This window comes from Haemaphysalis longicornis, unplaced genomic scaffold (genome assembly GCF_048455015.1).
Source record: "Haemaphysalis longicornis isolate Haplotype H1 unplaced genomic scaffold, Haemaphysalis longicornis Haplotype H1 scaffold_4, whole genome shotgun sequence".
Taxonomy (NCBI): domain Eukaryota; kingdom Metazoa; phylum Arthropoda; class Arachnida; order Ixodida; family Ixodidae; genus Haemaphysalis; species Haemaphysalis longicornis.
In genome coordinates, this window is record NW_027526361.1 from 134,786,215 (window position 1) to 134,858,303 (window position 72,089).

At 47.2% G+C, this 72,089-nt stretch overlaps 1 protein-coding gene across 2 annotated transcripts; it reads left to right on the top strand.

Moving 5' to 3' along the window:
- The first annotated feature begins 17,540 nt into the window (after positions 1–17,540).
- Positions 17,541–58,626, top strand: LOC144180586 (pancreatic lipase-related protein 2-like). 2 transcript variants are annotated; one of them, XM_077708912.1, is made up of 7 exons: positions 17,541–17,683; positions 22,597–22,715; positions 35,686–35,975; positions 37,298–37,501; positions 41,587–41,839; positions 49,775–49,987; positions 56,214–58,626. In XM_077708912.1, the coding sequence occupies exons 2-7, from the start codon at positions 22,682–22,684 to the stop codon at positions 56,468–56,470; spliced, it is 1,251 nt and encodes a 416-aa protein (XP_077565038.1). In that variant the 5' UTR covers positions 17,541–17,683; positions 22,597–22,681; the 3' UTR covers positions 56,471–58,626. The 2 variants fall into 2 exon arrangements, with proteins under 2 accessions (XP_077565038.1, XP_077565039.1); XM_077708913.1 differs by lacking the exon at positions 37,298–37,501.
- Positions 58,627–72,089: the final 13,463 nt, after the last annotated feature.

Below are 72,089 nucleotides of genomic sequence, written 5' to 3' on the forward strand. Positions count from 1 at the left end.
TTTGTACCCGTGTGCAAACAGCATCAATTCCTGCTCCATTTCAATCCCTTTGTTTCTCTAAGGGAGGTGAGAAGCACGGTTGCGAGAATAGTGGCAGCGCTACCCTGCACTATTTGCTCGGCGGCTACGGTTAGAGTGGCTGCCGTGCTGGCTGTGGTTACCTGCGCGGCTCCGAAGAATTGCGTATAATAGGCTGAGTGATATGAGCGCGTGTCGCGCGTGGCAGTCACTAAAATTACTATAATTTTAGTCACCGCCCCGCGTACAGCAGCAGACTGAAATGCTGTCCAGGCAGGTTTTTTCGCGTTTTGATTGAGGGCACGATGGACGGAAACGGGACTTTTTGGGACGTACTGTTAAGGGGCAAGTACCTCCGTCTACGGCGATGAGCGACGCGAGAAAACTCACTCAATCGGTACAGCAAGCACGTATTATGGGGGACACAGACAAGCGAAAGTTTTTTACGCAGGCCGCCGCCGGCGGCTACTGCGGCAGGCGACGGGCCATCGCCATCGCGGGCTTTTTCCCGGCCAGAAGCAGCCCACAAGCGAGCACCAGGGACGACGACGGAGGGCATTGGCGGCAATGCAATATATTTTTTCTCTTGTCGCTGGCGCCCACACACTGTTTGTTGTACCCATTACGTTACGTTTCTCGCCTCGCTTGTCGCCGTCGCTGCATGTGGTTACCTCTTTAATGTGCGAGCGTTCTGATGGTTCAAAAACGAGCCTACCGGTTCTTATCAAATGTTGCGACCTGCAGCACGTATGCAACGAAGCGTACTCGAAAATGAAGAAAACAGTAGCTATGTGACCCACCAACAACTTTCCCACACTTAACTTGTGAACGCATAATGAGCCGTACGTTGGAGTCGGCTGAGGACTACAAAATCCAATGCAAATTAATCAGGGAATACAGCATTACACAGTTATCTGTACTTAAATTTTGTGCAATGTTTTTACACCGGGAATGATAGCGGCGTAAACAATGGAAGCTACGGACGCGTTAACATTAAAGCATGAATGGGTTTGCGCGCAGTGCGTAGGCAGACAGAGCTGTAGGGCGCGCTGTCTGACATGGCATTGGCACAAGGAGGATGGCTGCATCCACGGTCACCGCACACTCACATCTATACTGGTGACTGCGTCAAGCAGTATTGCATTCCAATACGGGTTCACTGCGTGCTCTCGGTGCAAACACCAAGCTATCACACAATAAACTTCATTTAACGTTGTTCAACCTCGTCAATGTTTTTTTCATTGTAGCAGTTATCTTTGCTGTCCCCCTATTTCTGCCGATGCAGGAACCAGGGGAAGATGCTACTTGGCCGAACATTTTTTTTGTTGAGGGAGAGCCCCAAGGCGTCAGCAGGAGTGGCCGACGCATTCGAGACACTTCTCCTCATACCCTTGGCTATTGTGGATGGGTTCCCATTGCTGCTGTCTGTGTTTTGGCTGTTTCAAAGGTGAAGCGCACCTTCTTGCTTCTGGAGACATTACTTCGGCTCAAGCCCAGTGCCCTGATCCGTACAGTTCTGAAGGCCGCCACCAACATTCTGAAGCAGTCAGCTCGAACATGTTTGTTTTTGATACCAAGTTGTGCCTTTTTTAAATCCTACTAGCGCAAGCTCATTGCGGACTCCCCCCCAAGCAGCACAAGCATGTACGGTTAAGCATGAGCGGTCCATCTCTGGCCGGGTAATTCCTGCTCGGCCGTTGCTTCAACAGTGTGAAGCCCGTATTAAAAAGTGGGCCTTGGCCGTGTGGTGAAAGTTCCTTGGTGTAAGCTGAACAGCTGCTCACCTTTGACCAAAGCATTGCCAATGGGCCTACAACCGCCCTTCGGCCGCCAGACTTTGCCGTCGTCTTGCCGTTCTTTTTTTGGCCGGCGGCCGTTCAACCTTTAACAACCCACGGCCGTTGAACTTTTACAGACGACGGCTATTCATCGTTGCTTGGGGGCCAGCTGTTCAACCAAAGCCGCTCAGCCATGGTTGAACTTTAGCCATGAATCATACTCGTCCGGCCGTTCCACTGCAGGAGGCATATTAATTGTGGTGCTGCAGCTTTCACCCAGCCCTAGAATGAGTATAGTCAAGCTGTTTCTACAGCCAAGTGCAGAATTTATAACCTCGTAACAGCAGATATTCGTGCTTCTAAGTAAACAAATAAATTCAGCAACTGACAAAGACTGTTGATCACAAAATGTGGTGGAGATTTATTTTCTCAATTCCTGCTCTTGCAGTGATGCTGCTTCCATTTGATACAACCGCTACTGTGGTCATGGACAGAGTCATCAAGAGTACCGGCAATTGTTTCAGACTTCCTAGTCCCCTCCGCTGCACCTACCACCTGTCCATCAGCAACGCTAGATATATCGAGCGTCGTCAGCATAAATAAATTGAATTTAGCTTCCACGAACCACACCGTGAGACTGAAGCCGAAGCGGGAAATCGAGCCGTGACACGTTTCTGCACCGAACCTTAGTCGCGCAAGAAAATGGCCAGCAAAAATGTACTTACCGAACTTTCTTTCTGCGGGCACTGGAAAACGCCGCCTTTCGTCGATCGTTTGCAGCAGCATTCCAGCTGCTGCAAAGGCAAGCAAGATATCCACAAAGCGCGAACACGTCGCAACATAAGACTGAAAATGTGCCTTTCCAAATATACCACTAGAAAGCCATTATTTTGTCTTCACTATCTATTATCTTTGATTTAGCGTATTCGGTTAATATTTTGTGTCCTCGTTCATTTGTCCATACAGCACACTGTTCGGTGGCTGTGCGCGTGTCCACGCATGACGTTCGGAATTGCGGTGATTGGGCACGGGCGGTGCTAGACCTATGACAGACGTCAGCCGTTCACCTTTCGAAAAGCAGGAGCGACGCGGCTGCCGTGTGAACAGCGCCGGCGTGGGGAGGCAGGCAACAGGCAAGGACAACGGGCGGTAATCCTCTGGGGTGGTTTATTCTCCAAACCACCCTCGCGCGGACCGGATAACGTACGTTTCCAAAACAACTTTTGAACAACGGCTGCCTACGAAACACGAGTACTCTAGAACTGGACAACAGCAATTCATCATGTGTTCCCCTGCAAGCGGAAACAAAGCGGTCGCCTGGTGGCCGTGCACAAGCTGATCATCTTTTCTAAAGCCGCTTTCAAGCAACAAGCGAGTACTCGGTGGCGGGAAACCTGCCGCCTGTCTTTTTATTGAACGTTGCTGGAGCAAGTGCCGTTCATCGACGGTGGTTGATCCGCCAGATAACTTCTGAGTAACTTTCGCTGAGGGGAAACCGTGTTGACGGTTAACGAGCGAAAGCTGACCGACTTAAGAATATTGGCTGCCGAAAACGTGCGCAGAGGATGGTGGCCGTATTCAAACCGTTTGTTACGTTCAACGCTGACTAGTTTCTTGCCGATGGCCGAGCATTGCGTACAACAGCCGTAGGTTGGCCGGTCAACAATCGGACTTACTGTGCTGCCTGGGCCCCTACTAAAAAATTCAGTGGCAATGTTTCCTGCTGTTTCCTATTGTCCCACCAACATATATCTATTACGGAGTTTCTGTGTCAGTGTCTTCTTATGTTTGTGTTGATGGCATCTTGTACTGCGTTAATAGTAATCACAGCTGAATTGTTTTAGTCCCAGATTTTGTTTCGCAAAATATATTTGTAAATGTTTTTATTGTGTCCTAAATAAGAGCTTGCTTTCCATTCCGTGTGAAGCACTGAGTGATGTACTAATGCCATTATGTTTTGCTGTGTTTTGTTTTATGTGTGAACTATTCTCCCACTGCTGCATTTCTACTGATGCTTTTCGTGCCAATGCCAGTACCCGCTTATTTGTGGGTGTTAATGTCATATTTATTGTCTTAATTTAATGTTTGTATTTCAGTGTTTTCAGTTGCTTGCTGCCTTTTTATTTGTGAATTTTTCTTCAATGTGTTCTAAATAGGAGCTGCGTCTCCTGTGTGGATGTGGAGTAGGAACCGTTTTTTATGCTGTGATAATTTGATTCCAAATAAATTGTTCTTGTATGAAATTGCAGAATTAACCGATTGTCACGATATTTTCTTGAAAATAAAATCGGGTGTCGTTTTTCCTTCTTTTGCATGTTTCAAAATAGCTTGTCCTTTTTTGTTTGCTTGTTAATAATTCTGTATACTGTACCATAGTGGTGTGGTGGGGGTAGTAGCAGACGGAGCGAAAACACGCTGCCTCGCGGGGAATAGCAGAACGCTCTTGGGGCGTAATGGGATGCTCTCCAAGAGAGAGTAGTAGTACCCTTCTGCATATCCGGCAACGCCGCAGCCAATAGAGCTTGTTCAAGCCTAAAGAGAGTGACGGAACGCTGCCTTGGAGATGGCATTGCGATTCCCATACAGCGTTCGAGTACTCCACCTCGAAAGCAGCGAGTAAATCCCACGAGTAGTATTTTGTCTTTCGTTTTGAAGGCCGCGCGCCACTCCTGGGAAGAGCAGCCCAATGCTTCAAAAGGGAGGGAAATATGGGACAAAAGTGTTTACTCCTAGACAGTGGCCAGCACTTTTCGACTTCTTAGTGTGCAAGGGAAGCGCGAGAAGCGAAGCGAGTTTCAGCCATTTCGGCCTGAGGGGCTACCACGTAGACATAGCATTGTATAATGAAGAACGCAAGCCCAAGAAGACGCTCACAAATCCGATAGACGAATCCGACATACCAAGCCATCAGCTGCGGTGTTCGCATAGGGCCATAATTCTCCCTCCCCACTCACGCCGACATGGATTCCCAGGCGTAGTTTCCTCTCTAGTATACGTACTAAGACACTCTATGGGTTCCGGGAAGAGCATTGCATAAGCCGTAAAGAAAGAGTTGAAGCCAAAATTGGCGCAAGTGCGTGATGATAAACGTGCGCCTTGCGCAAACCAGTTTCGCGTGCAACGCAGTATCAGCGCCTTCTTCTAGAAAAATCTTTGTCGTGTAGCGCAACGTTTCACAATCATCGCTTTTCCCGTGTCTAGAATAGAAGTACAAGGTCATGCTCAGAAAACAGCTCCGCTAACTCTGGGACTATGCCTGGAGGTAACTGAGGTTTTTTATCTAGATATTTGACCGCGAGAGCTTGAGCGCGATTACGTTATCAGGACGCGAAAAGAGACGCACGAGGACCGAGCTGGCCCATTGCCAGGGAGATCAAATGCTCTCCCCACCAGAACGATTCTCTGATCGTTTCGCCGCACGTCAACGGGGCAGTACGAGAAAGCCTTGTTCATGCACAGCGCACAAGAACAGGACACAAATGGACGGACACGTACACAGCGCGTCCGTTGTGTACTTTCTGTTCTGTCCTGTTTGTGCGTGCTGCGCATGAAGAATCTCAAACTACCAACTACCCACCAACTACTGACTACCAACTAGCAACCCTCTGGGTCGTAGCTAGCAGAGAACGCTAGCGCACGTTTGTGGAAGTCGAGCGTACCCGCTATAATCCAGTTTCATAATTGCAACCCCCTGCAAAGAGTACATTCCGCATGCGTTTCAGCGGGCCGTTGCTCATATTTATGAACGCGCGCTTTTATGCATCCGAGTCCCTCGAAACAGCTACAACGTTATGTTTACTTAACGTACAATCAATTAAAAACCGTTTCCCAATGCATAAGTGCCACCTGATACTACAAAGAGGCAATTTGACTGATCAACTAAAACATTTAAAAGGTTCTGTAAGTATTAAAATTTGAGGATTCGAAAAACGTGGGTAATTATCATTCACTTTCAGTCTTTTCCATGTATCCAAAAGTAATAGAAAAGATAGAACAGAACCAATTTAAGATTCCAAAGTTCTTGTAAAAATTAGCTTGTACATCACAGTCAAGCAACATAGCGGCTTCCATAACCAAAGTTCAGCTGAATTGGCAGTGCTAAACTGAAAAGATGAGATGGTTGATGATTGCCAATAAAAACTGTTCACAATTACCACGTTTCTTAAGTTAAAAAAAAGGCTCCCGTGCTTACAAAGCAAATTATTTTGTTTCAGATCCTTCATTGATGCAGAATTAGGACTACCTGAATAAGCCTTAACAGCTTCTTTGAAAACGTTACTACAAAGCGTTTCTTACATAATCAGTTTGAATGCGCAGAAATTAGTAGCACCAGGTCCAGTATTAGATATAAAGCTCTGCAAACGTTTATCCCACTATTATTTTCGTCGTACATAAAAGATATCGCAAGCTTGCCCGTAACCTTGAAGTTATTATTATATGAAGATGATCCTCCTCCGTACAGAGAAACTATTTGAACACGAGAAAGTCCAAATGCATTATTTCGGGTGCTCAGGACAATCCTACGAAGCAACAAATTTTTGTCAATTCCCGAGGGGAACTTATAGAAGAAGGTACTTCACACAAATTTCTTCGTATTGTGCCCCATTGAAAATTTACGTTGGTCTCCTCTTATTGATAAACTACGAGCAGATGTGTCCCAATTCAGCGGTATATTATTTGTGAGATGAAATGTTAACTGCGTCTTCTGTTAAAAGTGCAAGTGATTACAGTTTAGTCAATTCCCCCCTCAACTACTGCCTTCTAGTATGAGGACGAACAGGAAAAGCAACCTACCTGCTTTGTAAAAACAGCAACCTTATTGCAGTATAGCGCATTCAAACGTGTATCTACTACTGCCATCTAGTAGGCGACAAACGAGAAAAACAACCATAAAAAACGTTTACAAGCTTGAAAAAAAACCTTGTTTTAAACGCGGAACTGAAAGCGAACTATTACAGCTTTCCTGTAATCACTAAATATCGGGTAACCGCTGCACCTGAACTCTATACGCGTGCCTAAGTACTAAAACAAAGAAAATTAGGCCGCAGGGGTACGCCTAAAAGTGACCGATTTTTTCACTGCCGTTTTTGGTTTTTCGCCCTTGATATTGAGTTGATGGTTGGTATCATTTTAATATCATCAGTTCCATTGGGTTCTTTAATGATGGAGAACTTTTCTAGTCTTTTGCGCGCTCGAGTTTTGCGCTTCGTTGCTTTGTGCGCCGAATTTATACTGGATACCGCTCTCCCGTGTGTTGCCTCGATGAAGCGCAGTTCATTGTTTTATAGAAATCTTATCTCTGGATCAATGCCTCCAACCGGCGGCTGGTAAGGCGTGGATCTTGAAACCAGATAGCCCGTTCGATTTGCTCCGACTCACGTTCACGTAAAACAGAGTGTGTCACTCCTTCTGTTGAAGTCTTCAGTCTTATAATACTGCGGCTGTGGAGTAGGTCATTTCACCATCAACAACCCCGATATTCCGCCGATGTGTCCCAGCAACGTGCTTCGACGCATTCTTGACGTAGTGCTAGAATGGCTGTGTGAATAAAGAATCTCAAACGCTACCCGAGTGTTAAGTTCGGGCTCCGCATGTAATTAATGAAGGCCGCCGGTGGCTCATGTAGGCGTCGCCTCCGCTGGTTGCTACGATCCTGTGTCCCTTTCATGTAGCGGCACGGACGCCAAGTTCGGAGCCGCGGAGAGCGTGTGTTGTGCCCGTCGTTTTGTGTGTCAAAGGACGGGGTGCTTAGCCTGAGTACCTCTGTCGCGTCGGAGGTGGCTGGGTAATTCGGCATGACAAGCTGACGGGAAGCTGAATGACGGTGTGTCTCATAGTGTCGAAAGGGCGCGCGCTGTAAGTTTGGAGAATCTGCGACGTCGGCGGAGGCGCTGGTCGTTGACGGGTCGTTCGCCTCGAAGATTTTGCTTGGGCCTGAAGCGCCTCTTCCCTGGCGACAGCCGGCAGGCGGCGGCGTACTTAGTCTGGGAGGGGATTAGCGGCGACTCCCGCATTGTCCCGACGCGCGCGCAGCCGAGGGGCCAAGACAGACGCGGGGGGATGGTAGCCTCGCGAAGAGCGCTGCAAGCCCTCGGCTTGGTTTTTGTGCAGATGCCGCCCGCTGAACGTAATGGTGCGTCCACTTTAGGACGAAGACGTCCTGCATTTGCTCGTGAGGTGTAATAGCGTGCGTGGGAAACGCACTATGAGTGTATAAGAGAGAGTGTTGGGTCACGTGACCGCAGGTGGAGACATGTGTGTAATTGGCTGGTTCCTTTAGCCAATCAATGATTTGTATTAATTGTTTTGAAACGTTTTTCCCTCTTTCTTGAACGCCCACTTTTTGGAAGCGGGGTTTTTGGTATCAAAACCGGAGTGTTGAATTTTGTCGAGGGTCGGTCGAGAGGGGATCTAGTTCAGTATAGATCTCGGCCGAACAGGCTGCTGCTGTCAGAGTGACAATGTAACCGTCACTGTGACCTGATGTAAACTTGGAGTAATGTAAATATTGTAAATAAACCTAATATCCAGTAAGGAAGGCAGTCCTCATCCCTCACCCGCTCCAAGCATTGGTCGTTGGTCATCGGAGCGAGTCGAGATCGTCCTCTCGGCTCGCGCATCAAAAGAACATCATTATTTCGTCTCCATCAGTTCGCCAAGAAGATGGAGAGGCGAAATTTAACTCCGAGGGCCTGAACGCGAAGAGCGTGTCACGCGTTTACCGAAGTGGAGGTCCGCCGAAAGCGTAAGGGTTAACTCCCGAGCGAAGTTGCTCGCCAACGTCGCGACGGTCGGTCTCGTTATTGCGGCGTTTACGTGGCTCTTCGTCAGTGGGTGAACCCGCGCCTTCGTTTCTACATGTCAGTGTGAGACTCGCGTTAAGGGCCAGCCCAACGCTCTTACGTGCCTCGACCTCAGCCTGGGTGAGAAGCTTTTTTCAGCTGGGAATTTTGGCGAGAATTGAGCTTATCAGAGACGTGCGTAAGATTTGTGTTCTTCACTTGTTTTACTTTTCCCAAGGTCTCCCTCTTCGTTTCCCCATTATACGCTGAAAACTTCAGTGCATCCATCACTCCTTCACCCTCCTCAGCTTGAAAGTAAAATTCGCCCTCCCCCTTCCGTCATCTTTCTCACACGTATCGCCTTTTTACGTTTCGAGGACAAATTTTCGGTCTTCGCGCCTCTTCCTCGCGCGCACTGCGAAATAGCTTCTAACACCATAAAATCGCAAAATCCGGGATAAAAGAGCCGTGATAACAATACGCAAATATGCCTTATTCGCAAGATTGAGCAGCTTGTACCTGTCTACAGTTTTCTTTGATGAAAGGTGTTGCTGGCGTCACTCGGAAATTATCGTTAAAGAGATGTATTTTAAATTACGCAATTAATACATCATTGTACGGCGCGGCCCTCGCTACGGCGTATGTTGGTGTATCAGCCAACAGGTAATGAGTACACTAACCTGGCGCGATCGTGAAAAAACCGCACATTTGGAATGTTTGGTTACACCCAGTTGGGCGCTCAAGCATGTCACATCAGCATGCAACGTAGTGGCATAACCAAGGGCCAAAACGCGACGACCGGAGCTCACCTGAACCATCAATGCAAATACAGAAAACAGCCGGCGCGAATACGTTCGTAATTCTTCCGATATAAAAAGCTATGACTTTGTTGCAATTTGCTCAAACGTTGGCGCACCACCACCCGCAGCTCGCAGAACCGGTCGTATATAGTTTTCACCTCCGAATCATGCATGATTTATCTTATGTTATTTCACTGAGAGCATTTGTAGACCTTACGTTTTATTCGAAACACCATATGCAAAACTATTGCAACATTTCCTTCCGTGCGGGACCCATAGCCATCCCATTTCAAGATCCGCACAAGTCACAACACCCTGCCTAGATACGCCGCCAATTGTTTCGCAGTCCTCCCCCATGGCACCTCCTCTGCTTCTTTCGGTGGTACAGAAGCTTTCATTTCAATTAACCTCACCCCATAGAACGCAAATGCGCGTGCGTCACTGCAACCCCTACCAATAGGTGCACGTGGCGCCAATTAAATCACCCACCAACAACAATGGGCCTTGTTCTTAGTGGCAGCCTACTATCGCCTCGAAATCAGCTATCAGGCCCAGGACAACTTTAACTGGATAGGTGACCTCCATATTCAACACCGAGCCGATCACGTTACCATCGACCGGCGATTACATTGACAAACACACCAAGTAAAGCCACCCATTTGCTTCTGTGCGCAGGGAATCTCTGCAGAACGCATTGGAAGCCTACGCCATTTATGTGTAAGGCGATTAGGCACCCCCGACTTGGCTGGGCCTCTATGCCACACAAACGGACACCTAAGGTAACCCCATGTGAACACATGACCGAATTATGCGCGATTGGCACGTCAAGTCTGACCCGTAAACAAGTGGTCATTACCAGTCTGCTAACACTTCGAGTTTCTCCGTTCCAAGTCTGTTTCTCAAACACGGCAGATCGGCAAGAACACCGCACAATTTTACTTTCGCATTACCAACACCCAGAGTTTCAGCCAATTGGTCAGCTCAGCGCACCAGACCTATTGCAAGCGACCACGTTGACCGGCACCAACACTCCACCGACCGTCATCTAATTAATCTATGGGGCACCTTCCCACCTTAGTGAACCCATATGAAAAACACGGAAACGCTTCCCCGATCTCAAGCAAGCCCAGCTCCAATAGAAGAGAAATACAAACAATAAGGGAAATCGTTACCCTGGCTCATAAACAGAATACGGCGACCTTTTCTACAAAAGCACATTAACCGCCACTCTATGAAACACCCTCTATCCCCAGATTTAGGGTAAGAATAAAACCGAGAACTGTTTGGCCGGAATCGTCATCGGTACCAGATGGTCAAAGGACGATATCGCAAACATATCTACTGACATGTCCCTCCCTAACTGGAACGCTATACTAATTAGGCCTACGGCACATTGCCGTGACCTAAGCCAGTCACTTGGAATCCTCATATACATGCGAGAACTAGAATCACTCCTGCAGCATGTTAACACGCGCAGCAACCGGGCCAAAGGCGGCATCTGGGCCACGTTAAAAAACATTACGTTAAAAATAACGGACTCCTACTGTAACCCTTTAACGATGTGTGGACTGCAGGGTTCTTGCCTGCCCCCCTTAGACCTTCAGTTATCCAACCAACTCCCGAAAAGGGAAAACCAACCGCTCAAGCAGAAAGCCTTATCCCGGTAGCGTATGGCCGTCAACCGCATTATGCCCCACCTTCAAACAAAACATAACAGAGCCAACCTATCCAGATTTTTTTTGTGCGAAAAATTGCCCTACGGCATAAGAAAATATTCTCATATATACAACACTGCACCCGTAGCGCTCAAAAATTCAAGAAGAGACCAGTGCTGGGGCCGCCATATCCTGCGCTTTAGATCTGCGGGTTAGGATGGAGCCCTGTGCCTCGGAGGTGTTGCGTTCGGGCGTCTCTAAGGCCGGGGCAAGTCCAGAGCAAATGTTCAACGTCAGATTCTGACGCAGGAAGCACACAGTAAGGGCAAGTGTCCGCAAAGAGCGCGTGATAGCGGGCAGGCCAAGCGTGTGCAACTGCTGGGGATAACGCCACCCCATCCAGAAGCCTCCGCAGCACGACCTCCTCCCAACGAGCCAGCCCACTGGGGAGGTCAGTTCACGCGGTGGAAGTAAAGCACGCGTTACGCGATGGAGGGTTTTCTTTTCCACCGGCAGTTCTTCTATCGTATGTAAAGGAAGAGGTCCCTGTGACAGGCGCGATCCGCCGCTGTGTGGGCAGGGAGCATGCATTTCCCGGCGAATCCATGAAACGCGGACAGGGCATGGATAAGTGTCCATAATCTCGTGAATGCGTGCGGCCAGGCTTGTACAACGCGCAACGCGACACAAATCCCGAATCGCTGCCGTTGAGTCCGTGTAAAGTTCCAGCTTGTCCCGAGTATTGAAAGTCGATGCAAGCGCCTGCAGGCCATCCCTAATGGCAGCAAGTTCTGCTAGCAGGCTTGGGAGTGCACGGAGTGACTCGTACGCGCAGCTTAGATTTAGGGCAGGCTAGGAGGGCCACGTCAAGGCCGTGGTGACGACGCAGTCGTGTGCCACGGCGTCCAAAAAAGCCTGGACAACCAACGCTTGCGTCTCAGGCGCCCAGTGAGGGACATGAAGGACGGCACCTGGAGGCTGGATAAGGCCGAGGTACAGACGTGTAGCCTTGTCAGAGGCTTGTCAGGCTTGTTCTCCGTCATCTGATGGAACAGCCAGGGCGGGCTTGCGGCGGAAAAGGCTAGCATCGCATTCGGCGGCCGGCCCATGTACCCGGTGAGAGCTGCTGCCTCTTGAAGCAGTCCACGTTTCAGCAGGCGTGCAGAACGACGCTAATGAATGAGTTCATCAAGCGTGTTTGGCTGGGCTTCTGCTTGGAGCTGTGGAATTGGTGTTAGGCAGGGAGTGTAGTAATAGTGCGCATGGCAGCCCGGTCAATAGCCCCCCAGCCGATCCCAGTCCCCCCGCGTCATGTGCTGGAAGTGCGCCTGGTACACGAGCCTTGGCTACAGGATGGAGCGAGCTAGAAGACGGGCAATCGTCCAGCAGGCCCCGCCAGACTTCTGGGATATGCGGCAAATGAGGCGGAACACTTGTCCGGCTTTCTGTCGAGCAGATCGGTGCCACTGAGCCGCTGAACCTGAAGCCGATATCTCCAATCCCAGAACCCGAAGTTGTCCAACAATGGGAATGGCGGACCCATTAAGCTACAGTGCGAACGGAGATAACTTAAGGGAGCGACGGCCCCAAGCGTTCGCGACGGGAAGCGCAGCAATCTTCTCTTGATTGAGGGTAAGGTCCGCATACTCGCACCATTTCTCGCATTCTGTTAAGCCTTGCTGGAGGCACTCTGCTTGTGGGGACAGGTCTGTATGAACTGACCATACAGTAATGTCATCCGCGTACATGAGGAAATACAAGTCTTGTATAGTGGAAAGGTGCCAAGATAGCGGGAACAAGACAATGTTAAAAAGGTAGCGGGGACAGAACAGAGCCTTGTGGTACGCCGCGTACTGGTGTAAACGAGGCGAAGCTTCCACCATTGATGCATGTAGAAAAAGACCGATATTGAAGAAAGTGTCGGATAAAGTCACAGAATTTGTCTGGGAGGCGAAGACAACTTAGGATTTGTAATATTGCAGCGTGACTAACGTTGTCATAAGCCTTGCATATGTCCATAGCTAGTACAGTCCTCACATGGCAAGAACGGCCTCCCACCAAAATCATAGATGACAGGTATTCCAAGCCATCTTCCTTACCAAGATGAGGCCTGAATCCGATTTGTGCAGGATGATACCATTTAAAAGTATCAAGGCACCACTGAAGACGTGTGGCAAGCATCCGCTCTAACAGCTTGCAGAGCGTAGCTGTCAAAGCGATACAGATGGCATTCTCTGTGCGGTAGCGCCCGAAGCAACACCATCGTCTTCGGTGGGCTACTGGGCTGTATCATAAGATATGAAGAGGAGGTTGGGACTTCGGCTCAAACGGCACCGTTGCAATTGTTATTGTGTTTGTTCTTTAGGGTATGGCGCAAACCTCACCGTGCCAGCGTCTCTTACCAAGGGGACGACCAGGGCAGTGGCGGTGGTGACAACCAGGAGGGAGATGCTTACAAGCATATCGTTTCAAGTCAGAGACGTGGAAGAAGCGCAAGAGTTAGAAATTATGCTAGCCCTCACTCTTCGGGAATTTCCAAGGCTGACACTGACTCACAGCAGGCCTACAGAAACTTCTAGTCAGGCTGGGTGTCCCGTCGGGTGCTTCGCGCACCGAAAGACAAAACGCCTCCGGAGATCCAAGTTGAATTAGTATGGGTTCCAGCCCACTCCCCGGTGGAGGGCAGAGTTTCGCCACCGACAGGCCCACGTGTTAACATACCGCGCAACGGCTGAGGAGGAGTCCATTACTCAACCTATGGTCACCTACAGGGAGATAGTGTGGTAGTGTGGAGAGGGTAGGCACAAACATCGTACCCTGCGCCCTGAACTCACGCGGGAGCAGCAAGTACTGCATCGGCGTATACAATCAGGATCGTTCCCTTACACTCGCTTATTGAATGGCATGTTCCCCAGTCAGTACGGCAAGACCTGCCCAATTTGTAAGCAGCTCGGTACTCTTCCTCACATGACATGAGACTGCGACTTAAGCCCAAAACACCCACCCCTCCCCATTCGAATTTCCTCCACTAAGAACCCAACCCTTAGCACTAGCGAGCGACGGGAGACCTTGCTGTCCAACCCCGCCTTGGAGGATCAGCTACGGCGGTTTACCAGGGACTAGGTAACGAAGGCCGCATATAGAATCCCGGGAAGAGGGAGCCACTCTCATCGAGCGTGTTTCGCGCTGACATGCTCTGGATTATAAGTTTTTCCCTGCTCCTCATCCTCTGCGTCTCTTCTCCACGGCACTGGCCTGTCTACCTCAGGCGCCGTGCAACTTCGTAGACGTGGGTGGTTGATCTCGCTACGCGACGGCCGGCGCTGCTTATATAACTAGAGACTAGGGAAAACCGAACTCAACGAAAACATGAATCTACTGCTAGGGTATCAGCCAGGCAAATGCTGCAAACGCGCAATCTTCGTCCTTTCCTCTCATGCCCGCATTCAACCTTGAGAACACAAATGCGTGGTCCGGTCTGATGGAGAGCCACGTTAACGTTCATGGCTTCTTCATACAAGCCACAACGTACAACATCACGTGTCAGGCTATCCCGAGTAATGTATTTGCCCACCTACCTACGGTCCCATTGCGCCTACAGCTCTACAGCGACCTCAAGGAGGCGGGGCTGCATTGTTCACGGTTATGGCATACCCGTGGTTCGCCTTCCGCAGCTGACGATCCCCTTGCCTGCAGCCATTCTGAGGACACAAGAGCAATAACTCTTGCCGAAACTTAAAGCATTAACCGATATCCCCTACCTCATTAATACCGGCACCCCCAAGGAGATATCCTTGCGTGTACCTTCGTCCTCCGTGTCACTGCCAATCAGCATGAGTCGCATGGACGTCGACATCTCTTCGATTCATACTAAACTGGAGACACTCAAAACGGCGCCCCGGACTGAAATAACGCTTAGCGCCTCTTTTGCACCACCCTGCATCAGCGATGGCACGCTCACCGATCTTCAGCAGTGCATATCTGCCCCTGCACCTGTACAGCCGCTGCCCACACTGATGTGTGCTCCACAGTGTCTACTACAGTGCCCGGTAACCTCGACCCGCAAAAAGAGACAACAAAGTAGCACTGATTAGCTCTAATTTCCTCTCCGGATGCCCTGTCGCGTGCCTCTGGTGATGCCGACCACTATTCCTCTTCAACTGCAAGACCTAACGTAGACCTTGTGTTCGCTGCTTTCGCATCGACAACCACGGTCTACAACGCCTACGAACGCCCGCACCTTCGGGCTGTTATTGCCAGCGTGCATTCTGACCATTTCGTGAAGCCCATTCCATTTGGCTGCAAAAACGACGAAACCACGTACCAAAAACGTCATCTGTGGTGTCGACGTCGTGGTAGTCCACCGCGCGACATTCGCCCTCTGCTGCACGGGTGTCGTGAATCAGTCAAAGTGCGTGGAGGTTGAACGTCGTAGGACGCGCACCATGTTAAGCTTCAGACAAGACGTCCGTACTCAGGGTGTGCTCATCCAGATCAAAGAGAGGACCCTCGTCCCTGTGACACGACACTGCCCGAGGGTTACCCTCACACTTCACCTGAAGGGGCTTTCAACAACGTTGCACACGGTGCAATCCTCTGGAACCTGAACAAGGGACGCGATTCGTGGACAGAACGAAATACTACATTGTCGACATTCATTCAACCGCAAAGCTGAAAGCATAATGAGTAAAGTCACTTCTGGGGCGGTATTCTCGAGTTTTGCCATTACAAAAATGTCACTTTTGACCAAGTCCTGATTGGCTAAAAGCGAACAACCGGATGTAACGTCACGTAAGCGCGCGGAGCTAGTCCGAGGCTTCCTGGAGCAGGCGATTTGAATTTGAAACCGACGGAGTTCAGTCATGAATGTTCTGGTGATATTTTTATTGTTGGCTCACCGGCGGAACGGGCGGTCGAGAAGTAATGTAGACGCGTTCGAAATGCCTACAGAAGCATTTGACCCTCTCGAAGAGGGCTGTGCGGCGTCTGTAGGACGAGCTCCGGGACGAACTGGGGCGGCGGCAGCGCGGGCTCAGTGTTGAGGACCAAGTTATATGCGCCTTTTCTTTCTTCGCTACAGTTGGCTTTTTGTCAGCAGTCCGTAGCGAAGAAAGGATATCGCTGTCGCATCTCGCTCCGTGAGCCGGCGTATCCACGCCGTCGCCATCAGTGAAATAAACGATCGTTTGCGAGCTTGATAGAGCAGACGACCGTAATTGCACAAGCACCCAGTATGAAATTTATTAACTTCTATTGGCACTTGACAGATACACACACCAGTTGACATTTGTGGACTTTAAGCGAAGCAGACACGTAGTTATGAAACGGAAATCCCCACCACTTGCACATTTTTGCGCTCGTTGAGCCCCACCAAAATGTCAACGGCGTAACGCAACATTCGACGTTCTTGGAAAAGCTCGCGTCATCATGCGGAAAGTGCGTCCATGCGGAAATACGTAACGGGAGAGTTATCTTGATGCACGGTCATTGGCACGGACCTTAACACGTGGTGCAATCGCAAAAAAATCTGTGTAGCCGTAGCCCTGTTAACGCTGCACTCTCAGAGGAGGCAGCTGGCTGCAGCTGCCATCATTGGAGGTTCGTCCCCTTGCGGTGAAAACTTTCAATGCCGTCACAAAAATTCTCATCGGCCTTCGATCTGAAAATAAGTTCAAACAAAAACATAAAATATAGTCTGACATAGTTTCAGTTCTTTAAAATGCGTTTGAAAGCATGTTTATGGTATTATAAAAGGCCCACTGCTTAAACGGAAGTACGTCAAGATAAAATGGACGCAAAACCGACGTTTTCAAAACGGTCACTGTTACAACGACTAACCATACCACGCTGCCGTTGGTGTGAGAAGAGCAGAACACGTATTCACACCCCCTACCGCGCTACTCACGCTACATTTTTGCAACCCGAATAGTGCTCCGCTTTATATACAATCATCGGAAAATAATTATGGCTGCTTTTATTGTTGTGCCTGCACTAATAATTTTGAATTTGTTACAACCGGGCGTCTTAGTAAATGAGACGAGAGAAAAGAACTGAGTAAGCCAAAAAGGGAATTGGTCCATCTTTTTCTCCGAATTTTACGTTTTTATCAAACGAGTGCCAAATAAAATCGAGAGTTTCTGGCGACCGGTCAATATTATAGGAACGTTTCACATGTGCTGCGGGCGGTACTTGAACCTTTCAACGGTTCTGGCCATGCGAACGCTTTTCAGATAAGCAGCCGTGTCCTGAGCCGCCCCCATCCACACAAAGAAACCATTGTGTCAGCGGCCCTTACTACTTTCCGAATTTTATGGCGGGAACTTCCTTTCCTATCGAATGGTTTTTATTGTTCGTAATAATCGGGTGACGCCATAAAGGGCCCCAGTTACATTATTCGATGCCAGAGGGCATATTATCTCACACGAAAGAAAGATTGTGTGATAAGAGCTTCAGAGTAGTGCAGCGTGCTTACTATCGGCCGGCAGATATCCTTAAAGGCTCAGGGAATGTTCCAACACATAAAACTCAGTATATGTATATGTATATATAGCTTTTCAAGATACGCCATGCGCATTCGTTGCTACAGGTAACACTGCCCCGCTCTTTATAAGCCCCACTTCGGTGCAGCCTTGCTGCCCAGCCACCTTTTTGTGAGTACCCGAGTTTTTACAACTGTTGTTTATTTGACCTGAATACAGCACCACGCAAAGGCAAAATATTTCTGCACCTACGCAACTATAAAGAAATGTCTTAAAGGACCTCGAAATTTTGAGCGTCTAGTGAGTCTAGTCAGTTCAGTGAGCACAATTTCCAACTGAGAATTTCCCTGTGCTGTTACCGTTGATTGTTTGCTGTTGAGAATTTCGTGGACGCCACCGTGTAATCTTCATCGACGCTAGCATTTAACGGGCAATGCACAACAAGAATACATATGCGACGGCGGTAGTAGCAAGCAGCCAGTAAAGCTGAGAACTCGTACAGCGTTGGGTCATACGCATAATGGTAGTTTATGGTAATAAAGTTATTAAGATGGAGATGGTAGAAGTGAAAGCACAAGGCCCTCAATGATCGAACTACGTTCCCTGCCAATTTGGAGAATGCCGATACTTCCAGTAAACATTTTGGCTCGAATTTCTCTTTGACGAATTGTGTGATAGTGCGTAAAAATCGCAATCGGATCGCCCCGTTGCGCGTTCCTTTTAGGCGACAGGGCGACGTGTTCTCAAGGCGGGCCGTTTAAACGAGTCCAACGCAATTGCTATAGAGAAAGGGTCTCTTAAGGCGAAAGCTCATGGTCCCTCTGTTTCATGGAACTCTTCAGATACACAAAATAGTTATGAGGTACACAGAACAAAAATTCAATGCTCGAGGCGCACGAGTCGGGGCCTCCCACCGGCAAAGGGAAGTAGCAGTGCTGCAGAAGGGCGGGCCCTCAGCAAGGGCCATGCAGCGTGCACTGGCAAAAGAAAACGGCAGCCTGGGAGGGGGTGTAATCCGCTGCCGCACGTGCATTTCGAGAAGCCTCTAGAGTTGAAGATACCGACGTGTGCTAACAGGAGGAACCTGGAGATGGCGAGCGAGGGCGGAATATGCCCCTAATTGGGTGTTGCATTGAAGGGGGATCGTCAAGTGGCGAGGGGTTCAGGCACAAAATTTGGCTGAGTTCAAGAGCACGTCAACAGATGGGCTGACCATAGGGTCTCACTTTCCGATTGTTAGAAAGTTGTAAGCGTCCTCCGTAAATTTTCTCATTAATTGATTGATTGCAGTGTTTAACGCGCCGACGCAACGCAGGCGATGAGGCGCGCCGCAGCGGAGGGCTCCGGATTCATTTTGACCACCTGGAGATCCTTAACGTGCGCCGAAATTTCGTACACACGGGGGTTTTTGCTTTTCGCCTCCATCAGAAAAGCGGCAGCCACGGCCGGGAATTGAACCCATGACGTCGTGCTGTGACGTCGTGCTGGGAATTGAACCCGTGACGTCGTGACAAGCTCTCCAGATCCTCTCTAGCAACAGAGCGACACAGATAAGGATCGAAGGCTAGCGAAGCACCACTTTCCAGCCCCACCTCAAGTCCTGGGGTCGTAAAACTGTGTGCCACACCTTCAGCGCACAAAAATAAAAAAAACAAGAAAATAAAAACAAAAGAAAGTCCTTAAGCTTTCATATTTTACATGACAGGTTTCCCCTCCAAAGATGTCTTCCGAGCAAGCATTTCATGTGGAAGTGATGCCAACTTTAAAGGGGTACTAACCGAAAATTTTGCATCTTGTTTTTTTTGGGGGGGTGTCGCCATTTTAGCTAACGAACTTATTATCACGCGTGGAAACCTCGTTTGCTTCAGCGCGCAGCAGGTGTATAGTTAGAGACGTTTTTTAATACGGCCAGTCGCAGTTTCGCTTCCAGCTGGTGTCTCGAAAGGTGGTATTTTGTATAAACAAAACTGCCCACGTAACTGTCGGACGGATATCATAGAGCAGAGCTGCAGTAGCACTATCGAACCCGCGTCGCCGCCAGTTTCTGCTAATTCCCCTACGTAGTGATCTTGTGAGCCGCTTCATGAAAAAGCCACCGTGGGCGTGATGCAGGCGCTGCGAGTGCAAAATTGCCGCCGCCGCTAGAGAACGACGCGTGACGCTCGAGGCAGTGGTTGAGGAGACGCGTGCTGGGAGCAGCTGGTCGGTCCGCTTACAGATGTTAGGCTTAACACTGAGGAGGCTATTCCATTGCCGCTCTCGTAAGTGGTGCGAATAACGATTCTTAATGCAGTCTGTCATCACATCATTACCTCTTTTCTTCCATTCAGAGCTTTGTTTGCGCCGTGAGTCCCACTTAGTGGAGCCGTAACAAGCTATCACTCGAGCTACCTGCGCGTGCCTGGGCCTCTTCGCGGCCGCGGCCGCCGCCCGCACAGCGACCGTGCGGCTTCCCTCAATGCGCTGGTCATGTTCGCGGGCGTTTTCCTGTCCAGTGTAATTAAAAGCAATTCGAAATAGTGCCTCGAACCGCTGTAAAACTTGGGTCCTGGCCAGCTGCCTGATGAGCCAATGAAATTCCGGTGCCTCCGTAGCCAACGATGGGATCGTTTGTAGCTCGCGAACAAAATCTTCCGATCGGAGCGGAGAGCCGGCGAGAAGCGCCGGCCTGAGGATGTTTGGCCTTAGTAGACAATCATATGAATTTTTGCCCATTTTTACGCGACACCAAAACACATTACAGAGCGTGGGATGAGGCAACTCCAAGAAACGTCCTTCAGTCAAAAGTGGTGCCGCAATTTTAACGGAGTTTTTCGAGTGCAGTGAGCAGACAATAATCTTACGAGTTGCCAGCCCGGCTGCAATAACGATGCCAGGCGGACTTGCATACCGTAGGTGATTGTTCCTGTTATAGTTCACTTTTCCGTTTTTTAGAAATGCAACATAAATACCGAAAGCAGAAAGGATCTTGGAATTGACCTTTTTTCACGCAATAATGTTTCTTCTGCACTTGCATGTTAGGACATAAAATTTGACCGAAATCAAGACTAAAGCAAATATTACCACAATGTGCGCTGCCATCACACGGTTAATAACCTATTTGCATTCTATAAAAGCGTAAGTTATTGATTGCTGAAAAAATGGGCTGAAAAAGTTGCCGTATACGTTAATTAAACATTTATATGACCCTGTCCAACTGTGTGAAATAAACAGTTAAACACGCTTGGGCAACCCGTTTTGATCACTCACAATTTATGGCGTCCCTAATAGAGGTGAACCTAGATGTAACGATCCCCTATGTAACGAAGTTCTAAATTTAACGGAGTTTTTCGAGTCCCCATTGCCAGCCCCATTGAAACCTGCATGTTTGCGACCTCTCTGTAAGGAAGGCATTGCAACGATGAACCTTGATGCAACGAACTCGCTACACTGATGAGTCGTTGTTTTTCGCGCTTTTTCTGAAACAATTGGCCGCCTATCTGCTCCTTTTGTTGCAAATGTCGTCAAAAGACGATAGTCTTTGTAGACATTTGCCAAGGAAATGCCCCTCTTTGCTTTGCCGCTCACCTCTCATGCTGTTCCTGTACCGTCGCGCTCATCACAAGGTAAACACACTAAAGGTTTGCGCAAGGCGATTTGAATTTACCGCGTTACACTGCTACAGGCCGGGTTCCTCGATGCCAGCGCTGCAGTACGGCGGAGACGCGCGTGAATGGAGGCGGCCGACTACAAGTTTTATAGAACCGCGTGGCCGTGCTCCACGTGCGTTCCAAGCAGAACGCGTGGAACCTAGCTAGTGGAACCTTTCGTTGCTGTTGCCGCGTGATTTTTCATATGCCGCCAGGAGGCATCGGTTTTCTGCAGTGGATGTAGAATATCATTTGTTATCGAAAAACGAAGCATCCATGAATTTTTTAATAAAAGAACACTGTAAACATCCCTTGTCTACTAATTTCCTGTCTTATATTTGCGTAATGTCTTGCTCTTGTTCAACAAAGTTGACAAGTATGAACATATTAACCGGGCTTAGACGTTTACATTTGGCTGAGTATATGAGACTATTGCGCAATATCATTTTTACTTTGGCCGGTTGGCTGAATCGAGTTATAGACAGACCAAAATTTCTGGGTTTAAGTCGCCCAAGAAAGACTATCGTCTTTAAAAACGGCTTGAGAAATGGACTAACTTAGCCAGTTTCGCCCGCACTGGAATCCAACCGTTTTCACGTTGGAGTGCGGTGTCGGTTCCAGACTTTTGAGGTGCTATAGGCCTCTCCGTTGGCGCGTAGTCGCACTCCTCCACTGGTTATACCTGTGGTGTCGGTTCATCAGTGATGAGAACTGCTGCCAGAAAACAAAAAATTTGTGCTTTCAAGACTAGGCCGCAATTTTAAATGCCGTCTCCGCCGGCAAGAAACGAAGAACGTCGCCGCCCAGTTCAGTAAACAGACTTGACTGCGGAAAAGAGCATCGAGTTCGCAAAAAGGCGCCCTTTGAGCATAAGTTCCGGTCTTGAAACCGGTTAAGGTATTGGAAAGAGTCAAAAGGCAAAAGTGATTCTTATGTTACCATTGTTAATACGGGGTTAAGTGACCACGCTTCTTTGGAGCGCTGTGTAGTGCCTAAGCCGGAGTGAGCGCATCAGGCGCAAATCATGCAGTTTTTCTCTGCCAAATAAATCCTTAAAGGTTGAGTTCGCCTTCGCGAACGTGTAGCGCTTGGTTTCGTTTCGGTGTATTCGCGCGAGCCTTAACTCGAAACCGGCATGTAACAAAAACATGCGTGTAACGAAAAGTTGGGAATTTTCGTCAACTTCGTTATCTCCAGGTTTAACTCTAGTAGGGAGCCAAAATATATTAGTGGGTGATACGTGTTTTCCAGCTCCTGACATTATCTGCGTCAATAAGCAACGTTGATATTTCCTGCGCTCTTGCTTTAAAAAAATAGGTCTTCCGTAGCTTTGGTGCAGCTGTGTGAGTTACCTAAGGTTAGTTGTTTCCAAGTGAACAAAGCTGTATTTGGTCTTCGTGGCCCGTTTAAGGGCCTGTTCAGTAACAATAAAGGGGACCTGTTTGCACACTTTAGCGTCACATCAAGTTGCCAGCACACCGCCCTCACGCGCCTGGACCGTTGACACTTCCGTCCTGTTTCTGAAAACCCTGGAATCATCATGCGCTTCCTCCCTGTGCTTCTGGCGATGACGGGTAAGTTCGTCTACTCAAAGGGGGGAAAATAAGGAGACCTGCTCTAACTTATCCCATAGCAGCCCTCCTATTTCCATTGCGTTGAATGTTGCTGTTGTTGGCGGTGAACATACTCCGTTGTGAGAAGGGAGGAAGGCTCAGCCCACGAAACGCAGGGAGGTTAACCGAAACTGACCCTAACGATACGCTGCACATCGGGATCGGAATAGGGGGATTGAAAAGGGAAGAAATGGAAAATATTAAATTGGAGGGAATGAGAGAGAGAGAGAGAGAGAGAGAGAGAGAGAGAGAGAGAGAGAGAGAGAGAGAGAGAGAGAGAGAGAGAGAGAGAGAGAGAGAGAGAGAGAGAGAGAGAGAGAGAGAGAGAGAGAGAGAGAGAGGAAACGTTTATTGAAAAGCAGGGACGGAGTAGGGGAGAAAAAGGGTTAGGAGCTGTGGGCGGCCATCCTATTCCGGTAGGCCGCGTGCCGCGGCTGCCATCCTCGCCCGAGAGGTCAGGGCCTCCTGGTCTTCGAGCTGGCAGCTCTGCAACGCGCACTCCCACTGCTCAAGGGTAGGGGATCTGGGTGGTGGAGGGTTGGTGGGGCACGTCCAGACGAGGTGAGCTGTGGTGTTAGGCTCTTCGCATTGGGGGCAGTTGAGTGGGTAGTTAGTAGGGGATATGTGGTGGAGATGGAGGTGATTGTAATAAGTGTTGGTTTGAAGTCGGCGCCAAATGCGGGCGTCAGTGGTAGAAAGGGAAGGGTGGGGAGGGGGATAGGTGCGTCGGGTTGCTCTGTAAAATAAAAAGGGGGGGAGTTGAAATGGTGAGCGCAAAGGCAATACTAAGGGCGAAAAAATAAATAAACGCATAAAACTAAGCAGGAAAGTTGACGAAATCGGCGAACGAAGTACGCAGTGCGCTGGCAACGCCCTACAACCATTCAGATGGGCGTGTGTCCTTCAAAAGCCGATTTTAGGCCTTTGTAAAGAGAGAGAGAGAGAGAGAGAGAGAAGGCTCTTTATTGGAAGAGCATTTAGAGACGCCTACATGCTTCTCTGCTGTGGGTTGGGGTTGGGGGAAGAAAAGGCCCAAGGAAGAGCTGGGCAGAAAAGAAAAAGAAAAAAAAAACTGTGTTGGACTTGCCGCAGTAGCGGACTTACATTACTATTTTTTGTTCTGAGCTTGGGCCACATAATTTACAATTTTGAAATTAGGCCAATTTCATCCAAATAAGAAAGTATAAACTTCGTAGAGCTTGGCGCTGCTTTGACGGATGAATCCATGGTCCCAAAATAATTCTGAGAGTAATTGGTCCCTGTTCTAGCCGTTCCATGCATTCCAGGAAGTGGGATCTCGGTTCCATGTAGGCCGCACATTCTAATAAAATGTGTTCAATTGTTTCGACACAAGCACAATTGTCGCAATGCAGATTTGGCGTCGCTCCAAGGCGAAATAGGTAGCTATTTGTGTAGGCACAGTTCAGGCGTAGACGATGGTACAACGGGAGGTGGCGGGTTCGAATCCCACCACCGGATACCCACCGGTTTAACACGGGACAGGCGTTCCCCCGGCCCTCGGTGCCCGGACTTTCTCAGGGGAGATAACGCTTGGAAGTGACCCTCCAGGCATCGCACCTAGGATTTTGTAGCCTTTTTGGAATTCAATGGGTAACGCCTGTGACACAAAGTAGTACCTATACATCTCAGATATAGCTATGGGCGTTACACTACCATGTGAATCTCGCTTGATGACTTAAGGAGGCTTCCATAAAGCACTAACAACATAAGGGAGTCCAACGATGAAAACAACCAATTAGTGGTAAGCTAAGCGTTGCCTTATTTCGTGTCTCAGTCCTGCCCCTGCCATGTTAAAATCAGTGTTGAGCTCAGCGTCGTTACTCAAGTACCACATACGCACCCGCTACACCTGATATCGGTGATGTGGAAGAGGCCACAGTTTGGTTGCAAGCACGTCCTAACCTACGTGGACGCCGACAGAGAACTTTTATTGTTAGCATAACGCCCACCGAATCTCTGCCGTCAGAAAACCGAGACACGTACGTGAAGAAAGTAACCCTGGCGCTTTGAATGAGGACGTGCAAAGATGCTTACATGCTACGAAGTGAAGGTGCACCCGATTAGGCAAAATAAGAAAAAATGGCTGAAAACGCGCCCGTGTATCACGCAGGAAAAGCAGATACATTTCCGTTCTTTCTCCCGAGACCGGCGTCAGATAATCGTCTTCTGCCTCGCTTTTCTTGGCAGAGTGATAATTTTCTGATTGTATTTTGGTTTATCATATTATTACATGCACAGTCTGTGAGAAATAAGTTGAATTTAATTCCTCTAGATAGTAGCTAATGATAAGAAGGATCTCGCACCCTAAGTCGATGCTAGTCGTCATTAGCCGCCACTGTCTATTAGGAACGGGGTAAATCGCCATTGCCGCTTACTGCAGATGGTATCCCACGTAAAATTATCGCCGCCAGAGAAAGAAAAGGGAAAATTAAAGTTCTGGGGTTTTTACACGCTGTGCCATGGCACGGGCTGTAATGAAGGGCTCCGGATTAATTTCCACTACCTGGGGATCCTGAACGTGATTGGACGTTTCTGTGCACTGTCGGTCTTGCTTTAAAGACGCCATTTTTCTTGGCCTACTCAAAAGAGAAAATTTTCGTAGGTCTGTATGTCTGCCTGTATGTCTGCCTGTATTTGGCCTGCCTGTATGTGCCTCCATTCCGCCTCCCGGCCAGATGTTCAAACAATTTGTCAGAAGACGTATATATATGCAGATCTATTCCAAACAACTAAAACTGCTGACGTAAGTAACACATGTCCCACTTAGTTGGTGCAAAGGAAACCTAAGGCACATTTCAAGCAAAGTGTAGGTATGAATGTGAACATCTTCGACAGAACTCTGTCTGGTTGGGTTAAACTTGAAGAGGCAAATACACCAACCAAGGGCGTTTATTCAAAGCGGTCCAAACGTTTCGGAGCCAACTGAGCTCCTTCATCAGGGGTGACTGTACGACAAGAAGCAGCGGTTATATGAGGTGTCTTCTTTTTCTTTTTTCTTCCTGGAATCTTGCCCTTGCGCGTCGGAGGCCTTGGGGAAATAAGGTAGGAAGGGCTCCGAGAGATCTATTCAGGCCTTGCCGGTTCCCTTGTATGTGCCAGGACTAAAGAAGTAGTCGTTGTGAGTAATGTGTTTCGGTGTTTCGCCGTCAAAGTTAATCCTGTGGTCAGCTTCTTCGCAGTGCTGGGCCAATGCACTGCGTTGAGTGTCGGTATTGCGAACGTCGTTTTTGTGTTGGCGGAGGCGTCCCGGGAAGTTCCTGGTCTCCCCACCGTAACTAGCGATGCATTGTGCGCAGGCAATTTTGTAGATGACCCCTTGGTCATTTTCTTTTGGCGGCCGCTCATTAGGTTGAGGTATGAACCGTCCAAGAGTTGAAACTGGCTTGTGGGAGATGACAATGCCTTCCTTGCGAAGAATGCGGGGTAATGTTTCACTCGTTCCTTTAATATAGCGGAGGGAAATACGGGTGGGTCGGCGTGCGGAGAGGGTGGAGGGGGGGGGGGGGGGGGGGGGGGCAGACGGCGGAGACAGGAGAGGGGTTGTTGAATGGCGGCGTCAGTGCGGAGAAATTTTCTTGGTTTCAGCCCGATTGAGGGAGACGGCGTTTGACGCGGCGTGTGAAGTTGCTCCTGTATCCATTTTTTTTTTCAGGTCAGCGATTACGGCTTTTTCTTCTTTCTTCCGGTCCTCTTGTGTTGAGCATATAGTTCTGTCTCTAAGTAAGGGAGCTGAGCCCACAGATAATTTGTGGGAATTTGGGTGGAAGGAATCTAATTGTAGGTAACGGCCGGTATGGGTGGGTTTCCTGTACACTGTGAAATTTAGCCCATCTGGCTGTCTTTTTATCAAAACATCGAGGAATCGTAAGGTGGTGTTCGTTTCTTTTTCCATGGTGAATTGGATGGCTGGTTCAATCGAATTTAGCTGTGACAGGAACTGGTCTGCTGTTGTTTCTTCGATGACACAAAAGCAGTCGTCCACCTACCGGAGAAACACCTTGGGCTTTTCGGGAAAATTTTCCAGAGCAGTCCTTTCAATTTTTTCCATTACAAGATTCACTGGGGTCACGGAAATAGCAGCCCCCACCGCAGTTCCACTTACTTGCCTGAAATATTTCTTCTTGTAGCAGAAATATGTGCTTTGCAGGCAGAACTGGAGAAGTTGCGTTATCTCGCCGACGCTGAGGCAGGTCCTGGAGCTCAGGCTGTTGTCGTTCCGGAGGCCACTTGTGGCGGTTGCCACGGCCAGGGAAACAGGGACGCTGGTGAAAAGCGACACGACGTCAAAAGAGACGAGCCTGTCCCCATGGTCGATTGGTAATTCGGAAACAAGTTCGACGAAGTGGCCGGCGTTCTTGACGTGGGTGGGCGTTTTGCCGACGAGAGGGGAGCGAACATAATGAAGGAAGTTGGACAGGGCTCGAAGTGGTGAAGTTGTGAAGTCCAAATAGGCCGGAGGGGCACATCGGGTTTATGAATTTTGGCAAGCCCAGAAAAACCAGGCGCTGAGCCATTCTGGCAGATCAGTCGCAGATACAGGCTTCGGAAATCGGGGTACTTCTTGAAAATGTTGGCCAGGAGTTTGTTCAGCTCCCTTTGGACTTGTGGGGTTGGGTCCTTTTTCAGTTTTTCTTACGTTGAGCAATCGAAGAGGTCTTGAACTTTGCTTTCGTAGGCTTGGCGGTCACGCACGACGGTACAATTTCCTTTGTCAGCAGGGAGGACGACTACATTATCATCATGTCGTAGGCTACGGATGGCTGCAGCTTCATCTGGGTTTCAGTTCTGTTGATGCTGTCGGGGTATGCTCGAGAGAACGCCAACACCTTCAGTCTGACTTCCTCTCGGACGCCTGCTTCAATACGCATAATCCCACTTTCGATGGCAGTCACCATTTTTTCCCAGAGGGGGCCGGGTAGTCGTAACGTTAAAGCCATGACCTTTGGCCAAAACTTCCGTATCGGAAGGAGAGAGTTGTCTGGATGACAAATTAACAAGAAAGCTGGCACGGTCAGTGGGTGTGGCCTCTTTTTTTTTCTTTTTTCTTCAGTGCTGAAGGCTTGTTTTCTTGAGATGCGTGATGTTTTTCAGATGCAGGCGAAGAGACACTTTTTGCAAAAGAATCCAGTGAATCGAACTTGCCTGGCATGCGATGCTCCAGTTGCCTGCAGAGGAAGAAAAGGTCCACTTTCTTTCTCCTTAAGGTCGCTTGGCACTCGTGGACTCGAGCGCGAACCAAACGCCGTTCAGCTTGCGCTAGGATGTTGTTTCCTTCAGGAGTGTGGACCAGGCGCTTGAGCTGGAGGCTGCGAGGCAGGACGTCCAAGTACCGGCAGGTCTTCGTAAAGGCGAGGTGGTTCTTCTGGTGACGTTTAAGTAACGTTTTGCCAGCTCTGCTGCTTCTTGGCCGAAGTCGAGGCGTAATGACTTGAATGTGAACATCTTCGACAGAACTCTGTCTGGTTGGCTTAAACTTGAAGAGACAAATCCACCAAACAAGGGCGTTTATTCAAAGCGGTCCCAACGTTTCGGAGCCAACTCGGCTCCTTCATCAGGGGTGACTGTGTACGACAAGAAGCAGCGGTTATATTAGGTGTCGTCTTCTTTTTCTGTTTTCTTACTGGAATCTTGCCCTTGCTCAAGGGGTCATCTACAAAATGGCCTCCGCACAATGCTTCGCTAGGTACGTTGGGGAGACCAGTAACTTCCCGGAACGCCTCCGCCAACGCAGAAGCGACGTTCGCAAGTCCGACATCCAACGCAGTGCATTGGCCGAGCACTGCGAAAAAGCTGACCACAGGATTAACATTGACGGCGCGTAGGTGATTGACATCGAAACACATTACTCACTACGACTACTCCTTCTGTCCTGGCACATACAAGGGAACCGGCAAGGCCTGAATAGATCCCTCGGAGCCCTTGCCACCATCTACACCCACGGCCTCCGACGCTCAAGGGTAAGATTTCAGTAGAGAAAAAGAAAAAGAAGACACCTCATATAGCCGCTGCTTCTTGTCGTACACAGTCACCCCTGATGAAGGAGCTGAGTTGGCTCCGAAACGTTGGAACCACTTTGAATAAACGCCTTTGGTTGGTGTATTTGCCTCTTCAAAGTGTAGGTATTTATCCGGTACACACAACACACAAATTAGCCTGAATGAGAGTTTTTTGGCCGAAGTACGTCTCTGAAACTGAAATTCCCACGGCAGGCGGCTTACTTGCATGTTCGGTAGTATGATAGTGGAAAAACCATCAATGCTCCGCCGACCCAGAGCACCTCCTCCAAAAGAGAGTATCTGGTTTTGAATACCACGCTAGTCCTATGGGAGCTTGAAAAACTCCCACGCCTCCTGCTTGTCATCCTTCTTTTCTTCCACCTATCCCTCCACTACGCCTCCTTTCAAAATGGCTTGCATTTGACGCCGTGTGTTCTGTGAGCTCCGGCGTTCCCGAATTTTTTTGTCGATGTGAACTTGCGGCGGAACGATGGACGCGATGTGCTTAGGGCGAAACGGAGCTCGTTGTTAACATTGTGAACTCAACCTGGAATAAGGTGCGACGCACTGCAAAATCTCCTCCGGGTCACCGACCTTCAAGCCGACGGAGTACGCCAGCGAAACGACGTGAGGCCTAAATACAGTGACAGCAAACGGAAAGTAGCTCGCTGAAAACATTGTGGTTGCGCTCTGGGAGCCGGTTCAGATCAAGCATTGCACGTTTTTCATTGTAACCAACGTTTTGGGTGACCGGTGGCCCTTGTAGTGTCTAATTAAACTCAGTGTGCTTCGCACGTTACTGCACCGGCCATTCTCTGCCTATCATGACGAGCGTTGTGCGGGAGAGAGGACGCTATAGGCCTCCTGCGCTGGAGGTATGGCTAAATGCAGCGCCCCTAGTGGCCGACGCCTCTGGGTAGTACAAAAGCAGACGACCCTCACACCCTCCATGTGTTTTCAATTACAAACCAGAGCGAAAGTTGGTTGTACTTGATTTAATCACATTGTGGTTCGTTTAATTGACTGCATAGCGAATAAAATTCCCTTAAAGTAGTTGCAGAGGGTAAACAAAATAATATCGCCTACAACGAGCCGATTTATTGGCGTTTTTTTGAGCGAGCTGTGTTTATCGTCGTGGCGTGGGGCAGTATCGCCAGGTCGGGCGGTCTAACTTCTTGACGATAATTATCGTTCATTCTTGCGTGCGGTCGACAAAGGAAAGTTCACAGGTAGCATAAACAGAAGGTTGCTGAGCCTGAGGTAACTGTAAATGGTCGCTTCAGCAGGAGCATGCCAGCGGACGCCGGGAGAGCAGCCGATTCAGCGGACGCTGCTGGCCCGGCAACGCCTCGAAAACGAGTGGAAAATTTGTTTTGTATTTTCGCAAACTAAATTATTCTTGATTAAAATTTTACGCCACACGGTTTACGAATGGCAGGGTACACGTATACTAGCAAGTAGGTGAGGCAATACCGTCAAATAAACAATTTTGAGCGCAATTAAAGGACGCGAATCAAGCACGAATCGCAAGGCCGTTGCCTGCTTAGATGTGTAACATAACACATTCGCATACACGGTGCACCGCCCAAATATTTACATCAGATCGTCTCTGGCTGTATTGGTTATCTTCTAGTGCAGAGGTCGTCGCTAATATGAAAGCTGACACGCCGATTTTGTCCTCAAAAGGCATTGGACGGCTAGAGAATAACAGATCAGAATTCATCGCTTCTCGTTGCATTGTCCCCCATCTTCACACTTCGCCAGAATATTTTCAAATATTATTGGCAATTCGCTGATTTTTTTTTCTTTTTCCTTCAAAGCCTACCCCGCCCTCCCCCCCCCCCCGATCTGCCGTTCAGCCCTCCGCCGTGTCGCCTTCATGAAACTCGGCACTACACCTCGAAACGTTGCCGATCGTTACTTTAGTCTATTAAGAGCGAACCTAGAAAGAGCGTAATTAAATACGGTGAGAGCATCAAGAAAACGCAAGGGCCACTCAGTTCGTCCGACCACTTTGTTTTACGGCCACTACTTTCAGAATCACAAACATATTTGATCTTATGACGCTCGCTGCATTTTGTGACTGAGCCACGGAAAAAACGGCGAGCTAGCGCTGCAATATGTATTCGTAACGATTACGCAATGCAGCAGTGTTTATTAAAAATGGCCGCATAAGTGCGCAGGTGCGCAAAAGTACGGCTCACCAGAGCGGACGAGCCTGCTGTCCGCGAGAGTCGTTGGCTTTTACGCGCGATCATCGCCGATTGCGTTACTCTTCTTGTTTGATCGGCTGTTGTTGAAAAGTCATTGTCACTAAGCGTATTATTATAAACAAGAAGCTTTCACTTCAAATTTCACTTCATACGACCATCGATCGGTGAATCAGCGAGTGGCAAAGCGCCGTCACCGCCCCAGCACTTTCGTCGACGCTGTAAACGTATTTAGGGCTGCAAAGCTTTTTCCCCTAATGCCAAGTTGATCGCCGGACGAGGTCGCACGCGTAAGGGATGGGCTGGAGACCATGTAGCAAAACAATCGGCAGTATCGAGGTCATTTTGCTTCTGTCAACACAGGATCCTATGGGACCCCCGCAGCTTTGTACTACCCGGAAGTATTGCCCGGAAGCCGGTTTCGCAGCGCCGCCTGGGGAGCGCAGGAGGCCTATGCCCGGAGCGTCATTGGGGAGGCCGAAAGGTGTAAAAGTGTAAAAGGAATGCGGATACCAGCAGCCTCAGCTTCAGTCTTGTGTCCCCGCGTCGCAAGTAAAATTAAAAGTTCCCACAATGATCTAGAAAGTAAGCTTGTATGTGTTTTTGTGACGCTATATCCATGGCTCATCATTTGGAGTACAAGGTAAAGTTGGCCTAGAGAGCGCCGCTGAGCCGATTTTCTTCATAAGTACGAGAGGAGGCCCTCGCGCATAGTAGAACAGTGCACGGGCCTGATTTTAAAGCCCGGGCCCGGACCCGTCCCGAACCCGCTTTATGAAGCCCGATCCCTACCCGCGCCTGTAACAAATAGCCCGGACCCGGCCCGAGCCCGCGCGTCCAAAGTGAGTTCAGCACAGGCCCGGGCCTGGCCCATCGTCTGAAGTACCGGTGCAGCCTTGGCCCGGTCATATATTTCTAAACCTACATAAAGCCTTCATGTGCGTCACCAGGCCCGGCCCTGGACGCTGAAGGCAATTTGTTTATTATATTTGGTTGCGTGCCGCTGCCCTTAGTAGGGCAGCGGCAGAGACAGAGCATATAATGTGTACAACAGTCATGGATTGAAATGCGAAAATTTATGGTTACGCAGTAGGCGTACTGTAACTTCCACCATATTCAGTCCACGTAACATCGACGTAACATCAACTCGTATTCTTACACCAGAATCACCCTAATGGTTCTTGACCTGCGTCTTGGCGACATCACGTGGTTGTCTCGGGCAAAAGTAGTATGCTGAAATTTATGACGCCACTTTTCATTCCACGCGTGTGTAGGTGCACTGAAACGTTTTGTCTCCAGAGATTGCCTAAAGCTGGTGTTTTCCAATTCCAAGCCACGGCAGCTGCATTTCGATTGGTGCGACATGTACATAAACTCACGTGCAGAGCTATATTTTGCAGAGCAGAGCTATAGACTCAGAGCTAGACTCAGGTGCTAGAGCTAGAATTGGTTCCCCGTTACGACGTTCTTTTTAATCCTATCTTCAAATTCAAATTTCAAATTTATTCAAATTTTCAAATTTATTCAAAAAGTACAAGGTTGTATTGACATAGTGGGAATTTACAGGAGGAGGTCCCAAGGTTTCCGAACCACAGGCGGGACCTCCTTCGATATGTTATACCCCAGAATATAAAATCTTCATGCAGTACATGAGATTTATTGAGATAAGAATACAGCGATTACCAGGCCTGGTATAAAACGGTTTTAAAACAATGCGTGCAAATATCGAAAAGCACGTGGGAGTAAACTCAAAACATTCGTTTTAATGCTCTTTTCTCCCCTTTAGACGGGAAATATTAACGACCACACAATATTTTAAGACGCTCTTATTAGAGAACTGCTGCCATAAGGTACAAAACGGTGGAATTTATGTATGATAAACAGCAACCAACAGCTATTCAAACGTAAATCCTGCATATTGTTGCTCTGCCAAGAAAAGCTATGTAAAATTAAGGTGGCCCCACCAATTTTTAGGTTCTCTCATTTGAATGGTTCTGGCCTTTTCATGGAATAAATATAAAATAATACGCGGCGACAAAATCACCGCACTTGCATAATGTACAACAAGAACTGGACAAAGGCCAGTGAAGGGCAAAACTCTACATGTGCTTGTGCAAGAGCAGCAGGCTGTCCAGGTTCTCCGGCTTAAAGCAGGTCCTCCTCCCTTGCAAAACATAGCCAGCTGCACTAAACTTCTTTTGATTGGTGGCACTCCTGGAGTGGATGCAGAGAAACGTTTTAGCGAGAAAGGAAAGTGCTATGCTACGCTAAAGTGATATTTCTTACGCTTGGCTCTACACCATTTGAGCAGCTTTCTAATGTCCTCACTAGAGTCGCTTTCCCGGAGGTAACTGTCGAGTTCACTGTCGGTTGGCTGGCATTCCGCAGCATCCTGCCACTCACAGAATTTTTGAAGGAAGGAACGTTTCGCTGGGGTTCACTTATCCAGCTGTTCTCTGCTTCGTTACCCCTGTGACAGACGTAGACGCAAGACAGTCGACATTTCGCGCACCCTGTCGTGTACACTTTTCCTGTCCTGCTCATCAAGCATGCGGAGATGGCGGGAAAGCCGCCACAAGAACGTTGCAATTTTATGAAGCTCTCCAATGGGCAGCTTCAGTTCTGGCAGTTCTAGGGTTCTACAATTAGGCTTGCACACATCTGGTGAGTTTGTCAAAGAAGTAGTTAGGTGCCTGTTGCGTTTCCCGTAATACAGCAGAAATAAAAATTCAGACATAACGGAAAGTTAGCACACAGCGACAAGTGCCGCGTGATTACAAAGGCGTTTTTTTTTCAGGTCGGCTGTAAAACATGCACGTGTATTTGTTGCTGTAAATTTAAATAGCGATGTTATTTCTGAAATGCCGGTGCGACCGTGTCTTCTTGGGCAACATGCCAGGAGGCGGCGGTATAGTCAGACTTTTTACGAGGCAAGTACAAGCGATCAGCGCAACTGTCAATGCCTGGCTAACTTCCTTGCTACAAATGGCTTACATTTTTTTCCTCGAAGATAGTTGTAGTAGGTAAAGTTTGTACGAAAGATACCTTGTATTTTCAATGTCCGTGTTTTCTTGATTGGACGTTTTTATAGTGTGCTGTTATTTACGTCCTCAGATGCATATTTGTGTGCATGCAACTGCTATGATAAAATTGTGTGCGTGCATAAACAATCAATACCCGTTTTTTATTGAAAAGTTCGCAAAAACAAACGATACATGATAGCCAGAGGGGTTCCTCGAAGCCTCTACAATACAACAAATACGGGCAATGAGCATAATAATTACTTCCAAAACAAGCATAAATTACCCTACAGCGCTCATATAGACCACTTAAAAACTGAAAAAATAAGCCGTTATTCAGCTGAACAGTACTCCGAACACGCCTCCTGAAAGCGCAAAGTGGGAAAAAACAATATACTCCCAATGCTACCCTTGAAAACTCCCATTTTAGTGGCGGTCAAACTTTACTCCCATATACCACTAAATAAACTCCGGAAATACTGCGAGTACGTCGACAATTCCACTGGAAAAACCACGGCATACTCCGACTTAGCATTGAGTTTTGGGAGAAGCCGTTTACCCCATTTCGGCCTATTTGTCTTATGTGTGTATTCCTCGCGTTATGTTAGTTAAGAATGCCAGTTGGGTTGGATTTTACGATGGCAAATCAAACAACAAGACGCTCAGGATGGCGCAGAAATCTTCCATCACGTGCGCAATAAAAGCAAGCACAAAAGAACAAAGCTGTCGTTGGGGGTGCTCCAGGCCGAATAAAAGATGCGTGCTATCCCAACAGGTGGAGCGCGATTAGTGCGAACGCGGGAAAGTTGAATGGCAATGAACACACCAATTAATTCATCACGCGAGCAGCAAGGGAAGGAGGAGCGTGAGGGGTACGAGTGGAGAGCAGAGAGAGAGTTACAAGGCAGGGGCTACAGACCACTACTGCCTTCGATGACATTTAGGCGACATTTGCGGCCAATTTTATCACCTTAATCAGAAAAACGGCCGCCGGGCCCGGAATTGAGCCCACATCCTCGTGCTCACCAGCTCTACGCCTTAGCCATTGAGCGATACCACGGGATGTTATGATGATGGTGTTTTTAAGAAGAAAGGCGTAAGTTCTCTGTTTTGTGGAAAACAGTGATCTTCCAGATTTTTTACTGCTTACAATAAAATAGCCGTTTAAGTAACAAGTAAATAAAAACACATGCGCAAACCGATGGCATTTAAACTTGAGTTTCACACAGTAGCAGCCCAATGCTGTATGTCCGCACGTTGCCAGCAGTGAAACAAACCATTCCTTCGTTCTGTTCCTTGCTTTCTTCATGGCACATACCACTTAGGCGATTGTACAGGAATCTTGAGCATTGAGGGGCTAACGTGCTCGCTTCAAAAAATTCCCAAAACAATGAATTAGAAACTTAAAAGCTGTAGGAGAATGCGTGGCGTGCGGCACTTCAACGTGATGTTACATGAGTAGAAGGAAAGAAGAACGCGAAGGCAATTACGCGAAAAGAAAAGCGTAAGGGCAGGAACAGACACAAACACGACGTAGCACTACAGTAGTTAATGAGTATCGCTGGCTTTCGCCTTCTAAGCACGTAAGCTGACTCATTTGCAGTGAAAAATATTTAAAATTTGTAGTGCGACAAAAAAAAAACGATAATTTATATTGCAGATACGCATGTCTGTGTTCTTGCAGGGTTAATTTTTCCCGAAGGAGGCGCCACCAACGCTGGTTCCACCATCAACCTGGGACTCCACTCCACAAATGACGACGAGTACGCGAAAAAAGGTGTGGCCAACACGACGTACCAAGATTTAGGAGCAGAAGACTTGGCTCTAATCGCCCGTTCCGTAAAGCTCTACTTGGACACGCCCCACAAAGTCTTGCTGGCGGCTGCAAGCACATCTCGGTCCTTCCCAGACCTACCTGGAACTTTCGACATGTCCGGAAACCTCGTGTACTTCGTGCCCGACAGCCCAGACTGGGTGGGTATACCACAGGGCTTCGTATTCGCGGCTACATTTAGACAGCACGGAAGAAAGTGATACTAATTATGTGTAGTGCTCTTAGCAAAAATCAGGAGGGCAGAATGCGTAAATTGCAGTGTTCGTCACAGAGATCCCTGAAAGTGGTGTCCTGTGTAGGGGTGATTTTTCCGAAGACGTCAATTATAATTTTGGGATCGGATCGATTTCAGAGTTTCCTATTGTCACGGCGCAACAATTGATGAAGGCCAGTAGGATAGAGGAAAAGAGGGTGTATTTTGGGAAACGTGTGCCTGATGCCTGGTAGCAGTCACACCAACAACACGCGCTCACGAAGGGGCACGTTCTCGTCTTCTTAGCGGCTTAGGCGGTGATGATCATGCTTGTGATTTCCATGATGATGATAAGGATGATAGAGACACGCCAGAATGGCGCACACCGGCTCCGGAGGATTGGCGTGGCCAACAGAACGCTGCGTCAGCGCCGTCTGCGCTCTGTCGGTGGTTACACACATAACACTATGTGCTTTAGAAGTAGATAATTGTGTACCGTAAAAAGGAAACAATTCCAGACAGTGCAGATGTCACCAAAGGTTTGTGCCTGAATCGCCCTGTTTTTTTCATAGTGATGTGTACCACACAAAACACCCATTCTTAATAGTAGTTCAAAAGGGCAGAACACCGGGATATCTCATTTCAAGTATTATAGGGGTGCTACAGTTTCATCTGCTATGTTGTGTTCGACATTTTTTACGCTAATATGGAAGGTGGCAATTGAGAAATTTTGTGGCATGTTTATCCGAGCCACGCATGTGCATTCTTTGATGAAAAAGTTTTTTTCGTTTGCGGCGCGCAGCCGGATTCTCTAAAATGAAGGCCTTTGCTTTAAAGAATGCGGCCCCTTCGTGGTTATGGTTTCCCAGTATAGCGTACTTGGTGATTATGTCTTTGCTGTGGATTTCGACGTCGCCACGAGCGTAAGAGATTCATATTACTTCCGAAGTCCACGGTAACGTTAACTGGTGAGGAATTAAGCTTCAGTTTATAGTCAACGTTCGCAAAATGCGTTGGTTCTTCTTTTCGCGCAACAAAGATTAACTCATCCATAAATAATTACTCTTTGCTAAGTACCCTCTTCACCCAACCCACCCCCCTCATCTTAGCCATGGTTATTTACTGGCCAGACGTAAACAATTTTTCATTTACGCGCATCCGCAATAAATTGATTATGCACTCCAACTTTTTCTTCGGAGCCACAATCCCACGAAATCTGTTATACTTCTAGCATGTACAGGGCAATTCTTACCCGCTAATACTTTGCAGGTGCAACCCTACTTCCTTCTGTACTCGAACAAGGCTAAAAGGCGCAGCAGACTGCTCTTCGATACAGGTTTGAGCCGAGCGGGCTTTGAGAAGCTCGGGTCACTGTTACAGCCCGGGAATAAACTCTACTTCATTGTGCATGGCTTCCTCAGCTCCGCATGGGCGCCGTGGATGCACGACATGAAGAACGAAATATTGGACCACGTACGTGAACCTAGTTTCCCAACGCTTGCTTGGATGTAGAAATTTTTTTTCTCCTTTCTGTCACTTCTACAGCGCCTCCCTGTAGTGTGACTCTATTGCGGCTATCGACATAACCCGTGGCCCTCCCTCAACAGCACTGCCCCACCACAGAAGGATCTGGCTACCCTGGTGTAGTAGGTAGCCAACACGTCCCATGACTAGGAAACTCAACTCTCGGCCCCCAGTCTCCAGCAGCTGTAGAACACCTGTCCACAGCGGCAGTCAGAACAGCGATACAGGAGAGGGTGCTAAGAATCGCTGCCGGACAGGCCGCCTGACGGCGCCCTGGACTAAGGGTGCTCAGGAAAATAAAGTTTACTTCCTTCCTTTTTTCCGGAACTTGAACGTGACAACGTTCCACGCGCGAACCCTGTCTAGTGAGGGAAGTTTAGCTGTACTATTACAGGAGCTTTCGGATATCAAGTGGGATATCGTAGGGTAAAGTGAAGTTAGAAGAACAGGAGAAGGCTTCATAAAGCTCACTAGCGTGCACATTCTATGCTACCAAGGACCTCGGGAAAAAACACGCAGTGGGTTTCTGAATCCAAAGAGAAGTAGCGGTGAACGTGGAGAAATTCTTCAGCATTAATGAAAGAGTATCAGTCAGCCGTTGTGCTCAAACTGAACAACCGATACAGGCTAAAAATAGTGCAAGCCTACGCGTCAACAGCGAACTAATATGATGATGCCGTTGAAAGGTTTTACATCGAATCAGCAATGACATCGAATCAGCAATGAAGAAGGGTACAACACAGTTCACGACTGTGATGGGAGACTTTAACGCAAAAGTATTTAAGAATGAAACAGAATAATCGTTGGTGGGAAACTTTGAAACAGTGAACACAGAGGGCAGGCTGTGTATAGGAAAGGACACTCAACGAGACACCTGATCCATGTGATCAATCAAGTATTCGAAAAATCCGCAGATCACACCAAACGTCTTTACAGGGTGTCATAGACTATGAAAAAGCGTATGGTTCAGGACACACCGCAGTAGAGCTTAAGCATTAAAATTCCACGGATTAGAGACATGGTGTGTGGTAGGATAATTCGTCAGAAGCAAAGCGTCCAATTCTCGATACCAAAGGGCGTTAGGCAGGGACATACAATCTCGCCAAAATATTTCACAGCGCGTCTCAAAAGGGTATTCCGGAAGCTTTACTGCTAAAACATTGGATTACGGATAAACTGGGAATACTTGAGCCACTTGAGATTTACAGATGACATAATGTTGCAAATGAGTGTGCGGAACACTAGCGAAAATCAGATAGCAAAGCTGTGGGACTAAAGATAAATATGAATAAAACTTAAGTGGTGATGAATAAACATGCCGGAAGCGCATTCTGCAGTGTGTCTAACAATACGCTTAAACAAGTATATCTATCCCGGGAAGGTTATCACAGTTGACCTCAATCACGGGAGAGAAATTATGCACAGAATAGGTACCGGCTAGAACGCTTTCGGCGAACTCTCGGGAATAATAAAGTTAAGGCCTCGATCATTTAAAAGGGGAAAAGGGGAAAAACTTGCACTCACGCTCAAGACTTGAATGGCGAAGCTATTGTAGGTGAGCATTGCCGGACACATGCTTTAGTTTCAGTATCATTGTTTATTTGCATATTTGCTGCGCTAATAAGTGCCGACATATGCATCCAAGAGGTCATCGTTGTCCTCGCGGCGAGGGGTGGATGCAAAGTCATCCTCAGCATTCTAGACTTCCAGCCGCTCTTCGTCATCTACTCGAGGCAGCGCTGGCGGGATCTACAAGTTGCCTCGGGAAGGATTGGCACACTCGTAGGCATGTCTCCAATTATCCATAATAGCTTCTAGAGAAAGCGGCGCCCGCGGTAACCGCTCCGATGCAGGGTGTCTTTTTGCCTATAGCATTAACGCCTGAGCTTTTTTTACATTCGTGGTAGCGCACGACCACAGCGCTAGATTTTTGTGAACAGCGAAGCTGTTTTGCAAATAGTGATTTTTCGTGTCCGCAGTTAAAAATACAAAGAAATTGCCGAGCACGCCTATGTGAGCGCGGCCATCGCGGCGACCGCCCGGCAGATAATAAAACCAAGAAAAAGCCTAGCGCTCATCTGCGCGTGCCTCGCGGCGACCGCCCAGGGTCCCCTGCGCACGTTTCTTAAGCCAAGCATGTCAACTTAGGGGGATTGGCCAAGATTTCGGCGAGCGCCCTGCAGTTAAAAAACCTAGAAAATGGCGGGTTATCACCTGTGCGTGCCTCGCGGCAACCGCCCAGCGTCCCAGCCGCTCATTTGTCAAGCCAAGCATACCCACTTATGGAGGTTGGCCAAGATACCATCGTGATGGTCGTGAAAGTAGCGTACAGCTTCGCTACCTTCAAGTCTTACGCGTTAGTGTAAGCGTCCTGTAATTGTTTTGCTAAAGGCACTGCGCGAGCCAAGGACTCGGCGGTCGCCGCTAGGCACGCGTTCACGAGCGCTCGCCATTTTCTCGCTCCTCGGGGTTTTTTGCTACGTTTCCTTGCTAACGTCAATGCGCGTGCCGAGGAGGCGCGGCTGTCTCCGCAAATCACGCTCTCACGAGCGCTGGGCATTTTTCTGGGTATTTTTACGTGCGACGCGAACTTGCGGCCAGTAACAACAGATCCGCTATTAAAAGCTGCGAAATTCTACGGTTTAGTTTCGTAATATTGGCCCGAGTGACGTATAATGGTCAAGAAAAAAATACGTAACTGTCAGCGTGTGACCTGCACGGTAGCTTTTACGTGATGCGATCAAACGGAACTAGAGGCTCCACTACAGTGGCTTTGCCACGTTTCTTGGCGATACTGGACCTAGATCGCGGGACGCCAACCTATCACGCGCATACCAGTCGGTGACGTGGAGAATTCTTGTAAAAGTGATTTGAGTGTCATCACTGGTTCATCTTACTTCCTTAAAATATCCCATACTTTTTCGAAGTTTGTGACCATATTGGTATCTTTGCTATAGGGACAAAGTTGTCTTTTTGATAAACAAAACTTGTATTTTATCTTCATGGCCCGCCTGAGAACAAACGGCGATTGAAACGTCGTAGTAAAGGCTTAGTGGCAGTTTTATTAAGCACTTGTTAAGGGGAAATGCAGACAAAATGAAAGTTAGCATTATTAGGAAGATTTGGTGTTTTATAGTGCCTCAGCGCTCCTCCAAATTATTGACGGAACAGTTAATCAGATTAAGATATATTTTGATTTTCGCGCCAAATCACGTGTTTCATGACGTCAGCGATGATATAACCAGAAGAGCTCTTCAAGCGAACGTTGTACGCTGTTTAGTCTGCAGCGGGCAGCAGAACGCCTTCTTTGCCATCAGTCCTGGATGGCGCCACCATGCTGCGCAGTACCGCTCTCTTTCCTCGCATTGCTTCTGGCCGTATTTTACGCTTAGTGTGGGTCTCAACATCCTCGCTTTTTATATTTTCTCCTCTTTAGCCTTATGGCCGCTGTCACTCAACTACAGTAGCGTGTCTTAAGCCATTTTCTCATGTCGATAGGCACGTATCCAGGAACGAAAGAAGAGCTGAGGCAAAAGCAGATACGTAAAACAGAGCAATCCAGAGTGTGTACAAACTTCGCAAGTGGGCAACGAACAACAAATCACATGGGGAAAAAACAGAGGCACTTGTAATTTGAGCATGGTAGCACGTCATAAAGGATTTTCGCACATTATGAGACGATATCGGAAGCGCGTGGATGTTCTTGCCAATGTAACTTCGTGCCGTGCAAAATTGCTGCTATGTGTGAATGGCCCCACAGTTACTGTGTACGTTGTCTTCATAGTTCTTCCGGCGCACCAAGACTTACTCGCTAGCAAGGCTGACCTCACCACTTCACACTGAATAATAAATTGCACCACTCTTTCTCCCTCTTTCAATGACTCCCCTTGTACATCGCAAATCTGCTGCAACTGCAACAGCTGCTGCTGCTGCAGCTGTTGTTGTTCTTTTTGCTGTTGTTGTTGTTGTTAATCACGACGACGACGACGACGACGATGATGATGATGATGATGATGATAATGATGATGATGCAGGAGACGAATGGGTCTGTGGTGCTGGTCGACTGGAGCGAGGGCTGCGACAATGTGTTCACCTACTGCTCGGCCGCGGGCAACACGCGAACCGTGGCTCGCTCGCTGGCGTTCCTGGTGATGACGCTCATCGAGGCTGGCATCATCAGAGCCAAAGACGTGCACTACATCGGCCACAGCTTGGGCGCGCAGGCCGGCGGCTTCTTCGGCCAGGACGTCAAGGAACTCACGGGCCAGCTCGTTGGCAGGATCACCGGTGAGGGGCGTAGGATCGGACAACCCTCCTCATCCACTTCACACCAAAAAATGGGCTAGGAAGAAACCGGCTGTTGAAACGGAACCGAACCGTTGCTTCTGCCCGAGCTGAATCCGAACGCAAACAGTAGTTTTCTCAGCACGCTGAACTTCATCCGGAACCGAACCGAAAAACGTATTAAGTGTTACCGGTTTCACAGGAAACAGTTTTATCATCTGTTGTTTGTATCATTCGGAAGTTTTGTTTTTCGGACATTGCGGCGCCTTTTCTGATGGAGGCGAAAACAAAATGTCCGTGTGTACTAAATTTCGGCACACGTTAAATATCTACAGGTGGTCAAAATTAATCCGGATGCCTCCACTACGGCGCCCCTCATCGCCTGCGTTGCGTCGGCGCGTTAAACCCTACAATCAATCAAATATTTTTCAGGAAATATTAACATCATAACCAGTCTCGCACTTTCCCCCTTCAGATCAACCGCAACACTATCAACTATCGCAACACTATCAAGATAGGGAAACGAGTGCACGCCACTGTTGCGATGGTATGTTAACACTGGTCGCGCGAGCAGACTGCAGTGTTGACAAACGAGATGTCACTCTCGGCAGCCTGCAAGCGATACAGAAATTAGGCTCCCCTTTCCTAGCTGCGGCTGTATAAATGCGATCCCATGGCAAGATTTCTGGACTCCGTAACTGTAAAGGACAATACCCGAAATGTGCCTCCTCGATGCATTTCATAATTTGCTTAGAAAGGACGCACACCTGTAAGGTGTTAACGCTGAACAAGTGTGATTTGCAGGCGCCGTGGCTAAACCGTTGGCTGCAGAGAGCAACCATTCAGGCCGAATGCCGCCACCTGGAGCCGTTTTTCTGATGTATAAAAAATAACTGCCCTTCCACTCGGTGAAGGAGCATTTCCAAAACATCTTGACGCAGTCCACAGAGCGCAGCAAACAAAACAGTTTTCGATTGAGAATACTTCCTAGCCAATTAGGTGAGCGAAACTTGGGAGGACTCGAGCTTTATTCTAGCGGACAAGCATGGGGTTGTCCGTTTCTTTGCCTTGCAAGCCCATGTATTGAGAGCAGACAGGAAATCCAGAACGCTTACTTTACTGTGAACTGCGTAAGGTAGATAAAACATGTCATAATGGTAGAGTTGTCTCAGCGGCTAAATAATGTTTTGTTTATTCCGAAATTGTTTCAATTAAACAAGATTTACAGCCATTTTCGGTAACCATACTTCCTCCGTAAATGACCATGTATTGATAGCAGGCGGTAATTATATAACGTTTACTTCACCGTGATGTAACTAAGACACGTAATTAAGACGGAGCGCAACGTTAAAGTCGTTTTAGAGGCTAAATTACATAAATTTTCTTCGGTATAGTTTCCATTAGGCAGAAGTCCCAGCCGTCCTCTGTAACCATACGGCCACTGTAGATGGCGATGTTTTGACAGCAGACCGGAATTCTTTGACGATTAAAAGGTCACTGTGAAGTAATTAGGAAAAGTAAACTAAACATGCTGTAATGTTAGAGTCATCGCAGCTGCAAATTTCAGTAGGTGTTTTTACAAGATACCTACATTAGACTAAGAGCCACAGAACATTTACCAGAAAGTTGGCTTTACCGCAAGAATCAATTTTTTTGTGGACGTGGCTGCTCTGTCCTCGGGCGAAAAATTTGTACAAATCAAGCATAGGTAGCTTTGCTGCAAAAAGAAAATTTCTATGCGAGAAAACGCGGAAGCCCGTTAAAGATTAGCCGGCAATATGCAAAACGGTGGCATCAATCGAGCGAATATTTTTGACACATCTGTTTCCAGCGGAAAACAACACAGAAAAAGACCATCGCGTTGTTACTGTTCATACAGTGCACAGTTAATGCACGAATAATTTATGCCCTGTTTTGCTACCTTCAGCCACCGAATAAGCAAAAAAACAAAACGTAGACTTCCCTCTAGAAAGTGGTCTTATCCTTCTTCTGTCCCCCAGCGTGTCACCACTGTGAAGACAGCGACACCTGTAATCATTGTCAGCTTTGGAAGCCACGTAGAACGAAAAAGTGCGGGTTTTTAACGGATCCAAATAAAAATACTAAACATAGCAGAAAAAACTGTCAGGTTATAGTAAGTATTTCATCGTTTTGCAATAAACTGTACACCCCAACCTTGCAGGCTCTACGTATTTTCTGCTGGAAGAAGAAACAGTGATAAACTGGCTGAAACTTTCAAAATAGGCAGGCTGTCCCACCCTGCTCCATTTCCTCAACGCTTATTCTTTCAGCCTGTACTGGTGCTTTCTCCATTTAAGCTCAGATTTTTAAAGCATCTTTCCACAAGCGTATCAGCTCATGTGTCACGCGTCAAAATATACTTTCAGTTTGTAATCGCATAATCTGTAATAAGATTCCACAATCTACCAGACGGAACAATGGCGAGTGCCAGGCAGAATAGTGCCATATACTTAAAGAAAGAAGAAAGCGTGGCGCAAACTAGACGTGGACGAAGAAGACAAGATAAGAGAGATGCAGGCGCCAGGCGCAGAACTTCTAGTTAGCGCCACGTTTTCTTCTTTCTTTAAGTATGTACAATCTAGCTCGGCAACAAGTTTTGTTAAGTGGCATATACTTTGTCACATACTGTGTGGAGCGCACATCTGTGATAGCATCTTAAAATACATTACAGTGATGACACTAATAATGACTTGGTTGAGCGATAAAGGTACCAATTACAAAATTTTGATTTGCACGCGGCAGCAAGTCACTGCTAATAAGTAATCCTAGGTGACCACAGAATTCAATTCATACGTACCACATTTACGTAGATATTGTGGGATTTTGGTTATGCGACAAATCAAGACGAGATTACGCTTGCATTTAAACATATATGTTTCTATTTTGCGAGGTTGACGAGGAGAACACTCAGGCTTTACTTAAGGCGTTAGCGGTCAGTGTGAGAGGCTGTTACATTAGATTATTGCAATCTCAGCAAAAAAGGCGAACGGTAGAAAATCCTTCTCACATTCATGCCTTTTGGCGGCGGCTTCAGGTAGTCCCTAGGAAAACACAATGGCTGGGCGAGAATGCGACTGGTCCATCACCGTTACATTGACATTTTGGTGTAATATTTAGCCAGATTGCATATACTTTTCCTTAATATTGCCAAACGCTTTACGAAAGTAGCTTACTTTAAATGAACTAGAATTGTATTCAGATTTATGGTTGCTACAACCTACCTTTGCACATCGCTTATACTTTAACTTAACGACCCTCTTCAAGAACCCGTTCAAAAGTTGCGAGCAGATTTGGAACTTGATTTAACCCAACCGCAACTGACCCGGAAAGAAGTGAATTAGACCCGAGCCCGAACCTTAACCGAACTGCTATTTCTTTTGTTTTGACACCACTGAAAAAGGTAGTTACCTTCAATCACCTTTTACATATTTACGGGTAAGGTACGAGACTTTGCGACTTGCCACTGGTTGTCGTTACGAGCCAGAACCCTCAGCAAAATTTTGCTTTCTTGGAAATATATTCCCATGTGGCTGCTGCACGACGCACAACGACTACGTTGTACTGCTTTATATTTTACGCCAATATTGTTGCGAGGGTATTGGCGATGGAGCCCATCTATGTGGCAAGGCAGCTTGGTTATTCACTGGCAACTCAAAATGATGAGGGGAATGCCCAACATGTCCAGGGATTACCAACAAAAAGCTTATCTCAGTACAGATAAATGTGCTCATGCAAACCATATAATGTCTTCGACAACATGTTTATGTTACACATAGGAATACAGCCACAGCCATTGTTGACATATGCCTATTCCAGGTCCTCCACTCTACCTTTCATGTCAACAAAATCGCAGTAATAATTTTTTAAACATCAGGAAAGCATTTGAAACGGTTTGCCATGCAGTGTTGTTGAAAATGTTAGAAACATGAATTCGGGAGTGACTGTAAGAAATTCTTTCAAAGCTATCATCCAGACGACAGAAAGTATTTGCCAGTAACTGTCTCTGTGCGTATAAAGCAACTACGTGGGGAGTACCTCAAGGCTCAATGTTGGCGCCAACTATAGTCTCAATTTTTATAAATATCCGCCCTGAGACCATTACTTTTTCAAATTGTTTCAAGGGACACTCACCTGTTAACAATCGTATACGGGACTTACTACTTCATGACCCACGGGCTTAAAAAACATCGGACACGAATGCGAACAGTTTTTCAGATCCACGAAAACGCCCCAACGGTGTAGTCTGCTTACTTTGCAAATATGTCACTTCTGTACTAAAATAACAAAAAATTGAACTCTCGCTTGCTAGACAGCTGACGCCATCTAGTGAAAACTAGGTAAACCAAGTGTGTTTCTTGTTTACTTTTTACTTCAGTAATGAATTGGTATATTTCTAAACGAAACAAACTAACCAGTTAGGAACATTTTGAGGTATGTGTAAACATTTTGTAATGCTGCACGATGCTTTTTTAGCCCGTGGGTCATGAATTATGAAGTCCCATAGGAATGTGATCAGGTGCGTCCCCCTTAATGTACGCAGACGACATTGCTTTAGTTTAAGTTGCCAGCCCTTCAAAGTAATATCACGGCGGATTTATCAGACATCTCGAAGTAGTTTTTGTGTAACACATTAACAATTACTGCGGATAAGTCAGCAGGTAATGTTTTTTCAAGGTCAGAACACCTCAGTTTCGACATAATTAGTTTAGCTATAGAAAATACTACTATTGAAAACATGTACTCTATTAAATTCTTAGCGGTTTTTGTGATAGACACGTGCCCAGGACGGAACAAATTGATTCTGTATGTCGCAAGCTTGCTTCTGGTTGCTACGCACTAATAAATGCCCCTCAACATTTCGCACTCAACATTGTTCACTGCCTACACTTCTCATTATTACACTGCCCGAAAATTTAGTTGAATAAAACGTGGGGATGACATGTGGGTGCTATTTAGGTCCGACTCAACACTTCAAAATCGACCGTTACGAACAATAACACATTCTACCTTTGATCGCCCAAGTAGCACATTATTTGACGGACTTCGAGTGCTTTCATTCAATGCTGTCCATGCTTACAAAAAATCCTTTTTAGGCAACACCATAGTAAGCTCTATCTCTCCCTTAGCATGAAGTTTTTTTAAATGCAGAGCATTTCTTTAACTCACATGTAGCGTCCGCCGTCCGTCCGCAACAGCTCAGCGCGCAGGTGCGCCCTCTCCCCCACTCCTCCTCTCCCGCATCACGCTACCTTCCTCGCTCTAAACAACATGTCCGCAACCCTCCCCTTACACTATATAAAAAATAATACTTACCGGCACCTAGTTTCGATCCCACGACCCTGCGGGCGGAACTCAAGGTACATGGTGCTCTACCCACTGCGCCACAAAACCAACACAGAATCAAAGGCTACGAACGCGCCTTATATCCTTGACTCATTCAAACTACGTCAAGAAGCTGCTGATACAACGCATTCACTACCACCAACTCCCCAAACACTAAACGTTAACGCAATACACCCACCCCCTATGCGACGCATGTACTCGAGTCCCCCTCGTGGGGAGATGGGCCTTTTTTTGTTTTACCACTTCGTTCGACGAGACAGGCTACAAACTGAAACTCCAACCTCCCTGTCTGTAAAAAAATGTCCAATGGGAAAGGTTTATTGAGGTCTTTATTGCGAAAGTATGGAATGTAACATCAATTGAAAGTACACTTGGAAGAAATTTTTCATTGACATGTTATTGGTTTTAGTTTTATAATCACCATAAATAGGTTTCTGTGGTTACGTACTTCTTACGGTTTGCTTTTGTAAATGTTGCCTTTTTCAATCAAATAATGCAGTTCTGTATCAGGCCGCACGCTATCGTTTGGCTATAGGTACGAATATGTTTTGTAATAACTCGTAGACGCATTCAATGAAATTGCCTTATGAACATAGAACAGAAAGACGAAGCTCAGAACCGGGTTGGTGATCGCGAGCTTCCGTCTGGCAACGCTAAACAGATTCTAGTGAAATCCACCAGTTTTGGGCTTGGTTCACCGTAACAATACACTGAAGGTCAACTAAAAGGGAAACTGAGTTGCACTAACCGTAAAAGACACGTTTTCGGTATAAATACCGGAATTTGTATGCTGTTCAACCTGTATAAACAATTTTATTGCAAAAGATTGGTGCAGCGAGCTTCTGCAAGTAGTGACTTACAAATCTCGGTAGCATTACAGGAACCTTTTAAATCCTTTCAAAAATTCCGTGTTCTCTCCTCCCCCCAAGAAAAAAATAAAGTGGAGAACAATACCTGCTCCAGCAAGGCTATGTCAGGTTTAAAGCAAATATAAAATAAATGAACGGGGCTAGAAGCCAATAAGCCAGTATAGAGGAGTCGCGACAGACGACCCAACGACACGCTCGTGGATAAAGCACTTTCGTAGACGCAAGTAACTCCTCTAAAGTTCAATGTGACCGATTCGTACGTGTTATGGAGCAGCGCTAAGAGGATATATCCAGTTCTCGAGGCTCTTCCATGCATCTAAAACCTAATATGCGAGTACCGATTTATCAGATGCCGCGTAACTTTTGCCCTCACTGTGACGCAACTATTTCAGTGAGCCAGTATTGAGGAGTCATGACAGGTTACCCAACGACACGCTCGCGGATAAATCACTTTCTTAATGCTTTAATCAAATCTAGACAGGAACCTACAAACATTTTTTCAACTTTTTTTTTCAAATCCTAAGCTCGTGCAGAACTTACTGAACCATCACATCCAGTGCTTAAATTGAAGGGCCGCAGAGTATTTCGTCCAAAACTTAAGACTCTAGGCCCATAAGATCACTTAGAAACTTGCTAGAAAAATTTTTTCTCTGTCCGATGTTACATTGCCGGAGGCGTCCCCATAACGAGCTCCGTCGCATCCGTCAAGTAGTAGTAACGTGCTGGCAGAGCGGCGAGGATAAGTTCTGCTTTGAGGCTGACGATAAAGAGTCGAGAGCCATATTTCACTGGTTTTACTGCATGGCGAGAGATGAACAGCGACGATACAGGAACAGCATGAAGTCGACAGGGAGAGCGGTGCTTTTAATTCAGCCTCTAATGCCGAATGATACGAACCACCCGGAGGGCCAAATATATACACAGACGCGGCAACAGTTCCTCTGCCGTCTAGGGCTATTTGAATATGGCCCGAACAAAGTACAGACACACAAGAACACTCCTTCCCGACCTCGTGATAGCCGGCGCGCGTTGACTCCGAGAGAGGGGGAAATGAAAGATGTCTGGAGGCGGTGTACGCTCGCAGACTCACGTCTCAAGACGTCACCGCTAGGTTAATTTGTTTTGCAATGGCCGCGGCCGTGATTCATCCCCCAGCAGGAGCTGGCAAGGCGGACATGCTCCTACGTGGGGTAGCTTGCTTGAGGCAGGTATTCTTTGCCACCAAGCACAGGAAGCTTCCCCGCACTACACCAAACTTGAGGCACGTGAGCACAGGCTAGGCGCACGCTGAATCATAGCACTCGGTTTAAGTGTCCTTCGATGGCTCGAACCATGATATTTCAGCGATGAAGCGTATATTGGCCGGCTTTTCTTCAGTTGCAGCAATGAATGCATTCAATAGCCGCTTGAAAAAGAAAACTGCAAAAGCAAAGCAGAAACGGAAGGCCTATCTTATGCGACGAGACAATCATGCAGTGGCGCTCCCTGCCGGCGGTAACTATAGCTTTGGCAGTGTTTCCAGACGCGAAGAAAAGACTGAAAGCGTTCATCCAAAGTGTTACAGAGTTCCTTTATTATACAGCTACTGAAAGGTCTCGCGGTGCCTAATTCGTACAATGGGGCGTGCACAAAGCGGGATATGTTGTGTGCCTGTGGGGCACTCCAGTTGGTTTAGTCGCAAAGGCAGCTGGCCATGTACGCGCAGGTCTGGACCCGGCTGCACCGCTGTTCGAGTTCCTAGGCGTGCACTTGAGGTCGGAGCACGCCCAGTTCGTGGACGCCTTGCACACGAGCATCGGGACGAGCTGGTGGTGGGTGGACATCCTCCAGGGCCGCCTGGGAATGCGGTCTCGCTGCGGACACGTCGACTTCTATCCGAACGGCGGCGAGCACCAGCCCGGCTGCTGGCTTTTCACCAGTGCGTATGCTATACACGGGCGGTGCGTACGTATACCCCTGGACACGTGCGGTATTTGTGTACGGGCATTGCTGAATTCTCTAGCCTCCCACTGCAGCGGTTCGAAATTTAAAAATGCGAGAATGTTCTATGGCTGCGCGACGAAAATAATTCGTTGAACTAAGAGGCAAGGCCCGCCATCTAGATGAGGTCAAGTCCACCAGGCTGACGTTTACTGCATAAAAAAGAAAGATTCTGTTCCGCCCTGCCCGCACAAGGGGTGCGTAGTTTTAAAAAGGAAAGGAGCAGAGGAAGCTTGGTTTCCTAAGGCGGCTACATATGTTTCACCAGAAACATGGTGCCCGTTGAGGTACTGGCATCTGCTGCGGAAGGGGAAACTGCGTACGCCGCGATCGGCATCCTCCAGCGTGAATGTGGCCAATATCATGTCCTCCATCAGTTGTCGCTATCAACTCCTTCGCGGACTACGAATTAAAGCAGGTGCGAGCTGCCACGCTTCGTAGTCCAGGTTAGTTTTTATGCTGGAATAATTTGGTCACTCGCCAGAGCGCGCCGCAGAGGGCATTCTGGCTGCGTGACCAGATTTAAAGTCATTTCATTATAGTTTACCTGCATATGAAAAAAAAATTTGGAGAAATTCAGAGAATCATCTGCTACTGCGTAGTAATTTTATGCCACTTGTGTTGAGCGTGAATTCGGTACAGCTGTATTTCTTCATTTTTCAAAATTCTTTTGACTAATTATGTCAGTTTACGCTACTACAACGAATATAGGTGTTACTTCTGCCAAAATCGCATTTTTGTCGAAATTCAGGACGTTAGAGAGTTCACCATTGATGCTATTTTGTTTATTTTTTCTTATTTTTTGGGTTTTCAAAATTATGTTCGACAAACTATCTCCATTTACGCTATTACAAATATGGCTATTACTTCCGCGAAATATGCAGTTTTGTGGCATTCAGGTTCGCCCTTCTCGCTATTGTTTTTCATCTTTCGCATTTAAAAAAAAAACTCTCTGCGACCACTTGCCTCTATTTACGCTATTACAAGGAGTCTAGCTGTTACTTCTGCAAAATCTGCAATTTTTGGAAATTCAGGGCGTTACAGGGTTCGCCGTTCCCGCTATTTTGTTTCTATTTGTCTTACGCTTTTATTTTTCAACATTCTGTTCGACCAGTTATTTACATTTACGCATTTGTAACAATTCCAAGTGTTAATTGCTCAAAGTCTGCCTTCCTATGGAAATGCAGGGCGTTACACGGTACTGGCTTTGGGGTACTCTGAAAATAACGGCACGCATTAAAACGAAAGAACTTTTCGCGCACACCAGAAGCGCCGGTCACGTGCCCCACCAAAGAACTCGGAACGTCACACTGCTCCACGACTTTACCGGTCTTCCTAACCCTCTTCTTTTTCCCTTATCTGTCGTACTGTTTCAAACCGAAGCTTTATATTGCTTGGCGAAAGGAAATTCCTGTGGTTCTCTGCAGGCGGAAAACTCCTCCAGCGCAAGTGAAGGCGAATGTGCGAAAAAAACGAGTTAGAATTCAGTGGAGAGCAGGGCGGAGATAGATTTGCTGGGTTTATACCATAGGAGCAGGCGCCCAGCAAGCGATGACAGTGGGCTGTGCGGGCGGGGCAGCGTCAACGTGGCCATGGCAACCGCCGGATGCCCGTGTGCTCCACATGGGTGGGCCCCGCGTCATACGTAAAACACTGGCCGCAGGTCACGGCTTCGCTGGTTAACCGTCTGTAGGGAGCGAATACGTGCCCATTTTTTTACTTTAACGTTCTTTCTAATTCGTTTGACTCCAGGTTGCCTTGACCTAATGTGAGGGCAATGAAAAGACACTCATACTATAGTCATACAATATCCAACACTAAATTGCGCACTGCGAATTGCGCGATTTAGTAAACGTATGCTTCGCAACCTCACTAAAAATGTTCCTTTGCTTTAGTGGTGGTCTAATAAAGGCATCTTCAGTAATCATTTTTGTTTGGCGCCATATGCATAGCGCTTCGCAAATGCATCGAAACAGACAAATTCGATTAAAACAGTTTCGTTTATGGACGACCGAAAATGTGCCAGCCTTGGGGCCACAATCTGTTCATTTGCAGGGGAGTGGCCATTTCAGCCCCAGGTTGTTATATCATCGAAGCCTGAGTTTAAGAATACCCGGGAATTTGAATTTGAATAGTTTCCGAATTTGATAATCCGAACTTCGTGTCACCCGTGGCTGGAGGCATGGGGTCTGGCACACGCCCGAGAAACACACCTGCTGCCTAAACATGAAGTCACGTCGCCCTCAGGACGAAGAGAAGAGCGGAGAGAGGTGGTAATATGAGGTAAAATTGAGATACTCCATGTAAAACCAATCTAAAACAATACTGAAGGGCGGTTTGAAAGGTATATTTTTCTTTGCAACCATCAGAGCCTGAAGGTCGTCTACATAAAGTTTATCCACCACACTTTGCGGGCTACATACATTAGCACGTCATTGAAGTGGTGTGCGTGTTATTCTGAGAGATGAGTTCCTCCGGCAAACAGCGCGCGACTTGTCGGTGCAGAGGCGAGGAGAGGGAGCAAGTGTCATAAATGGGGGCCGTAAAGTGTGATTGAAGGCTTTCCCTTCACTTTTGAAGAAGCCGAAGCTGGCGCCTTCCGGTACATTAGCTCGTTAGAACGAAAAGTGCTGGCTGTGACCCTGAAAGTCAAAAGCCAGACGGCAATCGCGGACATTTTGAGGCATCTATTGGTTGACGAGCCCTAATGCTTCCAAGTCGCAGTGTACTGTTGTTGTTATACATTTTCATTATTTCGAAATTTCTCTATTTCAAAGCGACGTGGCTTCCTCCTGCTGTTCGAATTAATGAGCTTTTATCGCGGCACCCAGACGTATCTGACCGCAATTTCAGGTTACGCGTGCGAATGCCGACTGCCTCATTTGTAAACATGATTGGGGGCACGGCGGTTAATTGGGGATAAGACGTATTGACTTGAGCACTTCTATGGTTGCTATTCTGAGACCCCTCTGGCCGTCTCGGTTGATGAAACCTGCACCTGCAAGAATGCGGCGTTACCACTGTCGATAAATTCGGCAGAAAACATTAGGATTCCGACTGCATATCGCCCTTATCCGTAGACCGGCCGCCACGCCACTGATAAAGACGCCGCATTTTTCGAAATCGTGAAGGTGGGATACTTAGCCGTCAAGGGCTTTCCAAGGTGTTTCTGGGAACTCAAAGGAACTTATCGAAACACGTTAACGAACAAATAAGAAGACAAAACTGACAAACTCTACAAAATTCTTCCCCAAACACTGCGAACAGCCCGTGCCGTCCGTGAAGGAGCGTGGATTGTTACACTTCAACGTCTAAACTACTTTTTTTTGCAAGCGCGTTCCCCCCTCCGAGGACCACGCTCAGCAGGAACAAAGCCCGACTGTGTGCTCTTTGACGCATTCCTGCACCCCAGGTGACAGAGTCCCCCCTCACTATCTAACGTGCAAAAGGGGTTGACATGCGAACTGAAACTTTGGCAGTACAACCGCGCTAGGCAGAGGGTCCTGTTTCCCAATACATACATTCTCACCCTTCAAGTGACCTCGCAGTTCCGGTCTCTCTACCAAGGAACTCTAGTCACCGTGGCCCATTCCGTACACGAACCAAATTATCGGTATCTGAGGTGCTGTTCAGGCTCTAAAAGAGGACACCCTGGGCAAAATATCCCTGGCTGCTAATACCTCTTTCGGCCACACGCGCATCACCGCCCGTCCGCGCGTACTACGCGACACCCACGCCTCCCAAGAAAAACGATGTGAACGAAAAAGCGTTCCCACGGCTGCACTTCACACCTTTGATACACGATGACCGTCCAACCGTCGTGAAAATATTGAGGCACAACAACGCGAACCAATAGCAACAAGTACAAAAAATGCGCTACCCGCGGCCTTGATAAATTCGGTACTCAAATTTAATAGCCTGTCTTCTCTACAAGCCACTTTTAAATATACATTACATGCCTTTATCGAAAACTCAAATTAGAGGAAAGGGTTTGAAAGGTTTCCCGGCAACATGACTAGTATCAAAGGGAGCGGGAAGCGAACCCAAGCCGCACAATCTAGGGATATGCTTCCACAAGGTGGGCACTCCATCACCGCTTGGAGCTCATCTAACAAAGGTTCAATCAATCAATCAATCAATCAATCAATCAATCAATCAATCAATCAATCAATCAATCAATCAATCAATCAATCAATCAATCAATCAATCAATCAATCAATCAATCAATCAATCAATCAATCAATGAGATGGGGTTCCCGCAGTCTTGTATAAAGGGAAAGAAGACACATGGGCAAGTAGACCGGCGAACGGTGGGCCGGCGCCACTTGCTGCAGCGGTAGGGGCTCCTACCCCTGGGCCTGGTCACAGAGCGGTTCGTGTGGACCGCGGAAGTGGATAGCAAATCTCCTTCCTAAATGCTTAAATATTTCGAAGTGGACTGAACCAGAAAACCGGTCTCTCATTCTGCAAGACTTGATGGGAGCTTTCATACTTTCGTGAAATGCCCCTTATAATGATCACTGAAAAAATTGTGCCCATCCACTCTGTGAAGAAGGATGACGTGCGACGCTGGGCGCAGTTCAGACATGCACGAAACAAATCACGTTTGCTTGTAATTTGCGGTCGAGCAATTAGCACTTAGCCCAATAAACCTTTTAAGGACTCGACCTTTATTCTAGTGGGCAAACGTGGAGCTGTCTGCTTCCCCCCCGCAACGTAGGCATTTGACGGCATGCGTAACACACCAACCCATCAGCTCGACCACCGAGGACACCGGAAAGTCCGCATGGGACGGTGGGCGTACACGTTGAAGCCTCCCGCCAGCACAATGGACGTGTCATAAGTAAGGGCCTTAAACCTATATCAGAGCGTGCTGATATATAAAAAAAAGGCGCGTGCCTTACTGATGGCAGGTTAGGAGACTGCCATCAGTAAGACCAAGCAAGCTTCGATTAAAACTGTTCGACGCATAGCAAAGCGGCTGAAGATATTATTCGGCAAGTGCCTCTTAGAGCTTCTGCTTTTGGTGCTGTATATGAGTAGCATTCTTTGCTGAGTTCTCACACAGCACTAACTGTGTAACTCCCCAAATTCGCACAAAACTGCACAATTTGCGGAGTGAACGCAGTTATTCGCTATGCTCTTTGGCACATTGTATAGACATTAGCTTGGTAACGCGGAGGACTGAAGTTCGGTCCCGACCAGGGTAAGCGGTTATCGCTTCGAAGTGTCTGCTTAGGTGCGTGACGCCGTGTCGCCGTCACCCCGGACGCGCTACGTCAAAAAGCCAGGCACTTAACTGATGTGTACTTAAAATCGTGAAAGGGCTATATGCCCAAGGGCCTCCATTTGCAGAAGAATTCGTATTTATTGACGGTAAGGCCCTTAATCGCCCAAAGTGTGTAACTGTACATGGTTAGCGAAATGAAACAAAGAGAGAATTTAAAATAATAAAAAAAAGCAACAAATTTGTTTTTCAAATACCGCTATCAGAAACTCGCAATGAAAACAAGCGGCGTGAAAATGCTCCGCAATAGTGGACACCTTCTTTGAATTTATGCACGTTTTCATCCAGTGAAATTTATACGCTGTTTGCTAGCCCGCTTTTATCAATTCTTTCCGTAAAGAGCAATACCGTAAAATTTTAATTAAACATTACTCGTAAGCACTTATGCAATCCCTTAAAATATTAGAATGTTTTTCTGGCGGGATTACCCACGTGTACACGTACACGAGTCGTGCCACGAGAGTGGAAACTTAAAAAGAACTTGCCACCATAAACATCTTCTTCAGGCTATTTGTTACGGCAGACATGTTTTTGCAGCGGTGTAATGACCCCTGTAATGAAAGGGCAGCATAAAAGCATCTGAAGAAACAGATATGCCTCAAAACCGGCCATCATTAAACGTCCTAAATGAACGGTGGAGTAGTTTTTTTTTATTCATTTACCTTAAAGGCCCTTACGGGCGTTACATATGGGTCGCCGTGAAAAAGAAAACACATTGTAACATTAAAAACGGCAACATACATAGAAATGCGAATACAAACACATTCATGTCGAAATGCGTAGTTGCAAAAAAAGGGTACACAAAAAGGCGCACAACAGTTATTGGTGTTGCAAATGTCCGCCGATAATTCTGCGCACCCCTTATCCCTTTCCGCAGCCTGCTCCCACCACATGGCGATCGAGTACTACATCCAATCGATCTCCACCTGCGGGTACCCCACGCGCTCCTGCTTCAGCTACGTGCACTACCTGTTCGACGACTGCAATCCATCCTGCCAGGACGGAAAAAAGTGTGGTCACATGGGCCACCCCGCTCACCCGCCGATGGAGGGTGCCCACTTCACCGACACGACCAATACGCCCTGCCGCCAGGAAACGTATCCGCGCAGGTTCATGGAGCTCGCTCTGGGGTAGTGTCCCCGAGGAAGCTCCACAACCCTGATGCTCAGGTCGCTTGGAGGGTCGGCACAGATTCTGCTGGAGGAGGCCACGCCCGAGCTGTGCCAGAACATACTGGGCATGGGCCGAGCCTCCCAGCTATAGAGTTTCATACTACAGTCGCCGACCGATCTTTGGGACCCTCAATGGGCCAAGATAGCGTAAGCAAAATCAGACAGTCAGAAAAAAACGAATTCACGCAAACAAGTCACTTTTTTATCGGGGGGCCTGACAATCTCGTCGATATGTCGCTGCGGGGCGTTTGATTGCCGTACCAGTAGGCCAGCTTGCACGTCGGCAAGGGTTACGTTCTCGCTGTAAACAGCTAAAAACCAACTTGAGAGCTCGCGTTAGTACAGAACTAGTTGGCAGCACTGTCACTGGCTCTTCATTGCCGGAACCCAAACCATGTCATTGCAGCACCTGGCGAGCTAGTGTTTCGTCGCTAGTAGGTTCCGGACGGTCTCGCTGTCGGCGTTTTTGGCAGCTATGTGTTTTGTGTTTTTGGTTATTTTCGACTCGGGAACGAAACAAATTCAGGAAAATCGAGCGGGAAGGGTTTGAAACGTCCGAAAGTTTGGTCGGTGTTATACATTGACTCTATGGAACGGGTGATGGTGCCATGGAAGTGTCCGGGTATTCAGGCGGGTCCGGAAATTAGGGCGTCCGAAAAATCTGTCGGCGACTGTAATATATCCTAGAGGGGAACCTGGGGCCCCATGTGTAGGCGAGACGCGATTCAGCGAATCTGGCGCCGTGAACCACGGAGAAATATTTCATCGGTACCTGGCGTGGCTCAGCAACTAACTGAGATTTCCCTGTGGCAGCAAAATAACATTATTGTAAATGATTATTTAATGTTACTTCATTGACAGCAAGTAGAGCTCCAAAATATTTGCCTGATATTTTTTACAAGCTTTATGTAAGGCGAACACGAACAAAATGTTACCCTTTTTGTTGATTTTTGCTTCCGGAGCGATAAAAAACCACGTGCCAAGTCAAGCCACGCAAGAGAGTAATGCTTCTAGTGGCTGTGGCGGCGCCAACGACGGCACGCAATTCCAGCGGCACATTTCCCTCGTCACACAAACTCTACTTCTCCTCTACAAACATCATAAAGACGCACGCCTCTCAAACTGTGCACACTTCAAAATATCGCAGGATTAGCCCACATCCCGTGGGACTGCCCAAACACCAAGCCAATTAGGGCGCACTACACTAGAGAGTGGCTGACTACCGCAACCAAGTTGAAGAGCTAAGGAGCCTGGAGGATTTCATCACGAAGCCCAGAAGGAGCCACTTGGAACGAGGCGGCTCTTAACCTTCCCCGCCGCCCTCCTTTTCCTTTTCCTTTCCAATTGGAAGAAATTATTCTCTACATCTCTCTGTCCAGGTTATGAAACTATACCAGGAGCGAAGGCACACTGCTCGCGCCAAGCGCCTCAAAGTCGCGTAGAATTCCTCTATATAGCTTCCCTAGGGGAGCAGAGTTGAGCGTCCATCCGCCATCTTGAGTTCCAGGTCGTGTGGAAAAGCCACCCGTCTTGCATCTACGAGCTGCCGCCGCGCCAGCGGCAGCGGCGAAAAGCAGTGGCTAGCAGCAGCGTGAACAAAACCTGGCGCTCGATAGTCTGCTACTCATCAGCTGAGCTGCCGCTGGATACTCAATCGCCGATGCTCAGTGCCGCAGAACTGATTGAATAGGGCATACGGGGTCTTGCGCGCAGCCGCTGAAAGCGGGCTGTCCTCTCGAACTGGAACCGGCGGCATGTGGCAATCAGACGCGCAACTCTTGCGCTACGCCATATACCGGAACTCTATTAAAGTCGTGCCGTTAACAGCGCCGCGGGCGGGCTTTTCCAGCGTTGGCGTAGTGAAAGGGCCCCCACTTCTCCGGCGAGCACTGCAGCATCGGCAAGATGATCAAAAAGCTTGTTCTTGTCCGTTCTTAAAACAGTAACCTTTCTAGTCTACACTGGACAAGGGAGTAAGTCAACAAAGAAAAATGCTTTGAGCAAGCTGTGTTCACTCTCAATGGCCCATTTCTTCACACTGAAGTTCATACAGAAGACACCGAACAACGCCACCTCGAAGACAATAAAGATGACTCCAGGTTGAGTTTGTCGTACAAACATTGGGTCCCTGGCACGCTTAATCTTTCGTCAGATGCAGCTGGGTTTTGTTGTGTTAATTCTGAACGTAGCCTGCCATTTCGGAGCAGATATTGCGGGCTGAGACGCCGTGTCTATCACAATTTCCTCCAAAAATATGAACTGGTTAAAAAAAAACATTCAGTAGTCAGTTTTGAAAGCCGCATACCCATCAAAATATGTACTCGTTTGCATTCAAGGTGGTTTTGTCCAGCGTAAAAAATGTTTTTGGAACTTGTAGTTCTAACAAAAAGGCGTGTATTTACATCTGTCTTAATAAGCCACCAAACCCCGCCCCCGTTCCTGATTTTTTTTTGCATTTTTGTTTGTAAAATTTGAGTTCCTGTGCTTCAAAAGCGGTATATGTACCTCGACATTATACCTTGCTCGCTTAGCACGTCAGAAAAAAAACGAAGGGACGAAAAAGGTAGAAGAAAAGCTGGAAACAGGCTGTAGCCTAGATTGATAGACTATTCCTCGAAAGGCAGTTCTTAGAAGGACAACTTTTAGTAAAACAATTCATCGCATGAGGCGATTTGTAATTGGTCATTTCGTCAAGATGACAATTCACCGCATCGACGAATTCGTTAAAAAGACTGCACAAGGGCTAGTTGGTACTACATCGTCGTACTACTACGCAAAAAAAAAAAGCAGACAGAGGAAAAAAAAAAAACACGGGCACTGCAAACTAACATCGAAATTTTATTGAGGAAGCAAATTTTTAGTCATAAACGGAAAACCTTCTGCGTCTGCATTGAATGAACGCGTCCTACGTTGTTAAGTACGTTAACTATTTCGAAGAAACGTGAACAAAAGGTGGTAGGTGGTGACTATCTAGTACACATTACCCTCATACCAAAACACACGAACGAGTATACAAACATTCAAACCTGCGCTGGCCTTCATTTCTGAATGACTTTTTGGCAGCTAACCTTGGTTGGGTATGTAGCATGGCTTTGGGTTTTGGGACTTTAACGACGCTCAGCTTCGAGACATCAGTCACTAACATTGCTTAGCATGTTCTTCATATCCGACATATCCAGTAGGTGCATTGCTCAGTAGTTCGGTTTGTTCTGGAAGTAAAAACGCTGAAACCAGTTCTTTTATATCATCGGACTCGGGAACTCCATCTTACAAGTCGTGAAATTCGTTCTGAAAGGTGCAGGCTCGTTGATCTACTAACGTTCACCGTGTACTGATAAGATTGGGCAGGCAAACCTGTAGCCTCCTGCGTACCGTAAAAGGTGGATTGAAATTTCCGTAGGAGGCATCTGAATATATTTTTACACATACAAATTCGAAGTACCCCTTTTTTGAACTCCGAACTCGTTTAAGCGCTGAAAAGTAAATACAAATTCGCCCAGCTTCACTGATTTAACGTTGCCAACACTGATGTTAACAGCACAGCTCCGTGGCGTTCCCTATGCGATCAATTGTGCTGCAACCATTGGTCCAATGGCGAAATTCCCTACTACTAATGCTTATTCGACGAAGCCTCCCTAACCCATTCCACGTCAGAAACGGTAAAGTGGGCTACAATGAGAGAGAGAAAAAAATTCCAGGGGGCACTGAGTCTGCGATACTTAAACTGTACAACACATTTACGGTTTCAAAGCATAGTTTTGTTAGTTTGTGAAGCAGTTATATTGTCCTGTAGCGACACCATCACAATTGTAACCATCGGCGCCACAAAAATCATCAGCCAGCGTCAGCAGTTCCACGCGCCGCACACGAGATCGAACACGGCTGCGCACCTGGGCGGTTGCTCGTCCTCGCCGCTCCCGCATCTGGCCGGGCCTACGCCATCCAAATAAATGTAGGAAGCCGCATGAGCGACACCAACCGAGTCTGCTTCCTACAATCCCTTGAATGCTTCGTCAACTTCATTATCATCGTCATCATCATCATCATCATAAACCTACTCAGGTCCACTGCAGGACGAAGGCCTCTCCCATTGACCTCCAACCGCTCCTGTCCTGCGCTGCCTGAGTCCACAGTTTACCCCCGAAATTCTCTATTTCTTCCCTCCATCGGGATATTGGCCTTCGCTTCTTGGAGACACATCCCTTGGCCCCAATTCCATCACAGGTCGCGGGTTCGATTCCAGGCCGCGGCGGCTGCTTTTCTGATGGAGGCGAAAAGCAAAAACTGTTTGTAGGAATACTTCTGTCGTCATAGGTTTTTGAAATAACCCAAAAGAAGCACTTCGTTGGTGCGTTCGTTAACTGTTTATTGTCAATTTTTGTTGGAGCCAATTCGAGCAGTCGCCGGAACGATGCTCGTCCGTGGGCCGCTCCGAGTCGTTCTCGTTGCTTTCTCCCCTTTGGCAGTCACCAGGAGCCGGGCCCCTCCCTCGCTTCACGGAATTCTACGAGCAGCCCCCTCCCTCCAGTCGTGGTGCCCCGTTACGGCCAGAGGCGCCTCTTAATTGCTTTTCCTTTTTGGCGCCCGGCCGTTCTGTCGTCCCTCTGTTCTCCCTCTCAACGACTGGACGGAAGGTCTGCGCACACTTCTAACAGTGCCCGTGTGTACGAGATTTCGGCGCAAGTTAAAGATACCAAGGAGGCCAGAAGTAATCCGGAGCCCTCCACTACGGCGCGCCTCATCGCCTGCGTTGCGTCGGCGCATTAAACACTACAATCAATCAATCAATCAATCAATCAATCAATCAATCAATCAATCAATCAATCAATCAATCAATCAATCAATCAATCAATCAATCAATCAATCAATCAATCAATCAATTCGGCTACGCTAATTGTCCACCTGTTGTCCGTTCGTCTCACTACATGTCCAGCCCAAGTACATTTCTTTTTCTTTATTTGAACTATGATTTCTTCTACTCTAGTCTGTTCTCTGGTCCAGGTACCTCGTTTCCTGACCTTGAGCTTACTGCCGGTCTCTATCCCACAAAGTGTCCCAGTGAAAGCGCAGACTGATGTGTCCTTCATGGGGATGGCCGGTTGGAAATTTCTTATTAGGCTTAAAAACAGAATTCAAAGAACCTATGTAGAAGAGTTTAAATGATCAACTGAGAACGACCAAATAAATTGCACTGCACATAAAATTAGACCCACCAAGAAGGCGCAAACAAAGACGGCTTCATTGCAAAAGAAAATTATCAACTGAGAACGACCAAATAAATTGCACTGCATATAACATTAGAGCCACCGAGAAAGCGCAAACAAAGACGGCTTCATTGCAAAAGAAAGTCTAGCGCATGTAGGATTCGTGAACGTCTAGCGGATTTTTTTTTTTATGGTTGAACGGTCTCACCGAAAGTACAATTTAACACCCTGTTAAAAAAAGAAAACCACTAAAACTGCAATATTGGGAAAAAATCTCAACCGGCTAACTTTATACTGCATGATATTGTCACGTGACATTATTATCTCTATCGGGAGTCAAACAAGCCTCATTTACTTTGAGGTCACATTCAATGAAGTTATATGCCCTATAGGAGTTGGTGTCGGCCGTTAGCCATTGCAGTTCAAAAAACCCGGTATTAGCAGAAATCAACGTTTATCTAAAAGGGAGCGGGGCAAAAGTGGAAGTGTCCAGTCTCTTAGGTCCAGGAGGTCACAAGCCCACGCTGATTCCAGGGTTTGGTCGACCAGAGCTTGTTGTTTCTGCGTAGTCGGGTTGGTCATCGCAGACTCCCACTGGTCAGGTCATGGGTTGGGGAAGGGTTTAGGTTTGCTTGGGCATGAGTGCACCAAGTGGTAGGTAGGGAGAGGACGATGCAAGTGTGGCAGTCGTGCTGGAAAATAGATGGAGAAGTGTGTGAGAGAAACGCGGGGGAGAGAACCGTAAGTACCGGACTGTAGGGTGAGGCCTGGATATATTCCTCTGGAGCGTGTAATTATTTATTTCTTTCTCTGTTTTGCGATATTTTTGGCCTTCATAAAAAGGCAGACGATAGGGAGAGCGTTATGCTAAAATCCAGCGTCATTACGCCGAGCGGCTTCTTTCTACTCAGTCATTGTAATCTTCATACATTGTCATTATCCTCTTGCAACACAGCAATAGTTTTTCTCAGTACAAACTCTGTTTTGCTACGTTCACTGCAGCATAAGTGTACTGTATTTCTTTACCTGCACAGGGTTCGATAATGTTGACCACCCTCATAACATGATCTAAAGACAATCACGAATTATGAATGTTATTTTGGGGTCGGCACGAACATTAGGAAAAACCAAAACCTTTACGGAAACATCCAACGCTGTAAAAGAACTCGTTTGAAACAGTGGTCTCACCACTCATTTCCGCATTGCTAATTCCTCCTTAACGTTTACTCCTACCTAAGCTTGCTTTTCTTTTTTCTCTTCCCTGTTTTGCGTCTTCCGTCACTTTCCTTGTCCGTGGAATGAATAGCTGAAGAAGATAGTGTGCGCCGGCTAAACACTGTTGTTTTAGTAGAGCTGTCTGCCTGTCTGTCTGTCTGACTGTCTGTCCGTCTGTCTGTCTAGGAGACCAGATGTGGCGGTAAAGGCGCCGCCTATCAAGCGAAAATTATTTATAGTACCTGGGGAATCACACGAGCGCAGAAAACAATAAAAAGCAAGGACACGTGTGTTTGTCACGCTCAAAACGCATTAACAAATGCTGAAGTTTCAATTTAATAAGGTATTATGTGAGATATCGTTTAGGGCCTTTTGACCCGTTTGATGACAATCTTCCTTTGCGCTTAAATATTCGGTGTTTTTTAATAAACTTTCATTTGCTAGACAAGCCCGCATCATCCATATCATCCGCGTTCTCCTCCTCTTGTGTTTTGTTTCCGGAGCCATGATGAGCATATACCAACTATCCCAGTTCGAACAGTGCACGCATGAAGCGCTTAAGTCGAAAGCGTCAAGGCACACGAACATCACGTCCATGAAGCCTTAGTAAGTGGCGATCTGAGCATTCACGGCAGGCACTGCACTGCGGCTGGACCCTCGCGAACCAGTTGTGGCCTGAATGTCCAACGATTCGAAATATCCACCGAGTCGGAAGGTCGAATGCGTCACGTGATCGGCGAGACGAAACATCCACCGAGACGGAAGGTCCAATCGAGTCTGAATGTCCAACGAGACGAAAGATCCACCGAGTCGGAAGGTCGAATCGAGCCTGAATGTCCATCGAGGTGCAAGATCCACCGAGACGAAAGGTTCAACAATAAGATAAGTTTAGTGGGCTAATTCGGACAAAGCGGATAGCGATGGGTTGGAATCAGTTGTATAAAATTTTACCCCATCACACCTAACTGATCGTTTTGACAATTTTGTTAGTATTATGCATGTATGCTTCAGTTTTGCGTCCATGTAACCTGTTGCTCGTGAGCGTATTGATTGATTGATTGATTGATTGATTGATTGATTGATTGATTGATTGATTGATTGATTGATTGATTGATTGATTGATTGTGGGGTTTAATGCGCCAACGCCATACAGGCGATCAGGCACACCGTAGTGGAGAGCTCCGGATTAATTTTGACCACCTGGGGATCTTTAACATGCGCCTAAATCTCGAACACACGGGCGTTTTTGCTTTTCGTTTCCCTCTGAAAAGCCCCGGCACGGCCGGGAATCGAGCACGCGACCTTGGGCTCAGCAGCACATACGTGAGTGTATTGTCCCGTGATGTTCTGGTCAATTTCAGCAATATCATCTGTCAATAAAGCAAACCATAAAGTTTTATTTTGAGTACGGCAATTCGTCAGGGTCTACTCCGTTCGGTTCGAAAGATACCTCGTAAGATAGCAGCTGGAAAGATAGCGGTATACATAATTAAATCGGTTCAGCTTCGGCAACCAGCCCTGTCACTCTTTCGATCCGTTGTTTCAAATAAAGCCGTCATTATTGTACATTTGTAGGGCATAACATGGGCAGAAGGCGAAAAGTGATCCGAAGATGACGAATATTTTCGAAGTGGTAAAATGAAGTTGAAACTGGAAATATCCGAGCAAAATATACTGTGAGGCTTTGCAGACAGCCGTGGGAGTGGGAGGAGGGGCCACGGACCAATTTATGATGCCTAATTGATTTGAGCGTACAAGACACTCGGGCTACATAGACGTTTTTGCTTATGCTACTTCATTGTTCTGCTGCCTTGTTTTTACTTGGAAAAGGCGACTCTCGTTGCCAGGATCAAGTCGAAACTTTGTGTTCATCAGCGTAGTACGTTATTCATGCACTGAGCTGCTACATTCTAGAGATAAAATGCTTTCAAATGAGAGTTTTATATAAATGCATTTCTAATATCAATGTTTGCAAAGGCAGCAAAACTGTTAGACTATTCTGAGCTCCGCGCCGAATCGTCACACCAATATGTAACTTTCTCCATTTCTCCCCAATCATTGGGCTGCTAGGTGAAAGTGGAGCCCATGAATGGAAATGCGAACATTGCACAGGCCAAGGGAATAAATCGAGTTCGAATTTTAAAAATGCTACACACCCTAGTTAATTGGTTGCTGAGTCACAACCAACCGCTTTTTTTATTTGTTTAACGTTTGTTTGTGTTTGCATAGCATAGACTGGCGCAAATTAACATGGTTTTCTTCGTTTATGCAGTCACTAATACCGTAATTCAGCTTTAAAGCCTGAAAGAAGAAAAAAAATACCATGCGAGGTCTGGGGCGGTCGCAACAACTGCAGCAGTAACGCGAAATGACGCAAACTGATCTTGCAATGTAATGGAGAACGACCAAGATTTTAGAGTTGATGCATGCGCACATACGCCTGCGTAAAGGGTGTTTTTTAGGATATACTTTAGTGCAATTCGCTACAAGTATGTGTCGGAATAAAGTTATTGTCGTTTATTTTCGGAGAGTTTGATGTACTTTCGGTTTTGGTTTCGCTGTGCCACACAACAAGTTTCCAACGATATCTGTGATCGAGCATTAGCCATACTCCAATAGTCAGCATGTCACATGTTTCTGACTTGGGAGACCGACCGGATAAACCGAATGAAATAAAGAAATTCGGGGGTAAACGGTGGACTCGAGCAGCGCAGTACAGGAGTTGTTAAAGGTCAGTGGGAGAGGCCTTCGTCCTGCAGTGGACCTGAGTAGGCTTATGATGATGATGATGATGATGATGACCGTTTCTAGCGAGCAAGTATTGCTTCATATAATTGACGTACAGCACTTTGCCGTAGGCCGCATATGCGTGTATGACGGGACGCTTGTAGAAAATCAAGCAAATTTAAAGCGAAGTAATATACGTGATAAGTAAATGAAAGCAACTGAATTTTTTATCGCAAACAGTGAAACCATTTCACAGGTTGAAATAGCAGGCCGGTCTTCAGCACGACCCAACATTTCCGTTTGATTATATTGCCAGAAGAACTGTAGTATCTCCCATCACATATTTGCGGGGACAAGAGTAAAGCCTACTTACTGCACAAACGGTATTGAAGAAATGCTCAGCTTAGCAGCTCTAAGTACTGCAATCCAACAAGTAAACAGCAATGTCCGATGTAATGTTGGAAGCGCCTGTCCTGTCCTCATTCTGGTATTCGTCTATTTCTACCGCTAAAACCATGTAGCAAATGTCCGATATGACGGGGGTGGGCCTCAACATATGTACTTGTTATTTGTAAGGCTTGTCGCATGTTACCGAAGCCTAATTTCATGAAGCACAAAGCGTTGGCATCCACTGTGCGGGTTCAAACCTAGGGGTAGAGGCCTTTTCTTATTGGTCGAATGTGCTTAATTTGTTGATTCGTAGGAGACGCGGCGGATACTACGGAGAAAAGACATGTAGGTGAGATGCCCAGGTGCGGGAGGTCCCGCGGTTCACCATCTCTGATGAACTGGAGCACCGGAGTTTAGCCAGTGCGTCCACCGCGGCTCGGTCTTCCATACTGCATGAAACGATACTTGTTAGCTTGAAGCAGCGCAAGGAGGTTTATACGGCCCATTTCTGCAGTCAACAAAATGTGAATAGCGGGTCATGACGATTAGTGAAATATGACCAATGCGCGATTGCAGATAACGTCAACAAAACCATGGACGTATTGCACGCCGGAACCAAAACCGAAACTGTCTCGAACTCCCCCAAAATATACCGCAATACTACATCCTCCCAATTTCACGTCATGCCAATAACACTAAAGGTATTCCTAAAAAACTAGCATTCACAAAAGCGCAACGGCGCATGCATGAAATTTAGAACGCTAAACAGCGTCAAATCGTATTTCAGGACAAGTTCGCCTCATAGGAAACGTCACTCGATGCGCTTGAACGATGCCCAACATTTTAAACTTGATGTATACGCAGTTGATTGTTTGTAAATGTTATTGTTTTGGAAGAAACTTTAGTACTATTCGCAACAAGCACATGTACCGGAATGTAGTCTTTGTCGTTTATTTTTGGAGAGTTGTTCTAACCAGCTTCGGTTTTGGTTCCCCCCAGCAACATGATTGGCGTCCAACGTTATCGCTTGTTGGATGCTGTTGTCGGCTGCATGGAGTTTCATACTAATATATACTAGAGGGAAATCTGGCGCTGCATTCGCGGGCCGCCGTGGGCGGCGCCATTGCAGCTACCGACGTTCCTCGCCTCCTTGGCTAGGTTAGCCACATGGCTTCTTTTTCGTCTTGAAGGCAAAATCAATAAAAAGGTGTAACATTTTTTTTGTGTTCGTCGTGCATGAAGCTTCTCCATAATGCCTGACAAATTAATCTTTTTGGAGGTTCCTTTTTATAATAAGAAAACAAATTTGATGAACTTTCTGCAGTAATATTGTTGCGTTTTTTGCAGCTACAGCCAACTTTTCAGCCTGTTCATGAGCCATGTCAAGGACAAGTGGAACGTGCCTGCCCGATACATGATGGAACGCTCGCTGAAGCGCGGCTCCCCTAGACAGTGGCGCCAGATTTCCCCAAGTGTATATTAGTATGAAACTCAATGGTCCGCTGCATGATAGGTCAGATAAGGTTTCCAGCTGCGCTTAATATCGTAACGTTCACTAGCTGAGATGCTCGGAGTGGCTGCACGCCCTCCGCACGATCGGGGACGCTCAACTGCGAGGCGATTCACCCTCAACTTCGGAGCTCGCCTTGCTCATCTCTGTGTCGTAAGAGGCGCGTTCGCACGAGGCCGGCAATCGGCGGATTCGGCACTGTGCCTGCAAGCTGTCTGTGATATGTCGACACCACGCCAACGAAAACTGGCCAGCGCGTCAATGTCTGTATGCACGCAGTCTCTAAACTCGCTCATAATGCACTGAAGATTGCAGCACAAAATGGTGAATGCAGTAGAGAAAACATTACCTACTCAAAAAGAAATCAACTGCCAAAAAAAATTCAACCGGTGATTCGAACCTCCTGATACGATGCACTGCATCTAGTACTTCAGAGCACTCGTCCATGCCACATTTTTTTCTTTTCTGTATGAAAAACGTGCGGTTATTATGAATACAAAAGCGAGCAGTTATCGAAGAAGGATAACACTAAAGCAGCTCCAATAAGACCGCCGTCAAAACTTCAGCAAGCAGGCACGCGCGTCCAACAGGTGCAGCCACTCTGGTGGGTAACTTTCCGCCGCATATATATGCTCTGCACCAACGCAGCCAGCTCCCAAAAAAACGGAGTTCATTGGCCGGGGGGGGGGTTCCGCATGCCGGTCAGTCATGCGGCACTTCTACAAGCTATGCAATCCCATCGCTAAAAATATATAATAGGGCACACCTGTAGCATCTCGAAATGGCAAGAACCGCATTGTGTAAAGGGTGATGTCCGTGTCCCTTTTACAGTTCGTTGCAAAACATCCCAAGAACACCGCATCGCGGCGCAAAACAAAGCAACGATTAATGCTTTTCGTTGATATGCGGAAATTATGCGCGCAAGACAGAGACATTCCTTTGTCGCGCAAGCATGTTTTTACTAAGTGTTTTTATGTAAGCAGCTTAAAGAAACATTTTTTTGCGTCCATCAAATCCCCACAAATATGTTATCACGAGAGACTGCGCTCTTCAGGTGGGAAAAACGCGATCGCAAATGTGCGACCGTGCTGCTTACCTCGGTGCTAGCTCACACTGCGGAAAAAGGTGTTTCCCACATCTTGAATTTACGCTTTACAAAAAGAGCATTGGTTGATTTTTTGGCTTTTTACATTAAATTCGCTTAATCTTCCCCCCGTTTTTATTGGCCTTAGATTTTCTACTAGCGTACCAGTTGCGCGGTAAAATCAGTGTTGTACACGTTCCTCCAAAATAGGAACGAAAGCTCGTTCCTCGTTCCTTGCCAATTTTGAAACGAGTTCCCGTTACAAGTTCCTTTATTGCAAAAGGAACGCGTTCCAGTTCCACTTTTAAAATTGGAACGTGTCGTTACATTACGTTACAATTAGGTTTTTAAATTAAAAAATAGTGTCGGATTATCCTGGGTCGATATTAAGTGAGACATTTAAAACTCACATAGAAATACGTACATTATACGAATATTCACATCACCGGCAGCAGATTATCTGGAGATAAAGATCATCAAAAGAAACGCTCCAGGGCGAATTTTTTCGGGGAGCACCGGACAAACTCCTGATGGCTCGAGGACATTTCGGTGCAGGATATTTCGGTGCGGAAATTTCGGTGTCCAAATTTCGGCTACCAAATTATCCGGTGCTTGCCTGTTTGCGATAGCCGTTATATTCGTATTTCCTCTTAACGTGGGTTATGGACAACAATCTGGAACAGTGAATTTATTTATTTTATTTTTTTTATTACGTTTTGTATTTTCAGAAATTCTACATTTATATATTTTTTGTTTATTACCTCTTCCTGGGGACACCTGTTATGCAGCCGATTGAATTCTTTAACACACGTTTTTTTTCATTTATGACAGGTTGTTAATTTATATTCGCTCTTTTTTAGCTAAGACAATTACCCGTGTTTACGATGGTCTACCGCCTCTTTTGTATTTTTTAAAATCACACCCTCAAATTACATAAATTACATGCACACTCTCAGTATCCTAAAAGTAACAAACATTAGCTAGCCCATCAGAATGAAGAAAACCTTATGAAGTATTACGTAGGCTGGGCTGCCTTGCTAAATGAATTCGCAAACACTGGTCTAGGATATTGTCGGGGAGGAAAAACAAGCCTTTTAGAAAACACCCGCAGGTTGTAAAGTCCTAAATGCTGATTAAGCGCGTACCGGTTGTGCATACAAAATCCAGCCATTGTGTTCGGGACAACCAACCTTCGTTTAATGTTTACAAGCCTATATTTACCACATTTTAATTCTTTGTTCTAGCGCCCCCCCCCCCCTTCCACCTCCCACCTCCCACCTGCACGCTCGAATCTCGGCCAGGTTTCTTTTTCGGTTATATTATTTTCGGTTTCCCCTGAAAATCCTACTGGCGTGGTGGAGTTCACGGTCCCCGAAGCGTCACCACAGTGATTTATTATTTTTTATTTAGAACATACTGCTATCTTCTTAGTGGAGGCTTTTGCAGGAATTGGGTGATACATTCAGAACAATTACATAGCACACTTCGCGTTTAAAACAGAGAAAAAGCTTTACATTCACCATGGGGCACGAAACCTCTATAATGTGACCCAAAAAGCCACCCAAAAAGCCGCTGAGAACACAATGGCCACTATCGTTTGCTGGCTACGCCCTTCCACGTGTCGCGGTCATATCGACGGTGCCCCCACTCCAGGAATCGCTCTTTCTGCGCCTTCAGTCGCCCCCTTGGGAATTGACTCATCAAGTTGCGCATATCATGGACACCCCAGGTATACATCGCTTCCTCCCATTATAAGGAGCAAAAAAAAAAAATGAATAGACTAGTGTGACGAGAGCGGCAACAGTCGCCTTCAAGTTTTCGAAGTCCAGTCGACGCAATGGGGCAGCACAAGTGACACCCCTCTCTCTCTACTTAGGGGGATGATTGCCGGCGGGGCTCAGCTTTCCCCTCCCCTAAGTAACGCCACCGTAAGTGCGCCCGTTGGTTTGTTAGTTTTAAGTAGAACTGACACTGAATGCAACGAAGGCGATATTGATTGAGAGATTAATTAAAACGAAATGCACACGCGCCTAATCGACCTCGTTTTGCTGTTGTTTTTTTTGCGGAAGTTTTCATGGGGGTGGGAGGGGGGTAGGGGAGGAATAGACTAAAAACAGCAGCGTCTTGCACCATTGGGGGAAGTGAAAGGAAAGCGCTTTGGTAACACTTAAAGTATTAGGGTTGTTCACATGAATGTTAAAATAACGAGAAATGGTTGAACGGATCCAAATTAACAACGTTAATTTTTACCATCTGCTACAGAAATTGGGTTTCACGTGGCATTGCTCCGCCAGGGTTTAGCGTTCGTTTCCACGAACGGCGGCGCAAGCACAAGTCTCGAACGTAAAATCATGTCAAGTCACGAAATTACAATATTAAAGCTAAAATGTTCAAAGAATGCCTGGGACATCCCCTCACTCAAAATGTCTGGGCCAAGACGTCGTGCACCAAAATGTCCGTGCACAGAAATGTCCACACCGAAACGTGCTGGACCGAAATGTCCGACACCGAAATGTCCGGATCCCGTTTAGCCGTCCGTCCGTTTCGTTGGCTAGGTTGTTACCGGGTTGACCGGACTGGTCTGCTCCTGAGCGCGCGGAAGGGCGAGTAGGAAGGGTCCGGAGGCACGGACAGGGCGAAGGCAGGACCGCGGAACTAATCCCCCTACCGCGACGAATGCCCAAGTGCCCAGCCGGGTCCCGGTCAACCCAGTAAAACGCATACGACAGAACATACGGGCTGCTAAAACTCTCTATTCTTTCCTCGCCAGGGAACAATTCTATCGGCCACACGCGCATTCTGGCCTCCCCAGACAAACGATGAAGGGTGAAAAGCATTCTCGCGTCTACGCTATTCACCCGTCGAACGCCGCGCAAGCAACCAGCATGAAAGCAAACACAAGCTGCATCCTGCTACTTCGTTATTCTTGTGCATTTGACCTTCGAGGAAGGACGTACGGCTGAAGGGCGGGCAGATTGACCATCTTATAGGAAATGAAACGCAGTAGCGCTTTGTGGATTTTTGTACTCGAGCCTTGACATCAAAAACAGCCAAATCTAGCGATGTAATGGCAGGAACGCCGTTCCTGCCGTTCCTTTCAAAACGTAACGAGTTACCGTTACAGTTCCACCAACCCTTAATGGAACGGTGGCGTTCCTCCGTTCCTCCAAAAAGGAACTAGTTCCAGGAACGCCGTTCCTTGTAACGCCGTTCCGTACAACACTGGGTAAAATGCAGCTTACAGCTCCCGTGTAGCGAACTTCGCGAAGTGTCGTAAGACAATATACCAATTGCATGTGCGCTAGAGTAGAGATACATTGACTTGGACTTTTTACAAACTAGCAAAGTAAAGCCACATTCTCCCGGGCACAGTTCTTGACATGGCTTAGTTTTAAATGAGCGAATGAATTGCGACGACCCGACGGCGGCCGGCCTAGGGTCGGCGAGGGTC

What these genes read in the sequence shown, in the direction of transcription:
- LOC144180586 (XM_077708912.1), top strand. Translation starts at nt 22,682, where the DNA reads ATGCGCTTCCTCCCTGTGCTTCTGGCGATGACGG. An exon ending in TGTGCTTCTGGCGATGACGG is followed by an intron (nt 22,716 to 35,685) that starts GTAAGTTCGTCT and finishes GTGTTCTTGCAG; the next exon opens with GGTTAATTTTTCCCGAAGGA. An exon ending in GCTCGTTGGCAGGATCACCG is followed by an intron (nt 41,840 to 49,774) that starts GTGAGGGGCGTA and finishes ATGTACGCGCAG; the next exon opens with GTCTGGACCCGGCTGCACCG.